The sequence below is a fragment of the Cryptomeria japonica genome, chromosome 8 (assembly GCF_030272615.1).
Source record: "Cryptomeria japonica chromosome 8, Sugi_1.0, whole genome shotgun sequence".
Classification (NCBI taxonomy): Eukaryota; Viridiplantae; Streptophyta; class Pinopsida; order Cupressales; family Cupressaceae; genus Cryptomeria; species Cryptomeria japonica.
In genome coordinates this window covers 43,007,876-43,079,964 of record NC_081412.1, presented here as the reverse complement: position 1 = coordinate 43,079,964, position 72,089 = coordinate 43,007,876, and the positions used below count along the sequence as shown (strand labels likewise).

At 35.2% G+C, this 72,089-nt stretch overlaps 2 protein-coding genes across 2 annotated transcripts; one reads left to right on the top strand and one right to left on the bottom strand.

The window, feature by feature from the left end:
- The first annotated feature begins 35,911 nt into the window (after window positions 1-35,911).
- On the top strand, window positions 35,912-37,348 carry LOC131080064 (protein TIFY 10b). Its single transcript, XM_058018187.2, has 5 exons — window positions 35,912-36,122; window positions 36,217-36,443; window positions 36,565-36,739; window positions 36,889-36,946; window positions 37,051-37,348. Exons 1-5 carry the CDS (start codon window positions 36,008-36,010, stop codon window positions 37,088-37,090), a joined length of 615 nt encoding a protein of 204 aa, XP_057874170.2. The 5' UTR covers window positions 35,912-36,007; the 3' UTR covers window positions 37,091-37,348.
- Window positions 37,349-46,484: 9,136 nt separating this feature from the next.
- LOC131857279 (uncharacterized) lies at window positions 46,485-47,841 on the bottom strand. Its single transcript, XM_059209542.1, has 8 exons — window positions 47,791-47,841; window positions 47,593-47,661; window positions 47,412-47,480; window positions 47,212-47,289; window positions 47,043-47,126; window positions 46,869-46,940; window positions 46,695-46,766; window positions 46,485-46,592 (listed from the first exon to the last, which is right to left on the bottom strand). Exons 1-8 carry the CDS (start codon window positions 47,839-47,841, stop codon window positions 46,521-46,523), a joined length of 567 nt encoding a protein of 188 aa, XP_059065525.1. The 3' UTR covers window positions 46,485-46,520.
- Between the last annotated feature and the right edge of the window lie 24,248 nt (window positions 47,842-72,089).

The window sequence follows — 72,089 nt, the reverse complement described above, 5'->3', positions numbered from 1 at the left end:
GAGACAATAATGACAAGATCTAGATGTACTTTTCTCTTGTCAGAATTACCTTATTTTCAACAAGGACATCTATCATGAAGTCCTCCATTTTTCTCCAAAAGGTAGTACTTTTCTCAACCTCCTCAATCTCCTGTGATAATGAAGTTTTGAGTCCTTGCATCTGACTCTGGATTACTTCATAATCCGCCAATAGTCCCACTATTGAACTTAGAAGATGAGAGCCTTCTGATCTTAGCCATGAAATCCACTCATCCATCACTCGGCCTTTAGCTCCTACCTATTCAATTTTCTTCAAAGCTTCGGTGTCCATTGAGGATCCTATGGGCTCAATTTCTTGAGAAGATTGTGTGACCTTTAGAAGAACATTGATCAATTGTTCATACTTTTGCTTCAATTCATTTTTCTCGTCCCTCTCCTGGTCCAATCTCCTCAATAAAGAATTAAAGTTTATCTGAGAATCCAATTTAACACTCTCATGTATTTCCATCCCAAGCTCTATGATCTGCATGGTATAATCCTCATATTGTATGTTGCCTTTGTCTTTATCTGATGATGGCCATAACCTCAGCATACTTTCTCTTAGAAGTCGGGTCTACTAACACCCCAGATACCAGCCTTGGCTTCTTTGTTCCCTTAGGCTTTGGAGGAACCAACCGCTCAAAGTCAAACTCATCTAGAGAAATTACCTATTTTTTTCTCTTAGGGGCTACTACTTCCATCCAAGGAGGTAATTCTGGATTGGCCAATGGAGTAGTAGCTCCTTTCTAATTTTCAGTTAAAATCTCAGGACCAGGCTGACTGGAGATTGGAGTTGTTATGAGTGTTATCAATGGCACCAATGTTGAAGTATCTAGTGGAACACTTGTCGATGTTGTGATAGTTGTTGCTACTAACACCTCTTCAGTTACTAATGGGAGGGTTGAAGGCACTGTGGATGCAACTTCAACACTTACCAAGGGTGGAATTTTAGTTATATCTATAGTAACAGGTAAGTCTACTGAAACCTATTCTGCTTATGCCTCTTTCAAGGCTTCATTAAAATCCATCATCGTAGATTCAATGGTAGATGAAGGGATATCATCTAGATTAGAGAAGTTGGTTATTGTGAAAAACTATTGAGCAGCCTCTCATTACGCCATGCCCATACTTAGATCCCCATCTAGAAAATCCTCATCCTCTTGATCAAAGTCAGAGCCAATAAAGTGGGCGATTACCTCTGAGGTGATAGAGGCATCAACTCCAGCTGGGTGTGATGTTTCTTCGGCCTGTACTTCCTCTTGTTGGGGAATTTCACCTTCTTCAATCCCCTTCTCTTTTTCAACTTCACTGGCAGGTGGTTGTTCCAGTTCTTTTGCCACTGCTTCCTATACTATCGATGATGACTCACCCTTCTTGGAACCTTTAACCGTGAATTTAATCTTGGGCCCTTTCCCCTTAGATTGGATCATTAGAGCTGAAGATAGTGCTTATGGATCTGCCCTGCTCTTTTTTCTTGTCTCAGTTGTAGTTGTCTTGTCGGCTAGGCCATCACTATTGTCGTCATCTCCTAAACTGGCAGGAAACTATTTCATCCTGAGATTATTCTTTATCAACCATGCATTGGTGTTTTCCAAGATAGGAGCAATCCTCTGGGTGATAGATTTGCTTTCCTTCTTTGACCATTTCACAGGAGGAAGTGGGGAATCAATAATATTCTTCTCATAATAGATAGGGTCCATTATGTCATCTATGTCTTCCATGGTCATTGGGGTTTTTGCTAAATCTAAGTTTTCAATTTGTTCCAAGGTAAGTCGACTGAAATCCATCCAAAATGAGATACCCTGTTATAAGTAGCCTCTGATATTCTCGGCTTCTGTAGGCCCTTATCAAACATGCACTTCCATACAATGAAGAAGAGGTCATTAACTCTTCTGTAATGACTACCTTGATTCTTGATGGTAAGCTAATCATAGTACTCCCAAACGGGCACCAACCTCCTATCACCCCTAGTAGATAAGCTTGGATATTGCCTCATTGAAGCAGCCGCATAAACCAAGTATGAGGTCATATAATATTTCAGTGTTACTTTGACCTCCTTTTAGTGAGCACAGAGGGCATCGGTGATTTGTTCACCCCAATCAATTCTTGTAGCTACTTTCCTGATAATTTTCATGTAGTAACACATGCAACTTTGAAAGTAATGAGAGTCTTTTAACCCCTTCACCCTTGATAACATGGTAACCATGTCATTGTACTCCTCATTGAAATCACTCCTATGAAAGCACTTGGGCCATCGTGAGGTTAGGGAACCTCTTGCAGCAGAGAGGAAAACAATATTGATCACCTTCTTGCATTTATCCTCATTTTTCTCATAGTACTCTTGAGCACTTTCTTGAGAAATATCAGCCACCTCTTCCACTTGGGAACCTTTGAAGACACTATTGAAAAATGCATTTTCCAAGGTCATGATGACATTCTGATTAGCATCTTTCACCTATCTTGTATTTGGATCAAAGTGATCCGCTACTGCAAGCACAAATTCAAGATCATGAGATGCAACTGGAAAAAGATGCATATTTATGCAACTCGGATTTGATCAGATTAGTTAGGCAAGCAAGAGCCTTCTCAACTCGGTCAATGAATTCTTGCATATTAACATGCCCAATCTTATTATCTCTAATTTCCTTGATATTTGAATCCACTGAACTCTTTGGGTACATATTCAAGTACTTATCGTACTTGTACTTCATCTTTCTTGATGATGTTTTTTTCGGAGAAGATTCCAACTGACTTGAGGAAGGCTCGGATCTGTTGTGAGAGAGATTTAACATTTGTGATGACTTCATCCAACACTAAGGATTATCTCTTTTGATAGTTATTATCATCATCAAAATAAATTTTCTTCAATTGGATCAAAAAATGGGACTCAAAACAAGCTTAGGAGTAAAATTGCCAAAAATAGCAGGTCAGGGAAAAAAGTCTGACATGCTCTTTAGAAAACAAAATTTGCACATTGGACTTTAAAGTCCGATGTGCAAGGGTAAATTATATTGATTAGCACATTGAACTTTAAAGTCCAATGTGCAACTTGGAGAAAGTTATCAACACATCGGACTTTAAAGTCCGATGTGCAAGGGTAAAACCTTTGGGCAAAACCAACACATCGGAATTTAAAGTCCGATGTGCTTATAAGGGGAAAAACCTTTGATTGACATGTCAGGTTTTAAAACCTAACATGTCAATCAAACCTTCACATCTTCGCATATCGGACTTTAAAGTCCGATATGTGAAGGTAAATTATCTCGCATATCGAAATTTAAAGTCCAATACGCGAAGATTCCTCCATCCAACTGCATGCTAGAATTTAAAGTCCGATGTGCAGCTTGGAGAAGGATGAATTTGGAGGGAAATCAGATTTTAAAGTCTGATTGTCCTCTCGAAGCAAGGTAAAACCCAGAGAAAACAAAACAAGGAAGAACAAATGGGAAGATAAAATGAAACAGGAAAAGAAAGCCAAAAAGAAAGAACAAAAACCCTACCTTTTTCGCTACGAGCTATTTGGAAAAAAATTCGATGACTGGAGAAATTGAATCCACAAGATGGCGAACGAAATGAAGGAGGAGACACACAGAGGAAGAAATCACTAGCAACAATGAAGAAATACAATGCAAAAGATGATTAAATAAACCCCAAATTTAACAATTAATGCCGCATTTAATGACCAACTTGCAGTGCATGTTGGACTATAAAGTCCGACATGTAGGGTAAAAACTTGTACATGTCGGACTTTAAAGTCTGACATGCACTCTCTGACCAAACAATCTGCAGTTCGGACTTTAAAGTCTGAACTGCAGAGGAAGACCACCTGCAGGTCAGACTTTAAAGTTCGAACTGCAGGGTCTTTCTTTGCAAATTCTTGTGAACATCGAACTCTTAGAAAAACTAAGAAAACACTTAAAACGAAAAGCAAGAAGCTAAACGAGCTAACCAACGAAGTTGATGAAGCTCTCCCAAAGGTTGTAAGGTACGAAACAGACCAGTTTCGTAGGGTTGCCTCACGATTCTGGCCATGCTGAAATCGAGGACAACAATATGCTAACTAGATATGAAATAAACATACAATGATACCTCCACAAGTGCAACTTAGGAAGGATAAATAAAATGATGACTACTTGTAAATATTAGGTACTATGTGCAAATTTGTCACAAATAGAGTAACAGAAAAAACCTAGTTATAAATAAAACTCATCTCCAAAAGAGAGATGATACTATTGGTGTAAATAATTATTCATCTTGGATATTATTACACTTACTTAAGTTTACTTAGGAAATGCATTTCAAAGTAGTTTGGGTATGAGACACCTGGGTGTTTGTGTCACATTGGGATAGTATGTGTAGGAGAATTTCCACCTTTTATGGTGTTGATCTTGTTGTTACACTCCACATTTAGTGGGTGATCCACCTCATGTGGACTATTATATTGTTTCTCCTACCTACCCACACCTATTTCCTACCTACCCTTGTTTCTTATTGAGCCACATGTCATGTTTGTGTGCTCACATATCCCTAGCCTTGCCTATATAAGCAGGCTCATCTACATTGTATATAATTTTGAACAATTGATCATTTATCTATTGATGAGAATACAGTTTATTCTTATCCTATATTTTGTCTCTCTATTGTACTTTTCATTGAGCTCTTGATCTTGGAAAAATATCACATGGTATCAGAGCCATTAGGGCTTCATTGATTGGTTTTTGGAGACATCGTGGAAGGCTTCTATTTTCGGATCTGAGGGACTGCATTTTTTGGAGGCATCTTAGAGCATTTTCGACCTCACCATTGCATCCAGGAGGCCATTTCCATAAAAATTGAGTATAAATTCGACCTAGTTTGGTGAAAATCGATTTTTGGGTGTGGACGAAATTTTCTGCCCAATTTGGGCAGTATAGTACGGAATTTTCGGATTTTTTTTCAAAAAAAATATTTTTTTTTTTCTGAAAATTATTTTCCAGTTTGAAATTTTATTTTTTTTAAAAAAAAGAAAAAGAAGTTTTGGAAATTATTTTTGGGATCCATACCTTCTGCCCAGTCAGTAGCACATAGTCAGCACCACGTCAGCAGTCCAGTTGGCTGCCAATTCACCATGCCACGTTAGCAACCCAGTTGGCTGCCACATCACCTAGCAAATCACTTGCACAGTCAGTGCCACATCAGTGCCCAGTCAGCCGTGAAGTTTGGGCGGTGGTCATACGTCCGTCAAATTTAATCTCGTAGTTCGCTGACGTCATTAGTTTTTCAAAAATTTTGTAGGCCCCTCATTGAGCTTTTTGATTTTGCAGTTCAACTTCAAATGGCCATATCTTGCTCATTTTTGCTCCTTTTTTTGTGCAATTTTTTTTTAAATGGGCTAGAATTTCGTGTACTTTCATGTGGTGGAATTATTTTCTGATTTTGATGGACATATTTTTTAGAACTCTCAGTTTTTGGTGACTGTACCTATCCAATCCCCGTTTCTGCAACTTCTAGGTCTCCGTTCGGGCTCATATGAACTCCTTTTTAGGTGCCATTTTTTTTTGAAGTGCATTATTTTTTGTCTACTCTCAAAATATGCTATCCTTTTGTAGCAATTGTGGGTAGAAATTGTACTTTCATCATATGATCTTATTTGGCCAATTTGGCATTTGTATTGCATAGATCTATCTTTCCGATCTTTTTCTTTGAAGTTCTCAGCCTATTGGGGCAGTTGTAAAACAAAATCAGAATTCCACCTTGCCATTGTTTGTAAGTGGCCTATTGTACACGCACTACATATAAAGTGTCAAAATCATCATTTTTTTTTTTGGGGGGGGGGGTACTTTGATTGAGTGAATTTGGGGGGTGTCTCTTGTGCTTTTGTGCTCTTGTGTTCCTTCTTTTTTGCTGCTATGGGTTCTTCTAAGTTTCCTCTCTTAACTCCTCATAATTATGCTACTTGTAAAATTGATGCATGGAGTAAACTTATGGAAAAAGGACTCACTCATTACATTGATGGAACTATTGTTGCTCCCGCTGATCCTAAGGTTGATCCAGTTGGTCACTTGGATTGGCTCACTAAAAATATCATGGCAATTGGTACCTTAAGAAAGTATGTATCAAAGGATCTCATTTTTCATATTGAGAAGTGTACTCTAATCAAGGATGTTTGGCAAAAGTTTCAAGACTTGTAAGGTCAAGTTGATGAGATTAGGGGATATCAGATTGATAGTGATCTCACCATGTTAGATCCCAAGAACTTTGATACTATACAAGATTATGTCACTAAGGCAAATGAGTTGAGGGCACAACTCAAAGATTGTGGCATTGATAAGAAGGATACTCAATTGATATTCAACTTGATAGGCAAGCTTCCACAAGAATATGCAGCATTTGTTTCTAGTTTCCAAACCCATAGGATGACAATGGGTTCAAGCTACACAATGCCTACATTTGATGCTTTCAATGAAATGTTGATGATGGAACAAACTAAGTTGATAAGCATGGGCATTCTTAAGGCTTCTAAGTCTCAAGCATTAGTGGCAAATCAAGGGCACAAAGGAAATCAAGGAAAGGATAGCTTAAACAAAAAGAAATGGCAATCAAAGCCTAAGGACAAAGCATCATCCTCTCCACAAGAAGGAGATACATCCTCTTCCAAGAGGGATAATTCACCAAAGAGGGAGAAACCTACTTGTGCCTATTGTAAAAAGTTTGGTCATGAGGAGCGTCGTTGCCATTTTAAGAAGATTGATGAGCTCACACATATCATCAAAAAGCATAACATTGATTTGTCTAATGTCTACAAGAAGGATGATTCATCAACTTCCACTCCCTCACATTCAAAAGGAAAAGGGAAAGCATTCATGGCTTCTACAAGTGGGAAGACTCACTCTTTTGGGACAAGAAAAGGAAAATCTCTATGTGCTACTATCAATCATGTTTCAGAGAGATGGCTTCTAGATTCAGGGGCTTCTCATCATATGGCATCTTCACAGTCTATGATCTCTGCATTTTAGCCTTGTACCATGCCGCAGATTTTGCTGGGCAATCATACATACATGGATGTGATTGGGAAAGGATCTATTGACATTGGGGATAACTCCTTCAATGATGTGTTGTGTGTACCCCACTTGACAAACAATCTCCTTTCTATCTATCAAATCACACATGGCACAACTAAGAGAGTTGTGGAGTTCACACCTGAGTCAATTTTCATTAGAGACTTGGAGACTAGAGCTATCATTGCAACTGGGGTGGTTGATCATGCATCTAGGTTATACTCCTTTTCAGATTTTGATGGTGATGATGATGATTTCACATTTGACGTTTCTACACATGATGATCACACTTCTTGTGATGGTTCAGTTTTTGAGGAGAACTTTGGACACTTAAACATGGGGATTCTCACATGTGACCCCGTTCTTGAGCCTTGTATTTCATCTCCTCATATTGATATCACATCACCTATTTCACGTGATGATGCAAATAGTGCGACAGTTTTGCCTTCATGTGATTCAGTGCAACAGGATATTCATTGTCTTCTAGCTTCAGATTCATGGGATGATTACTTGATAGACATTGTAGGTTTGTTTGTGGAATCCTACATTGCAGATTTGGGAGACATCATTGATGACATTCATCTTCTCTTTGATGAAGGTGATCCTTGTTTGATTGTTGCGAGGGAACACTCTGACCCTCTTGTTCATTCTCTACATGATCATTCTTTCGAGGTTGACATGATTGTGGATACTTATGTACAACATTTGGAGGAGGTCTCTTTATTTTTTGAGGAGACATGTGAGTCTTTGGGACATGTTCTACATCCATCTCCACTAGATCTTGGAGTGCCTTTTTCAACAGTGTGGCACAGTTTACCACCTTTGGAGGGGGTATCTTTCAGCATCAACATGGGGACACTTGAGCAATTTTCAGAGATTCCTTTCATCATGAGTTTCTTCATACATCTTCCCTTCATGATTGGGGAGACTTCATGGATACACCTTTGGTTTTGTTTCTTCCTAAGGGGAGGAATGTTGTTCGACGTTCGTGGAGCAGTTTCTTCATACATCGAGCTTCTATCATTGGTACAGATTCCACATTGAGGGGGGGCTTCCTAGCTTCTCTTCTTCTCTCATATGGGGGGGGGGGGACTTTTTACTCACATGGAGTTTTGTTCCTCACATTCTTCTATGAGAGTTCTCTTGTATGTTTTTCATCTCTCTTTTGGGGGAGGGTTTTTTCCCATTGGGATTTTCTCTCTTTCCCCACTTTGTGAGAGATTTCATTGCATTAGTTTGCATGCATTTGCATTTGTACATGGGTACCTAACATGGCCTAGTAGTCGGGACCCATCTTGCATTGCTTAGTTGCGTTGTAGACTTAAGTGCATTCCCCTAAGTTACACTTAAGGGGGGGTGTTGGTGTAAATAATTATTCATCTTGGATATTATTACACTTACTTAAGTTTACTTAGGAAATGCATTTCATAGTAGTTTGGGTATGAGACACTTGGGTGTTTGTGCCACATTGGGATAGTGTGTGTAGGAGAATTTCCACATTTTATGGTGTTGATCTTGTTGTTACACTCCACATTCAGTGGGTGGTCCACCTCATGTGGAATATTATATTGTTTCTCCTACCTACCCACACCTATTTCCTACCTACCCTTGTTTCTTATTGAGCCACATGTCATGTTTGTGTGCTCACATATCCCTAGCCTTGCCTATATAAGCAGGCTAATCTACATTGTATGTAATTTTGAACAATTGATCATTTATCTATTGATGAGAATACAGTTTATTCTTATCCTATATTTTGTCTCTCTATTGTACTTTTCATTGAGCTCTTGACCTTGGCAAAATCTCGCGGATACAATAAAAATATATAAATTAAACCCTAAGCCCTCAACCTTTTATTAATCATAACCCCTAAACCCTAAACACTAGGACCTACATGATAAACCTCGTACATTAAACCCTAAAACATGACATTAATAATTTAACACTAAATCCTAAAATATTAAATTTAATCCATAAAAACTCAACACTAAACCCTACATGTCATCAACCATATAACCTAAACCCTAAAAAATAAGCCCTAAACCCTAATACATGTACATTAAACCCTATAACTTGATATAAATAATTTAACACTAAAATATAAAAGTTTAAATTTAATTCCTAAACCATCAACACTCAATCCTCCATCATAAACCCTACAATGTCAATGTTTCAACCCTCCATCATTAATCATGAATCATAAACCCTCAATGCTCAACTCTCCATCATAAGTTGTAAACCCTCAACCCCGTGACCCAAACCCTATACCCACAACCCTATGCCCTAAATTATAAACCCTATAGCCACAACCTTAGGCCCTAAATTGTAAACCCTATGTACCCTCAATTACCTATGCTCAAAATGCTAAACCCTATGCCCTAAACTCTAAATACAAGCATGAGGAATACAAAGTTTCTTCCTAATAATACAAGCACATTATAACACACTTGCATTATGTACTTCTTTAAATAAATTTCTAAATATTTATATTTTCATTGGGAATCAACTCAAAGGCTTGTACTAACTTTTTTAATGATCAAGGATATGTTTTTTACAACTTTTAGAAAAAATTTCACAATATCAAGTGTTTTGTCCATCAAGTTTACACATCTTTGAATACAAAGATAAAAATACCATAATAACATAAATCTCTCTCTTATATTTATAACCATGTAATTTTTTTCATTTTTTGAGTATGTTAAGGTTTTTATCTTTAGATTCTTTTGCTAGTGTTACCTTTTTTTTCAAAAATAAATGTGTGGTATTTTTATTTTTAATTGTTTGTCCAAATTTCAAAGAAATTATGTTTTTAGAAACTAAACTCCATTCTATACATAGTAAACAAATTATTTAACTTTGATTAGTTTTCATAAATTTAGGTGTCAGCACGTTAAGTTTTTGGTTTATTAGGATGTGTCCAATTAGAAAATAATTTAAAAATCATATAATCATTAAGAAATTAGCAAAAAAATCAAGCATAAACTATAGGGTGTTCTCTAATTTCATTAATTTTTTTTGAAACACTGATAAAAATTAACATCTTTAGGGGGCCACACCTTATGCTATGTTATATTTTTTTATAAAAAGAGGACCATTTTGTGTGGCTTTCCTTTTTGAACCCCTTAACCTCCACCATTTTAAAAAATAAGTAGTATTTTATAAAGTAGATTCAAAGCCCTACAACCCTTTCTTTTTTTGTTTCTTCAAATTTTGAGCGTATCTATCTTAAATTTCTCATCCATAATTAGTCATTCTTAATTTCAAAAAACAAAAGTGCCCACTTAAGACCTCCTTTTGTCCCTCATTTTCATAGACTAATGTAGAAGAACTATACCACAACTAAAATAGATGATTTAGAAATGGTGTATGCACTGACACCTAAATTGACCATTTAAATTTGGTCAATTTATTTGCAATTCATCTATTTTTCATCTATGTTTTTTAAATATTATTTTTTTATTTAATTAATCACCTATTTCTACTATTTTCTTGAGACCTATAATTAACAAATGTAATTATCTATCCTATCCTTCTTTATCACCTTCTTCCACTAAATTAAATAATCATTTCTATTTATTTAATTTCCCCCTTTCATCCCATTTTCTTTCAAAAAATTATTTAATCCACCATGTTTTCTTTCTTCATTTCTCTAATCTTCCAACTCTCTCACTTTCCTTAATCCCATGTTGTAATCCTCCCAAAATTACTCCTCTTATCATGTGCACATCCCATAATCAATTGTTAGGGAAGGGGTCAACCCTTTCCATTTATTACCAATCTACCCTTGTCCTCCCTTCATCATTCCTAACCCTTTTGAAAGGCCCCCCCACATGAGCTCTCCTATGAGTACATCCAAGAACTTTTAATTCTTCTATTTCCCTTACCCCAATACCTTTGGAGTGTGTGGGAAAATGTTTGCCTTTATGGCAAGATTTCTCCTTACACTCCAAGATATTAATCTCCATCACATCTCACTTCAAGGTACCACTTGTCACCATCCCTTAAGGTGAGGTGTCTCATTTTTTCTCATCATTGATCTACATCTTACAATATCAACCCTCCATTCATATTCACCTCTCAACATATATATATCAAACTTCTAAGTTGTATTTTCATTATAATACCCTATTTTCAACTAAGTGCCATCACGTTGGGGAAAATATACACAATGAGGGATTTGAAATAATGTTTAAATTGGTCTATTTCTATGTTCATTTGAATAATTCGTGCCTTAGAGTCTAATTTTGTGTTTGTTTGTTCTTTTTTTCATTATCATTCACATGAGAACAATTTTATAGGCACACTACTCTAGCACACTAGGTGGGACCTGCATCATGTGAGTTATTTAATCAAAATATCTTGTTTTAATTTTCATAAATTATACATACAAAAAGGTAAATGCAATCTACTATTTGTTAATGCACAAGTCTTTAATTGAATGTGTATATTGTGGTATTGAATGTAACTCTAACAAGAATGTTGCAAATTAGGTGAATCTGATCTATAGACATATGAGAGTGAAGACATTTTAGTGAATCCATTCCTAAAAAAATGAACTAAACTACTTGAAAGGACCTACTATAGACAAGTGAATATACCCTACAACAAAGTGAAAGCAACACCTCCTAAGTGAATATACTAAAGATTATTTTGCAAGGATACCAAGGTGAATGCATCCATAGAAAATTGAATAAGACACGTGCTCAAGAGAATGTGTGAATTTAGGGATAAGGTGAATATATTCCTACTTAGGAAAATCTATAAGGTATAAGACTACTTTATTCCTAGTCAATTTAGTTAAATTTCTTGATATTTCAATATTGACTAGCTAAGTTAGCTTTTCTGGTGCAAGAGCACCTACCTATGAAGAAATAAACCAAGAACAAGATGATCTTATATTAACCTAGAATGAATGTAATAAGACCCTATGGGTCCTTTTTTTAATTCAATGTCCTAGGAGTGTGACAAGTTTGTCCATGTTTGGGTCAAATTGTCATCTAGGGTCTTGTAGAGCAAATTGAGTCAATAAGGGTCATAATGGTCTAAATTCAAGGACCAAGTGACCACAAGTCTATTTGAGTCATTTTTGATGTGTTAGAATAAAATGTAATCATTTTGGAGGACTATGATACTCAGGAGTCTAAGTTGGTTGAATAATGCAAAATTTGTCATATTGTCAATTTGTTGTCATGACAATTTTGCACTTTAGTAAGTTGTGATTCTCCAACGGTCTATTCAGTTTGAAAAATGGTTGGAGGAGGTTGTCTTTAAGGACCCCAAAAACCAAAATATGTAAGTGGGTTGATTTGGTTGATTTGGAAAGGAAATTGAAGCATCAAGAACTATTGGAAACTCAGAAAACCATCTAATTCCTTTTGATTGCATACTGAAGGTGGATTGGAAAGAATGATCATCAGATAGATCTTGAAAATAGATCATTTTACCTTTGTTTTTCATTTGGTGTGAAGTCTTGAAGTGATCGCTGCCCCATTCTACAAGCAAATCTCTACTGGGTAGCCTAAAACCCTCAAACTCCTAGGGTTTGACTGCAATAATGGGTTTTGGCCTATCAGTCCTTAACTGAACACTCTATCGTTATAGGAGATGATAGGCCACTGTATCATATGTCAATTCCAAGAGACATTAAGAGGACACAACAAGGAAGAGGTTGGAGAACTAACCCTAGGTCTAGCATCTCTATGTGACAGACCGGTTTGATGAGTGCAGTGTGTGAGAATTGAGTGGTAGAGCACTATAAAGGGGTTTGAATGTGGTAGAAGATCACTTTGGAGGTTTACATAAAATTTCATGGTCAATGATGGTCCCCAATTAGGAGAACCAAACCATTTTGTGGAAGGCATTCAGTCAAATAGGTCTAATAGCCCTATTAGGTCTATTAGTGCAGTATTGGTTGGGATATCTGCAAGTTGGTCTGGCACTAGAAACTGAGATATGGTTGAGAAATCCCAAAAGGGCATCTGAAAATATAATTTGTTTGCCTAGATCCTCAAGGTGTCAAAAGTTATCACCCGATTCCTTCAAATCGAGGCCTAATTGCAACTGGTTATGTTTGTGGGAAAGTGAGTCAAAATTGATGTTTCAGTGGGTCTAAACCATGAAATCCTATTTCATTTGTGTTAAGGTGTTGTGATAACACACCTCCAAGGGTTGTTGTATTGAATTGGTCAAGTGGGCCTTTCAAACCAATAAAGCCTAGTAGTAGCCCACTCATGTATGCAAGGGTGTGTGGTCACACAAGACTTGGGAGTGTTAGTTGTTTGTAAGTGGACATATTGGAGACTTGGTGTTGGGTAAAGACCCTTTGGTAGTAGGGTTTTGATTAAGTTTGTGAGCCTTAGAGGTTGGTTGGTTCAAGGTTATCCTTCCAGTCTGTTGCCTCCTCATCATATTGGTATCAGAGAGGGATTTTGAAGGTCACTTGGGTGGTGTGGTATTAGTGTATGTCAGAGGAAGAGATTGAAATAGGGGCTGAAAAAATGCCTCCTAAGAGTATGTCACAAGATGCAGTGAAGAAGTTGATTGAAGAGATGCTTGAGTCCAAGCTTGAAGAATTAAAAAAGACTTAGAACAAGGAGGATGGAAGTAACATTGATGAAGAAGGGGATAAAGAATATGGGGAATCCTCTAAGTGGATAGAGGAGATACCTGAAGATCAAAGAGCATTTGTAGATGCCTTGAGGTTAGTCAATAGGGACACCACTAATGGGTTTCCTATATATAGTGGAAGTATGGAAGTAGAAGAGGTGATAGACTGGATTGAGGCATTGACCAATCATTTTGAGTACAAAGAAATCCCTGAAGATAAGAGAGTTAATTTGGCAAAAACAAGGTTGAAGGGGTCTGCTCTTACAGTGTGGAACTATGTACAAGGGGAGAGATTTAAGGGGGGAAAGAGTGTGATAACCTCCTAGGAAAGGATGAAAGCTAAAGTCAAGGCACAATTCATGCCCATTAACTATGAAGTGTAGATGTATAAAAAGTTGCAGAACCACAGACAGAGAGACCTTGATGTGAATGCATATATGGAGGAGTTTCATAAAATCAGTCTCAGATCAAAGAGACAAGAATAAAAGTCAGAGAAAGTGGCCAGGTACTTGAATGGCCTAAGAATGGACATCCAAGATGAGATCAACATCTTGGCACCGAAGACAGTGGACAAGTGTTTTCAATTGGCCCTAAGGGTAGAAGAGAAACTAAAGAGAAGAAGTGAGTAGGGTAACATAGGTAAGGGAGGGAGAAGTTTCAGAGGCAGAGGCAGTTTTGGAGAAAGAAGTTCTAGCCAAAGGTCTAGTGGTGAGTCTAGCCAAGGAGATAAAGTTGGGGACTCAAGTAGAAGAGGAGGCTACCGTGGGAGAAGACCTAATGGAAGAGGTGGGATAAATGGATCAGGGAGAGGATACAAATTCTCCAGTATGAAGTGCTATAACTACAATCAGATGGGGAACCCAACCTACAAGTATCCAGAGAAGGCCTCAACTTCTCATGGTGGTGAGAGGAGAATCACTTTGACTCAAGAATATGCAAGGAGTGTGGCATCTCTTGAAGTGAATTTGACATCAGAGATGGGAGAGAACCTGATGATCAAAAGGAGACTTCTAAAGGAACCAGTGAAGACTGAGCCACCCCAAAGAAAGGATTTGTTTAGAGACAACTACAAGATTCAAGGTAAGGTTTGTAAAGTTGTCATAGATTCAAGGTCTACTGATAACATTGTATCTTTGGAATCGGTAAACAAGTTGAACCTGGAAAGGATACCTCATAGTTGTCCATATCAGGTCAGTTGGTTGAACAAGGGACAACACATACTCATCAATGAACAAGCATGGGTAGAGTTTAGTATTGGGGGGTATAAGGACAAAATTTTGTGTGACATCCTTCCAATGGATGCTTGCCATCTTTTGCTTGGAAGACCATGGCAGTTTGACAGAAAGGCTCATCATTATGGAGAAAAGAATGCTTACTCTTTCCAAAAGGATGGTGTAACTTTTAGAATACAATTAGTGATAGAAGGGGACCCACAACATATAGGATCTAGTGTGATGATGGTGGGGGAAAAAGAATTCCTTGATACACTAAAGGAGGAAGGTGGAGTAGGTTTTGCTTTGATTGTGAAGCCCAAGGAAGAAAGGAAGAAGGGTGTGAGTGAGGTAGGACCTAAGGAGGTCATGGAGCTACTAGAGAGGTAAAAAGGAGTGGTTGCAGAAGATATACCTGATTCCCTGCCACCTATTAGATATATTAGTCATCAGATTGACCTCATACTAGGAGCGGTACTCCCTAACAAGGCAACATATAAAATGAACCCACGGCAAAATGAAGAGATAGCTAGGCAAATTCAAGAGCTCCTCGATAAAGGGTTGGTGAGAAAGAGACTTATCCCATGTGTAGTACCTATTGTTTTATCCCCAAAGAAGGATGGGAAATGGAGGCTTTGTACTGATTCTAGGGCTATCAATAGGATAACCATCATGTATAGGTTTCCTATTCCTAGGATAGAGGATCTAATGGATTGTATGGGGTGAGCTACCTATTTCTCCAAGATTGACCTCAAGAGTGGGTACCATCAGATAAGGATAAGAGAGGGGGATGAGTGGAAGACTGCATTTAAAACCAATAAAGGGTTGTATGAGTGGCTTATGATGCCTTTTGGTCTTTCAAATGCCCCTAGCACCTTTATGAGACTAATGAATGAAGTGTTGTAGAAGTTTATAGGGAAGTTTGTGGTAGTCTACCTTGATGACATATTGGTATTTAGTAAGAACAAGGAGGAGCAATTGAAACACTTGGAGGTAGTCTTGAAGTGGTTGCATGAGCAGAAGTTGATGATAAATTTAGAAAAGTGTGCCTTCATGAAGTAGGAGTTGGTGTACTTAGGATTTTTCATCTCTAAGGGTGACTTGAAGATGGATTCTTCCAAAGTAAAGGCTATTTTGAACTAGCCTACACCTAAGATAGCAGGAGAGGTAAGAAGTTTTCATGGTTTGGCAATATTTTATAGGAAATTCATTAGGAATTATAGTGATATTTGTGCACCTATATTGGAAAGCATCAAGGGTGGTGGTAAGGTGAAGTTTGTGTGGACCAAAGAAGTAGATAAGAGTTTTGAGTGTTTAAAACAAAAAGTTGCCAAGTACCCAGTCCTAGTATTACCCGATTTCAGTAAGGTCTTCATCGTTAAATGTGATGCAAGTGGGTTGGCTATAGGAGCATTATTGAGCCAAGAGGGGAGACTAGTGGCCTTTTTCAGTGAAAAACTAAATGAAACAAAGAGGAAGTATTCCTCATGTGATTTAGAGTTGTATGTCATGGTACAAGCTCTGAAAAAGTGGAGGCATTACTTGCTTCCTAAGGAGTTTATTGTGTATACTAACAATCATGCTCTTAGTCTTTTGAATGGACAGGAGAAGTTCAGTCATAGGCATATGAAATGGGTTGAAAGTCTTCAAGCATACACCTTCATCATCAAGCACAAGAAAGGGGTAGCCAATAAGGTTGCAGATGCTCTAAGTAGGAGGGTGTTAACAGTGCAAGAAGTGCAATTGCAGAGTATGGGTGTTGAAGAACTCAAAGGATTGTATGAAGAGGACCAAGATTTCAAGGAGGTATATAAGGTATGCAGTGAGTTTGAAAAAGATTTTCATGGAGATTTTTCTGACTACACCTTGCAGGATGGTCTTTTGTTCAAGGGGTGTCAATTATGTATCTCGAGGTGTTCAATGAGGGATAATGTAGTAAAGGAGAATCATAGTGGTAGTTTAGGAGGTCACTTTGGGCTAAATAAGACATTGGACCTAGTTAGGAGATTTTACTTTTGGCCAAGGATGCAAACTGATATTAGAAAGTTTGTGGAAAGTTGTACTATGTGTCAGAGAGCAAAGGGGGTCTCAAAAAATGCAGGGATGTACCAACCTTTGCCTATACCAATTAGACCATGGGAAATTTTGAGCATGGACTTTGTGATGGGATTACCCAAGACCAAGATAGGTCATGACAATGTGTTTCTTGTGGTAGACAAGTTCAACAAGATGCCTCACTTTATTCCTTGTAAAACCACCAATGATGCTAGCTATATTGTAGGATTGTTTTACAGAGAGATTGTTAGAATTCATGGGTTGCCTTTAAGTATTGTATCTAATAGGGACAACAAGTTTGTAGGGAATTTTTGGATAACCTTATGGAAAAGGTTGGGTACAAATTTGTCTTTTAGCTCAGCCTATCACCCTTAGACTGGCGACCAAACTGAGGTTGTGAATAGGTCCTTGGGAAATCTTCTTAGATGCTTGACAAAGGAGCATGGAAGTAGTTTGGATATGGTGATACCTCAAGCAGAGTATGCCTATAATGATTCAACAAACAAAAGTACAGGTTTGATTCCTTTTGAGATTGTGTATGGTAGTCATCCAAGAGGAGTTTTTGAATTGAGAGATGTTCAGGGGTTGGACAAGAGGATTGGACATGCTAATGATTTTGCAGAGGCTATGAAAGAGGTACACCAACAAGTCAAAGATACCATACACAAGAATAGTCAAAATATTAAAGAAAGAGTGGATTAGAGAAGCAGAGATGTGTAGTACCAAGTGGGTGACATGGTCATGGTTCATCTTAACAAGGACAAGTATCCCAAGGGAAGCCATAGCAAGTTAATGATGAGAAGGATTGGACCTTGTAAAAGTTTGGATAAATATGGTCCTAATGCTTATAAAATTGAACTCATTGATGATATTTCCATTTCACCTATATTTAATGTTTCTGATCTAACATTGTATATGAGTCCTACCACAGGAGAAAGTGTAGGTGAATCTCTTCAGGAAAGTGAAGAATGGATAAAGCACTTACCACCTAAGGAGCTGCCTAAGATGGAGTACATTTTGGATAGTAGGGAAGCCAAGAAGATGAGGCACAAGACTTAATTTGAGCACTTGGTTAAATGGAAAATCCTTCCTGACTCAGAAGTTGCATGGATGCTAGAGGAAGATATCAAAAAGTAGGGTGGTGATTTACAGAAGTTGGTCTCTAAGAGGACTTGAGACAAATTTCACTAGGGGAGTATGGTGAAGGAGCACCTACCTATGAAGAAATGAACCAAGAACAAGATGATCTTCTATTAGCCTAGAAGGAATGTAATAAGACCCTATGGGTCCTTTTTGTAATTCAATGTCCTAGGAGTGTGACAAGTTTGTCCATGTTTGGGTCAAATTGTCATCTAGGGTCTTGAGAGCAAACTGAGTCAATAATGGTCACAATGGTTTAAATTGAGGGATCAAGTGACCACAAGTCTATTTGAGTCATTTTTTATGTTTTAGAATCAAATGTAATCATTTTGGGGGACTATGATAGTTAGGCATCTAAGTTGGTTGAATAATGCAAAATTTGTCATATTGTCAATTTGTTGTCATGAAAATTTTGCACTTTTTGTAAGTTGTGATTCTCCAACGGTTCATTTAGTTTGAAAAATTGTTGGAGGAGGTTGTTTTCATTTGGGGTGACACCTTTAAGGACCACAAACACTGAAAGATGTAAGTGGGTTGATTTGGTTTATTTGGAAAGGAAATTGAAGCATCAAGAACTGTTGGAAACTCAGAAAACCATCTAACTTCTGTTGATTGCATACTGAAGGTGGATTGGCAAGAATGATCATCACATAGATCCTGAAACTAGATTTTTTTACCTTTCTTTTTCCTTTGGTGTGAAGTCTTGAAGTGATCGCTGCCCCATTCTACAAGCAAATCTCTACCGGGTAGCCTAAAACCCTCAAACCCTTAGGGTTTGACTGTAATAATGGGTTTTGGCCCATCAATCCTTAACTAAACACTCTGTTATTATAGGAGATGATATGCCACTATATCATATGTCAATTCCAAGAGCCATTAAGAGGACACAATAGGGCGAAGAGGCTGGAGAACTAACCCTAGGTCTGGCATCTCTATGTGACAGAGCGGTTTGATGAGTGCAGTGCATGAGAATTGAGTGGTAGAGCATAAGAAATGGGTTTTAATGTGGTAGAAGAGAACTTTGGAGATTGACACAACATTTCATGGTCAATGATGGTCACCAATTAGGAGAACCAAACCAGTTTGTGGAAGGCTTTAAGTCAAATAGATCTAATAGCCCTATTAGGTCTATTACTACAATATTGGTTGGGATATCTGCAAGTTATTCTGGTACCGAAAATTGAGATATGGTTGAGAAATCCCAAAAGGGTATCTTAAAATATAATTTTTTTGCCTAGATCCTCAAGGTGTCAAAATTTATCACCCGATTCCTTCAAATGGAGGCCTAATTGCAACTGGTTCTATTTGCGGGCAAGTGAGTCAAAATTGATGTTCTGGTGGGTCTAAACCATGAAATCCTGTTTCATTTGTGTTAAGGTGTTGTGATAACACCCCTCCAAGGGTTGTTGTATTGAATTGGTCAAGTGGGTCTTTCAAACCCCTAAAGCCTAGTAGTAGCCCTCATGTATGCAAGGGTGTGTGTAGTCACACAAGACTTGGGAGTGTTATTTGTTAGTAAGTGGATATATCGGAGCCTTTGAGTCTCCCAAGGAATTCTTTAGTGTCATCGAATCATTGCTTGACTTGGTGTTGTGTAAAGACCCTTTGGTAGTAGGGTTTTGGTTGAGTTTGTGAGCCTTAGAGGTTGGTTGGTTCAAGGTTATCCTTCTAGTATTTTGCCTCCTCATCATTTTATTATGATCATGCTAACAATCATTTAAGGTGGATGGGTTTCTACAAACACGTGATTGTTTCATTAACTTTATTTCTTTTTTCTACTTTGATAATTCTAATGTTTCAAGAAAACTTTAATATATGTCTAAATTTGTCTGACTTTTTACAATAAGACAATATGTAGTGTTTTTAACTACATGAATGGAATGGATGAGATCTATTTGTTCATTCTATTACTATAGTTTTGATTATTATTCCATTTCATTTTTATATTTGTATTCTACACGATGTTGAATAGTGCATTTCATGTTTCAAACCTTGAGCAAGTGTTGAGGTTTTCTTTTTGGTTCATGACTATTTTATGCTTTTCAATCTCAATCAAAAGTAGGTTTAGTTGAAATCAAGGAGTCCAATAAATTATATTTTAATTTGAAATCCATCTACTATGCTAGGTTTTACCATTTTCAAGACTTCTCATTTCTAATATCTCTACATAATTGCAAAGATTGAGCTCATCTAAAACAATAATAGATCTAGTTGTAATATCATAGCATCAATAGATAAAATAGTTATGGATATTACTTACAAAGATATAATGTGGGTGATATTCATGTGAGTCTATTGATACTTAACATACATAGAAATTTTTGGGAGATATTAAAACAATTGTATATTGTCTTCTTCTTTCATTCCCTTGATCATACTTTTCTAATGAGGATATATCATAAAATGACCACCATGTGCCACTACACATTATAAAATAAATACATGATTGTATTGTTATAAATATTCTTGCCAATGCAACAAACAAATATAATATCTCCACTCATTATTTCCTTTTTCATCACCATATTCTTATCCTCAATAGGGAGTCTCCCTCAAAATGGCAAATATATTATTGATCAATTCTTCAAATTGGGTCATCTTAACACTTATAATTGGTCCTAATGAAGTATAAGAATTATGATGTTCCATTCATACTTCAATTGATTTGGTATTGTACTTAGTTGACCATGGCTAGAACATTTATAAGTGGTACCATTAGTTGTACATATATCAATAAATAAATTTTGATCATAAAGGAATTTTAATTAAGATTTTATAAGACTCAATTGATCCCACTATGAAATTGAACCATTTAACATTGGATAAATACTCCAAAGAAGATTCTATATGAGGTTCAAACATATATTATCTTACATATAATCTTGGCACTTAATTACATAATAGGAGTATAAGAATTCAAAACAAGCAAAAGGAAAAATTCCAATATAATGAAAATTCAATTGTGAATAAAAATTAGAAATTATTCAGTGATATAAAACAAAATTTTCATGACCAAAAAACCAATTGGATGAAAAAGAGAAGTGTCATGGTGCACTAGATTCTGTCACAACCCATTTTCATTAAGAAGAAACATTAATGAAATAGGGAAAACTATTCCTATTTAATTTTCTAGTGGAGTAATGCATTTAATGATTAAGTGAAAAAATGTTTTTATTTTAAATAACAATTTAATATGTTTATTAATATTTTTTTTGTGCCTCCAAGAAGTGGGGGAAAAAGGAGTTATGGAAATCTTTATTGAAACTTGTTCTGAGTGAAGGTTGAAAATAGTGCAAGTAGTCAGTTGAGAGGCTAACAGTAAGAAGGAGGAGGTATATATTACACACATCTATTCTAATGGGTGGCAAAATTTCAAATCACCCCCAATTTTTTATAGCAACACACTTTACAATCCCCTAATACTAACTAAGGTTTCGGGGTCACATCATCAAATATGATGCCACATTAGCATGCTTTTTGTCAAGGTGTCTAAAAAGGCCAAAAAAAAGTAAGACTGATAGTTGTGTACTAAGTCATGTTTTATTAATGCGTTGATGTGCTATCACATGATTTGTTGCTTTTTAGATCAGCAATGACAACTTTATAGTCACAATTATTAATACAATATTGTCAAAAATATTAGACATTAAATCAACAAATGCTATCACAATTATTAAAACACTCTCAACTACTAAATCTTCTTATTATCCTCATAAATAAAATCCTGCTTTAAATCTAACTCTGCTAAAGGAAGATAGGAAGGAAGATAGGAAGATAGAACATGCATGAGTCGTGGGTAGATCTCCAAATCACTTCTTTATCATCATTGCTTGAGTTTTCTTGAGTAGCTTTGTCTAAGATTTCATTTATCATGCTAATATCCTTTTTGTTCATCACGTGGATTCCTACCTATCACTCGTGGGAATTAAGTTTCATACCTACCAAGTCTTTCCTTAAAATTGTGCTGTCAGGCGAATCTAGCTAAAGATTTCTATCAAAACCTTAAGCATGTTTCGCCTTTGTTTTATGTTTAGTTGAACCAATACAGATTCAATATTAGGCAAATCGGTTTTATTTATGCATTTGCATGCATGTTTCCCATTGTGGAATGCCACACTGTTGTCTAATATGTGGTTTCCATTCATCTTAAAGTTTCCATATGTGAAGTTGACAGTTAAGCCCTATTAAACTAAAGGATGCCATGCCATTGGTTAAGGGAAGATCTAGAAGGTTGAAATGACATGTCTCTAAACTAATTTTATAGGACTGAGAATTCTTGTGATGGAGCATATTAGAAATTCTAACAAATTATTGTTTTATGTTGGTCAATTTTAAATGATACAATGTGGTATTTAATTTTAAGTATGACTTTATTTTGTAGATAGAAAGTTTCTATTATGAAAGAATTAATATACCTTGGGAGTAAATAATGCTTTGATGTTATGAATGTAGATTTATTTCTTGTTTGTATAATGGGTAATATGGGTATCAATGTTACTTTTATTTAAATTATGTCTTATCAAAATAGTTGCATTTGAATCTTACATTTTATATTTTTATTATATTATTTTCATTATGTTTATAAGATTGAAGGTCTTGGATTCCTCACATTTTCTTTGAGAAAATTATGTAAAGAAGAATTTAAAAGGTTGCATTATTCAATTTTCTTAGTGGACCTCTTCTTGTTCTGATTAGATTAAACTGGGAGAGGCTTGAACCATTACATAACTGCTACATGGACAAAAAATAAAGAAAAGCCATGGGACTCGCAAGGAGTGAGAACCCAAAACCCCAGTGCCAATTGCCAAAAAGGAACAAAGACTAGTGGGCACCCAAAACCAGATGCAACAAAACCCAAGGATAAACGAGACTAAAAATTAACATAACAAAAACCACATAGACCAACATAAAAAAAACACATAGACCCACCCCCACCAAAGGCATGAACTGATGGCCTACCTGGTGGGGAGCTTCACAATCTTCCAATCCTAACTCATAGCCTTCACCTTATTGGATAAGGAGAGTCATTTGTTAGATCCTTTGCTAGATGAAATAACAAGTGAATCTGGAGTCACTTTCACCCTGGACACCGACACCTCCAACCCTATAGCACAGGACGATTATAATTGAAAAATGATAAAGATCTCTAATGGTGCATTTCTTATTTAATCATCTGAGTTAAAAATTTAAAAATTATGGATACCATGGGTATGGAAATGAATGGTTAGATTATTTTATATTATGATCAAAGGCATATATTCCTTATCAATTTATAACATGTTAATGATTATCTTAGTTTAAGTTATCAAACATATTGATAAGATGTTGGCTAATCATTTCCATCACATGTTAACATTTATTAATGACTTGTGGTTTAGTTATTATGTATACCTTTTTGTAATAATTGTAATTGAATTAGTAATCTTCACTTAGCAAAGGTTTCAAGTATATTTGTATAGATTGATGTTTTTGCATGCTTATGTATGCTTTTGTAAGCTAATATATGACTGGTATTTTAGTTGAATATGCACGAGTGTCAAATATGGAACAATAAAGAAGGGTAAGTTTTTTGTATTATTAACCTATATGCTTATAGTTTGCCTAAAACGATGCTTTTTCAAAGTTTACTAACCGTTATTAAATATTTACTATTGATTATTTTTCTTTCTCTACCATATCATGATATCAATACATTAGCATTTCATTATGCATGTAGATTGTTAAATATATCATGGTGCTCTAGTTCCATCACACTTGCTAGATTCAATTGCTAAGACCTTCATATAGGGTCAAGAGTTCTTTTGAGGAAAGGACACCGGAGAAGTGTAAGCTTTTTCGTTAGGTGGTCAAACACTCTAGTGATGTTCTCGCGCCTTGTGAGCTTGTGCAAACAGAAATATTTTTTTAAATTTATTCATGCCATTAGATATAAATTTTGGTCTCTATTAGAACATCTTTAAGAAAATCGGTTCAATTTATATTTTTTATGTGTTATATTTAATATTTTATTATTGTGGAGGTCCTTACAAATTCTAATTTATGCTTAACAACTATACGGAAATAAGCAATAAGTTTGAATTTAGAAAGAAATTCTTCATGCAAAACCCATTAAAATGCATTTGTGTCTAGAATAAAATATTATAAAAAAGAAATGCATTTAATTGAAAAGGAAAGTAAAGAAGAACAAGAAACGAAGATAAATGAAAATAAAGTATATTATGGTTTTTGTTGGTATCTATAATATTTTGATGATAATGACCTTCCCATTCTTTTTTTTAATGATTCATGAGCACCTATGACATATATACTTCTACACTTGTACCTCTACATCATTGGTTCTCATACATCTAGATTCATTTCATCCCTACAAATTTTTTTTATCTCAACTATTTTTTTCTCACGTTCTTAGGTGTCATAATGGAGCTCATATGTTGGGCCTATTGTTTTATGACTTACACAATTATTTTCTCTATTAAGGATTGCATTATCATTTTGATTTTACCATATTGGGAACAACCTTATACCTTGATGTTTATCACCAATCCATGTGCTTTCATGCCTATCCAACTATATATCTTATTTTGTTTTTTACATATAATGTATTCATTGTTAGAGTATTCGGGTATTTACTTGATTAATTAAATAATATTTGTTTAATTATTTAAGTTCCCTTTATCTCTTTTACACTTAAGGTAACTTTAGGTGCATAATAATTAATTCTTTTATTAATTATTATGTGCAAACCTAGGTTTTCCCTTTTAGGGTTTCTTGACCTATTAAAGGTTGAGTTCTTTCTTTTCATTGTAAGAAGAAGGATTGTTACATTACACATTTTGTGAATATTGAGCTCTCTCTTTTTGAGTATATTTTTTGTGTATTTCTTTCTTCTGTGATTTGCTTCCTTGCTTCTCCTTGTAATAGGTTTTTTAGCTTACAGAGATCATTTGGGCTCCTGTGGTGTTGTATTTTCTCAACTCCAACATGGTATCAGAGATTCAGATCTACAGCTACCTGTTCTTGTTTTGAGAATTTTTGTATTGGAAGCAGATCTGGGGTTTTAGAAAGTTTTTTATATACTTAGGGATTGGCCTTTTTGGGGGGGCCTAGATCGTGCTCAAAAGGCCCAGAAACCCCTATAGTTATATGAAATTTGACCTTTTTTGGTTCCTGAGCCTCAAGAAGTAGTTTTTCTCCAGATCCAGGTCATACGGCCTTGGCACGTAGTTCGAGAAAAACATTTCAAAAAATAAAATATTTTTGTCTTTTAATGGCATGCAGGGCAGATTTTGATTTTTTGAAAAAAAAAAAAAAAATTAAAAAATTAAAAAAAAGGCATCAATAAAAGGGGTTTTTCAAAAGTTTTTTGGGGGTTTGTTTTGCAGGGTACCGGTGCTGACAGTCCGGCCCCCTGTCGGCCCCTCATCGTACTCTTGTCGCCGTCGGCGCCCTTCTGGCTCTCGTCGGCCCGACCCCTTGTCGGTCTCCCTGTAGCTCCCGCCACCGCCACCGCCGCCCAGACCAAACCCCGCCGAAAACCATAGCGCCTGCTGGTCGTCACCGGAAACCGTCGCTGGCACCTCAGCCCCGCCACCTGCGCCCACTGGCGACCCCTCGGCCCCGCCACTACTCGGCCCTGCGGCCTCCTCCGCTCACCGGGCTGCATTTGCACTGCCCGATAGCCGCTCCACCACTAGATCGCTGCCAAGGTGTCACTAGCTCGCACCAGTGCGCCGCTCACTGGCCACCTTCGCCCGAACAACCACCAGACCACCCCTTCCTCTTGTTTTGAAGGGGGGTTTGGTTTTTTGGTCATATCTTGGGCATATGGAGTCATTTTTTTGAAAACGAATAAGCATTGGAAAGCTAGTTCTGAGTCGGACCTCATCATGTTGGTATTTTTTTTCCAATTTTTCTGTTTGATTGTGTTTTTTTTCAGTCAAAGTGGGGTCTCTTTTTTGCACTCCAAGGGATGTAGAATGAGCATCCGAATTCCCGTTTTCAAAAAAAAAATATTTTTAGAAAGTGTGTGTTGTGTGCTTTCCAGCCATGTGAGTTTTTTTTTCCAGATTCTAGTCCATGCATATTTTATTCAGTTTTTTGCTTTTTAGCACTCTAGTGGATATCTTGGTTGTTTCAAGTCCTGGGATCTCTTCTCTGAGTCGAATGTCTCGGTTTTTGTTGTTCTTTCTACTTCCAGTCTTCTTATCATTGTAGCTTCTTTTTTGTAAACACACTGAGATAAAGTGCCATCATGCATTGTTTTACTTGGGATCTTGCACATCTTGTGCCTTATTGTACATGCACTATTGATAAAGTGCCATGAGGGGGTTGATGTTTGTCTTGTTTACCATCCACCTTTGTCAAGTGAGTGTTCCTTCCATGACATTCACCTCATGTTGTGTGTCAAGTGAGTGTTCCTTCCACAACACCATGTACTGGCTCTATGCCTTTTATGTTCCTAGTTCTTCGTCATGCAGTTTTTCTTGGTCGTTCTTTTCAGTGTTCCTGTCCCTCTTCAACATTATGGGGAAGTTTGTCTTGTTGGTTCTAATGCTTCCGTGGTTTGATTGATCATCTCTTCAGGCTTTGGTGTTTTCATGCCATCTGTTTCTTTGATTTTAGTTGTTTGCCTTTGTTTTCCTTCTGATTCGAGTAGTATCATTTGAGGGAACTCATACAGATTATAGTGTTCTCTACCTGGTCATGTTCTATTTTAGTGGAGGTTGTTCAGCTCAGCAGTTATTCTTCGACAAAGTTTGCATGTTCTTCATTCTTTAGTGGTGTTCTTTTCCATCTCTTTTTGGAGTAGAGTTTTGTTCCCACGTGGTTTTCTCTATTTCTCCAGTTCATAGAGATTTCATTGTATTTGGGTACCTGATCAGGCCTTGTTGCTGGGACCCATCTTTGCTGCTTTCAGTAGTTGTTCTAGGTTTTAGCTTCTCCCCAAGTCTAGCTTAAGGGGGGGTGTTAGAGTATTTGGGTATTTACTTGATTAATTAAACAATATTTGTTTAATTATTTAAGTTCCCTTTATCTCTTTTACACTTAAGGTAACTTTAGGTGCATAATAATTAATTCTTTTATTAATTATTATGTGCAAACCTAGGTTTTCCCTTTTAGGGTTTCTTGAACTATTAAAGGTTGAGTTCTTTCTTTTCATTGTAAGAAAGAGGATTATTACATTACATTTTGTGAATATTGAGCTCTCTCTTTTTGAGCATATTTTTTGTGTATTTCTTTCTTCTGTGATTTGCTTCCTTGCTTCTCCTTGTAACAAGTTTTTTAGCTTGTAGAGATCATTTGGACTCCTGTGAACACCCCCTCAATACAACATTCATGACACTTATTACTTTACATGACTTATATTCTCATATTCTTGAATATTACTTTTGTGTGTGTGAAAAGTGAAGTCTCGTAATCTGCAAGACACAAACACTTCAATAAGTCATTACATGCATGATTAGACGAATATAATCAATGAACATAAAAGCCATAACAAATCAACCTATTGCCTCCTAAAATATGTGACTATAGACTTGCTCTCAGATTTGTCTAAGTGATACCGGTGACTAGACTACACCAAGATTGAGGATTTTAATCTATATGAATGCAAGATTAAGCTATATGAATGCAGGATTAAGCAAATTTAAGCTAAATAAATGCAAGCAAAGTTGTAAGCTATATGATTCTAATCAAGTTAACATGATGAAACTAATATGCAAAAAGCTTAAGAGGCAATAACATCAATGCACAATAATTTCAATAATTCTAGAGCAAAAACAACATAATAACAATAAATCTCCAAGGTCCTTTAATTGAGAGATGAGAGCCTGAATTTTTAGAAAATCCAGAGAGAGACCAACGGTCAAGATTAATTGTTGATGAGCGATCGAGATTCTTCAAGAGGAAGCACAATCCAAGTGATTTGATGTGGTTGGTTGCTTTCTTCAAATTTGAAGGAAATAAGATTGAGCTAAAATTAAAATAAAATCAGAAAACCTATTTATTCCATATTTTTATTCAATTTTGAGATTTAATTGTTTTAATTGCTTTTCTTGAGATTTTTCAATTTATTAGATTTTCAAGATATTTCTTTTCTCAAATTTTAATTCCTTTTTCCAAATTAATTCACTTTTCAAATTAATTCCTTTTTAATGATTTAATGACAAATTGATTTATTAATTAAATATGCTAGGATATTTAATTAAATAAATAGGATAATTGATCAAAATGATTTACATGGAATGATTAATTAATTAAATAAATATTTAATTCAAGATGATTTATTTTCCATGTGATTTTGATGATTTAAGAAATAATTAATTAGGTGTTCAAGATTGAATTAATTGCCTTTGGTTAGGACCTTGGTGATGTGGTCAAGATTAGGGGGCCATGGTTTAGATGACCATTTTTAGGGTATTACAACTTTTTTTCCTTATATTATTTTTCTCTCTCCAATTCCTTGCATATAATGGACACAACCAATTGAAGGTGGCATATACCTTGGTATTTATTTTATGATTAATAATTTAGTTTTATACATGTTTGTGAGTTCTCGTATACTTTGAAATGAGAAAAATGTAATTATAAAATCTGAATATATATGTTGATTTTCATTATTTTTAGCCCACTTTGAGAGATTTTCTTGATACACTTGTATATCATGTGACACACTATTTGTTCCAATTCTTACTCATTTTTATATTTATTGTTAGAGTAATCTTTTATTAGCTAATAATTATTTATTTAATTATTAGTCTATTATACTTTGTATTTAAGCTAAACTTAGGAATCTTATAATTCTTTAGGGTTTTTCTCCTTTAGCGTTTCGAGTATCCTCTTATAAGGATTTTCTCTTTGTATTTTCATAACAACTGTAATTATTGAATTGCATTCTTGTTGCACAATCAATATGACTCCTCTTTTCTGGATCTCTGAATTCTGGCCTCCATAGCTTTTTTGTTTCTCTCCTTCTGTGACAGGTTTGCATGCAGGTGATCTTTGGGAGTTGTACAGTTGATTTTTCCTAAACTAAAATATGGTATCAGAGCTCCAGATCTACATGCCCTATTCTCTTCATCAGATTTTTTGGGCCTTGTTCTTCAGATCTGTGTATTCGGGGATTTGTGCAATTGTTTTTTTTTCATTTCTGGGGGTAACTGATTTTTTGGTACATTTTGGTGCCAAATGGACCTCATAGTTGGATTCAGAAGGCTGATTCCATGAATTTTGATATATAAATTGCCTATTTTCGGTGACAGGGACATTTGGGGCATGATTTTTTATTAGCACATTTTTCAAAAAATGGGGGCCCGTTTATGCTTCGGGCTCTCGAGCCGAAAGGTAACGGGGGATTGAAGCAAAAATAAATGGGCCCCCATTTTGTTCTAAAATGGGGGTCTGTTTTTAAACAAAACGGGGGCCCAGCTTTTTAGAAACGGGGGCCCGTAAAAACAGGACCTTGTTTCTAAATCGTATTTTTCCTTTTTTTTCTACAAGCCGACCTTGTTTGAAAATGGGGGCCCATTCTGTGGAAGTTGATTCCACAACCCATCACTTGGCTCGGGATTAGGCCCGGGATAGGCCTAGGATGGCCACACCTAAGACATGGACCTACAAATTCAAATCTCCATGAATGAAAGCACAAATATGATCTTTTGAAATAATTTACGTGCCTGTAATTAGAGAATTTTTATACGAAATTAAAACCCATTTCAGATTATACTGTCTAGATTCTAAATATGTAAATTTATTTAAAAATTAATTATTTTAACTATTTTTCATTTAATTTATACTAAATCGAGTCCATAAATTTGAAATATTAACTAATTTTGTTAATTTAATAACTTTTTTTATTTTAATGAATTTTGAAAAAAAAATTATGTCATCAATCTACACAAAATTCTTTTCTATTTTAAAAAAAAAAAAAAAAATGTTAATTTTACGTCAAAATTTTAAAAACATAATTACGGTCATTAAAAAATTAATTTAAAAAAAAATACAGAAAAATATGCTCATCAATTTTCAATGAGTTACAAACCATTTCCCAAAACGGTTTGAGAAAATAATTTTAAATGTGTCAAAAAGTGTGGGTTGTACACATGCATTGTATGGTCCTGAAACATGCATTTTTAAAATATAGTTTTTAAAACTCCATTCCAAAAGTTATTTTTTATTATGTGGGTGTTAAAATAAATTACATATTTGGAAAGTGCACTCAGAGGGCTATCTTTTACATTACTGAATTTTTCCAAGATTCAATCTCCAAGTGTTTCAAAATTTAAGCTCAAATGAGACAAAATCTGAAAATCAGGGAAAACACTTCCACTTTTTGGCCAAAAAGTGGACTAAGCTTGTTGCACTGACCCAGTTACTCTTAGAGAGTGTTTGCAGCTATTTCATGCTTCAGTGGTGTTCTTCATTCTCTTATTTTTGTTCCTATCTTCTGGAACACTCTTGTTTGGAAGCTTCTTAGTCCTTCACTTGAGCTTTCATCTCTTCTTGGAGAGGAGTTTTGTTCCCACAGGGTTTTCTCCTTTTTCTTCAGATTATAGAGATTTTATTATATTGGGTACCTTATTAGGCCTAGTTGTCAGGACCCATTGTTGCTTTCCAACATTTTTTACATGCGTTTTTAGTCCTTAGTTATTTTTTAGCTACTCCCTAAGTTCATCTTCAGGGGGGTTTTAGAGTAATCTTTTGTTAGCTAATAATTATTTATTTAATTATTAGTCTATTATACTCTATGCATAAGTTAAACTGAGGAATCTTATAATTCTTTAGGGTTTTTCTCCTTTAGGGTTTCGAGTATCCTCTTATAAGGATTCTCTCTTTGTATTTTCATAACAACTGTAATTATTGAATTGCATTCTTGTTGCACAATCATTATGACTCCTATTTTTTTAATCTCTAAATTCTGGCCTCCATAGCTTTTTTGCTTCTCTCCTTCTGTGACAGGTTTGTATGCAGGTGATCTTTGGGAGCAGTACAGTTGGTATAGTTGATTTTTCCTAAACTAAAATATGGTATCAGAGCTCCAGATCTACATGCATTGTTCTCTTCATGAGAGTTTTTGAGCCTTGTTCTTCAGATCTGTGTATTCGGGGTTTGTGCAATTGTTTTTTTTTTCATTTCTAGGGGTAGCTGATTTTTGGTACATTTTGGTGCCAAAAGGACCTCATAGTTTGATTCAGAAGGCTGATTCTATGAATTTTGATATATAAATTGCCTATTTTCGGTGACAGGGACATTTGGGGCATGATTTTTTATTGGCACATTTTTCGAGGCACAAAAATCCGTATGACTGTACCTGCAAATACGTTAGAAAATTTTCGTCAAAAAAATAACAATTTTTTTTTACCCTCTTTAAGCCCTAAAAGAAGGGTTTTTTTTCTTTTGGTCGTAACTTGGTCATACTAAGGCATTTTTCGACAAACCTTATATCGCCGGAAAGCTCTTTGTGAGCTCTATCCATATCGAGAGGTTTGAAATTTTGATTTTGCTTATTTGATGGATTTTTGTTCTATCAAAGCCAAAGGTTCATTTTTGCACTTCGGGAGACATAACTTGAGCATCCGAACTTCATTAAATTTCAAAAACTTTATATTGTTGGAAAGCTTGTTCTGTGTCCTTTCCATTCATATGAATTTTCTTTCTAGATTCTACTCCAGGTATATTTTATTCAATTTTTTTCTTTTTAGCACTCTAGTGAATATCTTGGAGGTTTTAGGTCTTGGGATCTATTTCTTTGAGTAGGATGTCTCATCTTTGGCTGTTCTTTCTATTTCTAGTCTTTTGCCTCTTCTTATCATTGTAGCATTTTATTTATGCAAACACACTGAGATAAAGTTCCACCATGCATTGTATACTTGGGATCTTGCAGTGCCTTATTGTACATGCACTACTTATAAAGTGCCATCGGGGCATTGATGTTTGCTTTTGTTTGCCATCTATCTTTGTCAAGTGAGTGTTCCTTCCACGACATTAGCCTCATGACGTGTGTCAAGTGAGTGTTCCTTCCACGACACTATGTACTTTCTTTGCACCTTCAATGTTCCTGGTTCTTCCTCACGCAGTTCTTATTGGTCATCCTTTTCAATGTACCTGTCCCTCTCCCTTTTCACCATTATGGGGAGGTTTGTCCTATTAGTTCTAATGCTTCCTTGGTTTGATTGATCAGCTCTTCAGGCTTTGGTGTTTCATGCCATCTGTATCTTCGAGTTTAGTTGTTTACCTTTGTTTGCCATCTAATTCAAGTAGTGTCATTTGAGGGCACTCATGCAGATTATAGTCTTCTCTACCTGGTCATGTTCTATTTCAATGGAGGTTCTTCAGATCAGCAGTTACTCTTAGACAGTGTTTGCAGCTATTTCATGCTTCAGTGGTGTTCTTCATTCTCTTCTTTTTGTTCCTATCTTCTGGAACACTCTTGTTTGGAGGCTTCTTAGTCCTTCACTTGAGCTTTCATCTCTTCTTGGATAGGAGTTTTGTTCCCACGAGGTTTTCTCCTTTTTCTCCACTTTACAGAGATTTTATTGTACTCGGGTACCTTATCAGGCCTAGTTGCCGGGACCCATTGTTGCTTTCCAGCATTTTTTACATGCTTTTTTAGTCCTTAGTTATTTTTTAGCTACTCCCTAAGTTCATCTTAAGTGGGGGGGGGTGTTAGAGTAATATTTTATTAGTTAATAATTATTTATTTAATTATTAGTCTATTATACTCTATGCTTAAGCTAAACTAAGGAATCTTATAATTCTTTAGGTTTTCGAGTATCCTCTTATAAGGATTCTCTCTTTGTATTTTCATAACAACTGTAATTATTGAATTTCATTCTTGTTGCACAATCAATATGACTCCTCTTTTCTGGATCTCTGAATTTTGGCCTCCATAGCTTTTTTGCTTCTTTCCTTCTGTGACAGGTTTGCATGCAGGTGATCTTTGGGAGCTGTAGAGTTGATTTTTTCTCAACTCCAAAATTTAGTAACCATCTTTATTTTATCTTTTTTTACATGCACACATTCATTAAAATTCATCCTTACTGAATTATTAAATTCTCATTTATTCTCACAAATGCCTAGATTTCCCTACATTTAGCCCTAATCGCTAAAATTTGCATCCCTTTTCTTAAGTAATTTTTAGTGTGTTAATCAATCCCACATGGTATAGTTTTAACCTATGAATTGAACTATTTAAATTCAAATGACTAAATCTTGCATTTTTTTATAGTCATATTGGGACTTGATTTCCTAGGCATTTGTGTGACCATTATTATATCCTTATATTTAAAGATATGGATTTTCATCTAATCATTAAATAATTATTTGTATTTACAAAGAGAACATAGGAATTATTTAATTTGGCACACTAAAAAAAATACAATATTACATCAAGATCACTTACATTTTAAATTAATGTCTTTAATCTTCAAGACTATAATGTTAGTATAAATAAGGTCATTTGAGTGCATCTAGTTAGTATATCACCCTTTCTAGGCTTACCCATTTGTACTTTTATATTTTCTATCTCACTTCATCACAACAGGGTTGAGACATTTGTTCTCATCTCTTAAGACACATATCTAATGCCCACTTACACATGATCTCACACTATTCATGTATTGCACATTTAGAGGGGTAATTAGACCTTTAGTCCTACCTTCTTACCTCCTCTTCCTTGTCTTTATATGCAATGTTGATCATTACACATTTACACTCCCATTTTTATTGATAGACATGTTTTTTATGCTCATTATTCACTGTGAAAGATATCATTGAATTTTCTTTTAGATCTTGGTTGCTCCAACACATAATTCATTCTTTCAAGGGGATTGACCTAGTCGAACTTGGCTTTTACAATTTGGAAATATGTCTAAAGTACATATAAATACTACTAATCCTTGACAATCAATGTAAAGCAAAGAATCATGTGAATAAGAGAGAAAAGTGTATGATACATTATGCTAAATTTGTGTGTTATTTATTAAATATGCATAGTGTAAAAATGATCTCCCCAAGTACAAAATATACTCATACATATTTCCATATAGACATAAAATCTAAGAACAATGAAAATCATATGACTATCCATAATGTAGAAAATTATGTGTACTATTAAAAATCCATGATATATTTTATAGTCACTTTGGTCTCCATCCCTTTAGTGTACTTTTTAGGTTTATTTTAGCCTTTTCCCTAACCTTTTTCCCCCATGGTGTCAAGGCTTAACCTCTCATGGTCATTCTCTTTTTTTAAATTGATGTTTCAACTATTTTAACTCTATCTTTCTAGTGTTCCATCATTTCTAGAGAAAAAAATTGTCCAAATACTAGTCCAATACATAAATTTCCATGTGGCATGCTAATGTCCCATGATAGTTTCTTGTTTAGTGAATTATTTTTTAGTTTTTGACCACTTATCACCTACCCAAGTTGGTGGTAACTACATAAGATGAATTTGAATGGCTCACTATCTTCTCCATCTTTCCTCTATCCTCTCATTTGGAATCTATCTTTTCATTTTTCATAATCTCTCTCTATCAATGAAATACTTTGTATTGTCTTGACTCTTAATTCCTAGATACACTTAGGATAGGAACACACCATTTTCCAATCTCAATTTATCCTTTGTTGTTAATGAAAGTCAAAAAATCAAAATAGGGGTTTGACCATTTATGGCAAGTTGCCAAACAACCAAAAATGTTTTCTTTGTTTCATGCAACTACTATAGGTTTTTATCAAGGAAAATATATTCAACCATATGGGAGTTCGTTAATATCTACCCTCTCCTCTTCTTGTCATCTTTATAATTTTCATTTAATTAGATAAGTTCAATCTATTGTTTTCATTTCTATTATCATTGGTGATCTTCTTGGTATTCTTTATTTTATTTCTATGTAGACTAAGCATATTCTTTGAGAAAAAGTTGGACTTTGTTTATGTTTTGTATGTAGACCACATTGCGTGACGCGTCGCATAGTCAACCATGCTTTGTATTGGCATCCAAATTTAAGACCTTCAAATTTCTTTGATATGTTCTTATTTGTTGCACATTTATAATTTTGCTTTCAACTGTATATAATATATATTCTAAGACAATAGTAACAAGCTAATCTCTTCATCATAAGAACTAATTAATCTTAATGTAATGTATAATAAGATCATTTAATAAAAAAAATTAGTCTTTCTTTTATTAAATTAAATTTCATACACTATACTTACAATTTTCTTAAATTATAACAAAATTTTCCACCAAATATTAACATTTATACCATCTATATCAAAATACTTCTATTTAAATTCTCTAGAATTATTTTATATTAAAATTTAGAATCACCTTATATTTTTAGTTCCTACTCTCTCCTCAAATCAACAACTAAATATTCACCTTATATATTTAGTTCGTACTCTCTCCACAAATCAACAACTAAATATTATCTTCCTCCACAATTAACTTCCTAAATTAATATTTAATCAATAACATATTTTTAATTAACCGTTTTAAAGATTTAGGGAATAGTCGTTTACTTATAATGTGGGTCCTGGTATTGAATCCGCCCACTGTAACCCAGTCTAAGCGGTTTAATATCGATAAAATACACGTGACCTTTTAACTGTTCTACCCACACCTTTCACACGGAACTCCCTTATTTCCAACATGTGCGATTTGCTTTGCCGTGAATCTCTCTGCCGCGCTTGACAAGGCTACATTACATTCCATTCTCCACGTGCCTTTTAGCTTTCAAATCACCTGTCGGGTCACACTTTTTTTTCGTTTTTTTAATTCAATTGAAAGAAGACCCGTTATAAAACTCGTGCTAATTACTGGCCCTTTAAATACCATTAGGACGCCCCTGTATTCTGCCTCACCAAATCACCAGATCGATCGATGTTCATCAATCTTTGAGGAATTATTTACAGCGAATTTATTTTGTTTTGGATAAAGATGTCTCAACCTCGGTTGCTTACAATAGACTTTTTAGGGATTGGAAGCCAGATTGATGGAGCAGAGAATACTAGCCCGGCCATGGATTGCCAACACCAACGTATGAAGAGGCAATGTAAGTTATTTTGTTAAAATTTGTAAACAGTTCTTAAATTTAGGAACGCATAGCAAGGATTTATATTGATGCCATTAGGGTTTCAATTTTACAGCAAATCAGTCATGCCTGGGGAAAATAAAACCCTACATCCTGCAACAAGTTCTCTGCCAGTCTCAAATGGAGGTTAATTCTGCGGTTTCTGAAGGTATTAAGACCATGGAGTTGTTTCCTCGACACGGTTCAGGGTTTCAATTGGAAAATTCCAAGCCTCCTTTCAAAGAGCTAATGATTTTCTACAACGGCGAGATGAAAGTCTTCCCCGATGTTTCTCCTGAAAGAGTAAGCATTTTTTTTCATGTTTGATCCAATATTTTTCTCCAGAGGCGAAACAGAGGGTTTAAAAACCAAAAAAACATGTCAAATTCTCAATCTTCTAACGAATAGTTTGTTTCTTCAACAGGCAGAAGCTATAATGATGCTGGCCGCGGGAAATGGAAATATTCTGCATTCCGATGAGGTTTCGTCCTTTTCCACCACTGCTTCAAATATCCTACCTTTACCGACAGGATTAAGAAAAAATGTTACAATTTCTGAAGAATTTTCGGCTGAAGCAAATCAAACCCTATTTCATGCCAGTAAGTTCTCAAATCAGATTTGTATTATTTACACACTGAAAGGAAATCAGATTTGTAATATTTACACATTGGAAGAAAATCAGAATTGTAATATTTACACTGGAAGAATTTCTTTGTTTACAATATTAACGGAAAATTTTGTTCTGCAGAACTTCCGATGGCGAAGAAATTATCTCTTCAACGTTTTCTCGAGAAACGGAAGGACAGGTAAATTGAAAGTCTTGATTAATGTTTTGTGGACAAAAAACATAGGTAGAGGAACAGTTTGACATTAAATTTGATGAATTTGAATTTGTGTTGCCTATGTACAGACTTAACAGATTACTTCCATACATGACTTCGTCAAAATAAAGATGCGCAATTGTTAATTTCCAAATCGGAAAACGGGCGGAAAGTGGTTCTTCAATGCGTAGTGGATGACAACGTGGCGAACTGTGACTTTTTGATCCTGACGAAGACTCCATGATTCTCACTTGTTTTGTATACCGAACTCCCTGAAATAGTATAATGTAACTGTGTGGGGCCAGGAATCCCTGGAATCACTATCAAAAAATATGCTTAGATCTATTCATATGGCAATATGATAAATATGGTCTTGGCATAGTTGAATGGTTCGTATTTTTGAATGATACCTACTGACGTGATTCCGAATATCGTATATTTCTTGATACAGAATTTTTTGCTTTTCGAGCTTATAATATTATATTATAATAATTTTAAAAAAACCTAAGGAAAATAAAATCCTTCTTGGTTGTGTTACATGTTGAAGATGACTTTTCAACTCGTAATAATCGTGTAGTTTTAAAGCCAATAGGTTATATTTTGTATCAGCTTTTGCTCGGAAAGCTGTCTCCCGCTGTAAAAACGACTTCCACGGGGTTGAAACATTCCTCACCTAAAGCATGACAACAAAATTTAAATCGCAACTAATATTTTGGTCAGTAGCTTTAAAACCTAAACTCCACTTTTTAAAATAGTTCTGCTTTGGCAGTGTTTCGTACTATTTTGCCTGCAAACTCTGCCTATTTTTCTCTCATTGGCATCGTTGAAAGTACAATCTTGAGGTTGGCCGTTTGCCATGGTTTAGGGGGATCCATACATGGTGAGACCATTCTATTTCATTTAAAATAAAAAAATTCTGTTATCTTTTAAATGAAGGTATTGGTTATGTGGTTTTATCTGACTGTTTTATTTCAGATCATTTTATTTGTTCCTCATTTAATTATCTGAAGGCGTCTCTTCACACGGTTTCCCATCATCGAATTATTCAACTGTAATTAATTTTTCCGCCTCATGGAAATAATTGGAGTTGGTGAAGATGAAGTCCGCGTAGTTTTGTACACTGTATTTGTACCCGAAAGGTATCCACATATGCCTTAATTTTAAAATATTCCCCCCTCAATACAACAAAATTGAGGCACCACGAAACATGTGAAAAAAATAAACGGTGGATGTTAAGTTACACGCTATCGATAGACTATTGGTTACCAAGGCATGTCAGACATGGAAAATGCTAGGGACAAAATACAAGTATTTTTCTATGGGGTAAAAAGGCCACGTCACACGAGGAAAACAATTTTTTTAATGTTGGACAAGCATATTCTAACTTAGGGTAATGTTACCTTCTATGTTAATTAGTGGCATTTATATTATTATAGGAAAAAATATTTAAGGTTAATTTATATATAATATTATTATTAAATTTTTAAAAATTAATTTAATTTTCTATTTAATTATTTATTAATTTATTTTTATATAATTTATTGTTTTTAATGTTTATAATAATTGAATTTTGATATGAATTTATTTCACATTTTTTAATATTATCGATTTATATTCTTTTTTAGATATATTTTGAATATTAAGAAGTCTAATATATTTTAAAATTAGTGTTTCTTTAACAATTAAAAATAATAGGAAATAATATTAAAATCATTAAAAATTTACAAATTCATATCTATTATATATTTAATTATGTATATTTATAATAGTAAAATTAATGTTTCTTTTTAATAGTCAAATAATAATGTCTAGTCGTTATAAATTTATAATTGTTATATATTTAGTTATGCATATTTTGTTTTTTATATTTACTTTTATAATTATTCTTTTATAATATATTCTCTATTCAAATGGAAATTTTTAAAAATTATATTATAAGATATTTTAACTTTTAAAAACTATATTTTGTTGTCAACCATTTTTAATCATTTTTTTATACACTTAAAATTGGTCTTGAGATAATTAATTAAATACGAAGTTATTTAATTAATAAGCCTTTTATTTCTCTACTTATAAATAAATTGAAAACTTTATTTATATAATTCACACTTCTTTAATTCTTCTTATCGTAATTCATTTCTTCCATTTTTCCCTAATTAAGTAAACAAATTTAATAATTTGTTTTATTTATTTATTTCCTCCCATTAAATTTGAATTTTTAATTCAAATTGTCACATGACTCCTAACCCTTAACCACCTAACCTAACCTCTTTCTAACCTAAACCACCAACTTAACCTTGGGTTTAACTAACCCTATCCCCCCCAACTTCCTCATCCTAACCTCCTATGGGGTGGTTATCCTCTCTTGAGGACACATGGCATCTTTGCCACATGTCCTTCATCTCCTTGTCGCTTGCCTTCTTGTTGGCATTTATTTACTGAAGATTCTTTGCCACTTGTCCCTCTAGGGATGATAAGTGTCCTATCTCTCAACCTCCTGTCTAACTTCTTCATTTTTTACCATTGGTCTCTCCAGATCAAATCTCCATTGTTGAATCCTGCCACTTCAGCCTTTGCATTAGAAAGTCTATAAATATCTCCCTCTAAATTGTGAAATCCCTAAGTGTGATAAATATAATGGTAGAACCAATCTGCAAGACCATGTGAGGGAATTTTGCATAATGAGCATGGAGTTTGCCCATGAGGACACTTATCTAATGAGGTTATTCCCAAAGAGCTTAGGTGGACAAGCCATGGAATGGCTCTCTAAGATTCCACTTGGTATTAGAACGTTTGAAGAATTGTTGGATAAATTATTTTCTTAATACTCATATAACATTCAACATGAGATAACCATGTCGGACTTGTGCAACACAAACAAAAAAATGAAGAACCATTCATGACATTTTTACAAAGGTGGAGACGATTTTTTGCTAGATATTCTCGTCCTATACCTGATAATGAAAAGATGGACATTTTCATTGACAATCTAAATGATGAAATGAGTTGTAGACTCAAATTGCAATGTCCACCAAGTTTCGACAAGATGATTGAAAATGGAATCAAGATCAAAGAAGCCTTAGTCAAGAAAGAAGTGTTAAAACTTATAAAGAAGGGGCTAATTCTTCCAACAACAATAATAACAACACTGACAAACCCAAGTTTTGGGATAGGAACAAAAACATTGTCAATGATGGAATAGTGGATGGTAACAATTTAAAACCAAAGCAACCTATATTCAATCTATCAAGTCATACAACGATGGTTAATCAAAGTAATAATAAACTGGTGTAGTCACGACAGGAGAGTCCTCAAAAAGAATAATTTGGACCATGCAACAAGAGTTACACAACAGAAACAACACAATCATGATGGAGGCAATGCATAACAGACTTTATTATCTCATGAAAAATAGTTACAAACTACCGTCAATATGTAGTCTCACAGACCTTAGTACAAAACATGTGTGTTATGCAATATTTGGCTCCATCAAGAATGCGAGCCAACTCTGGATCTCCTAATCCTTAGATCTTTCTTCTATCTCCTAAAACTTGATTCTAAATGCTTAATTACATTGATTTATATGATCAAGGGTGATTTGTGTCATCCCAAGATGAAACAATAACTGATGAACAAGATGAAACATGTAAAACAACAAGGTTGGCCTCCGCCAAAGAGATCCCTCCGAAAAATCCATAGAATGAAGTGCTGACCCAAGGGAAGGTCGACCACATGCTAAGGAATGTTGGAAAAAATGAACTAAATCTCCGCAAGCTATGAAAGAGATCTGCAAGATTCACCAATAGCAAATAGTTCCAAGCAGTTATGGTGTTCTAAGCTAGAAAACTATCTTGGATTCCAAAAGCGATAACTTACCGAGAAAAGATCCAAACGTCCTGCTGAAGAGAGAGAAAGATGGAAAGAGGTGTAAAGCGGAAAATCGCGATCGAACCCTAGTTGTTCTCCCCTCTTCCAACTCCGAGGAGAGAGAAGGGAGGTTCACTAGGATTCGATGGTTTTCACTTAGGGGAGAGACTTTACATTCAAAAGAGGGGTTGAAACCCACAAGATCCAATCCCACGCAATGCAAGATTGGATGCTAAATGTGTTTCAAGGGTTAAGACAGCAAGGCTACCCTCTTTCGTAAAGAATGTTGATAGGGTCAGTGCAAGAAGATGAGTCCACTTTTTGGCCAAAAAGTGGAAGTGTTTTCCCTGTTTTTCAGATTTTGTCTCACTTGAGCTTAAATTTTGAAACACTTAGAGATTGAATCTTGAAAAAAGTCAGTAATATAAAAGATAGCTCTATGAGTGTACTTTTCAAATATGTAATTTATTTTAATACCCACATAATAAAAAATAACTTTTTGAATGAAGTTCTAAAAACTATGTTTTAAAAATGCCTGTTTCAGGACCATACCATGCATGTGTACGACCCACACTTTTTGACACAATTAAAATTATTTTCTCAAACCGTTTTGGGAAATGGTTTGTAACACACTGAAGATTGATGAGCATATTTTTCTGTATTTTTTTTTCAAATATTTTTTTTTTAATTAATTTTTTAATGACCGTAATTATCTTTTTAAAAATTTGATGTGTACGACCCACATAATTTGACGTAAACTTAGTATTTTTTGAAATTTTTTTTTTTTAAATTGAAAAGAATTTTGTGTAGATTGATGACATATAATTTTTTTTTCAAAATTCATTAAAATAAATAAGTTATTAAATTAAGAAAATTAGTTAATATTTCAAATTTATGACCCTGATTTAGTATAAATTAAATGAAAAATATTTAAAATAATCAATTTTTAAATTAATTTACATATTTAGAATCTAGACAGTATAATCTGAAATGGGTTTCAATTTCGTATAAAAATTCTTTGATTAAAGGCACGTAAACTATTTCATTTCATCATATTTGTGCTTTCATTCATGGAGCTTTGAATTTGCAGGTTCATGTCTCAGGTGTGGCCATCCCAGGCCTATCCCGGGCCTAATCCCGAGGCAAGTGGCGGGTTGTGAATTCAAATTTTACATAACGGGGGCCCGTTATTAAAATAACCGTTGCTGTAAAAAAAAAGAAGATTGCATCGATTTACTACAATATCATTGAAATCCGTACTGACAAAGATTTTTTACATCATTTGGCAGTACTTTTTAATATTTTTTACGCGATTTTTTGAAGACAAGTTTGTAAAAATGGGTTCTAAGCAACGTCAAAAGAAAAAAAAGAAGACAATGACAGTGGACGAAATTCAAGCACAAAGAGAGAAGGAGGCAAAACGCCAAAGAGATCGAAGATCACAACAACGACAATTGAATAACACTTTTGAAGCATCTAGTTCAGTGCCCGTTGTAGATGAGACCATTGAAGACATCATGATGGATGCAAAAAATATAGAACCACACACGGGTATGACTGTTGATGCAAATGTTGATGTGGATGCGAATCCTGGTATGTTTTTAAATCCTGATGACTATGATGCCAATCAAATTGCTGATTTAAATGAAGCTGGATATAAATTTCATACACCAATACGAAAAGAAATAAAAATTGAAAATATTACACCACCATCTCTAAAAGAAAATGAATGTAATTTGTTTACTATTGATAGCAATGTGCTAGATAATCTTAATGGGTTAGTTTCTTGGAGACAAATCAGAACACATGCAAACAGATTATATAAACAATTTTTCTATAATAAAAAGTTAGGATTCCAATGTCAATTAATGCTACAATTAATAAAAATGTTAAAAATGCGTAAAGTCATGAAAAAAATAGGTATTTATGCAAAACCAAAAAGAAAAGATGAATCATATAAGCAAGTTGTATCTACTGTTGCCAGTGCCATCGATTCTATAGGAAAAACAAGTCGATCTAAAGATAAGAATGCAGCACGTAGAGTTATAACGACTGCTATAGTTGACAAAATGATTGTTAATAAAAGAATGTTAAGTGATATAAGTGGCTATTTGAACTTACATCGTAGAACCTTGTCAAGAGCGGCCAAAAGAAGAGACACAATTGAAATTGATCCACTAAACCATTGTTGGAGTTTTAGTGGTAGACTTCAAAGGTCAGACATGAAATTAAATGATGAAACTAAACAATTAATTACAAAATTTTGGCATGATAACACTAGAGTTTCATCAAATGTTAGAGATGTTTTAAAGTTAAGGGTGGGATCAAAAATTCGTGATCCTCATCCAAAACATCTTCTTGACATGACTCAAACTGAATTCTTTAAAAAATTTAGTGATGAATCTGTGTTAATGAATTTACAAATTAGTCAAAGATCATTTGAAAAATGCAAACCCTGGTATGTTAAAATCAATAAACAAAGAATATCTTGTTGTTGTAAAACTCATGTCTAGTTTCGTTACTATTATGATGTTTTTCGATATATTCGTTGTATGTTGCATGGTAATGATCTTGTGCAGGATTGTGGTGTTTATGTTCCACCTGAAACTATAAAAGATTTTATTGGAAGTTTATTTTGTAAACCACCTAATGAACAATTATTTCTTTCCAGTTCATGCATTTATGGTCTTTGCAATTTATGTGGGAACTATTCTTCGATAGGTGAATGTTTGCATGAACATGTTTCATCTGAGTTTGGACAAAAAATGGTTGATGTTAGGAGATTTAAAAATATAGAATACCCTCTAAAGGATGGAAAGATGGGGAAACGTTTAGAATTGATTACAGAACAGAATAGTGTGAATGCATTTATTAGTGAGTTTAAAACTCATATTGTTCCAAAATATGTGAAACATTCCCAACATGCCCGATGGCTTGATGGACAGTTTCGCATATGCAAGAACACATTTCCAATTGGAACAATAGTATCAGTTGTGGATTTTGCAGAAAATTATACTCTAAAACCACAAGAGGAAACTCAATCACAATACTACAACTCAGTGCAAGTGGCCATATTTGTGCACATTATATATAGACATGACCATGACAGTACAGAAGATAACAGAAAATTTTTGAGGGAGTATCATTTCTATGTTAGTGATAATCGATTACACTCTTCAGAGTTTGTCCAACATTGTTTCGAGGTATTTTATGATAATCTTAAGGAAAGAGAAATTGACATGAAACAACATATGATATGGTCAGATAACTGCACTGGACAATTCAAAAATGCAAGAATGTTTTATTGGCTATGCAAAGTTCACAAGATAACCAATGTCCAACATTTATGGAGTTTTTTTGAAGCGGGACATGGTAAGGGGGAACACGATGGAGCCGGTGCCTGTATAAAAAGAGCTCTTGCTAGAGAACAATTGAAATTCGAGGATGCAGTGAAATTCAGAGATGCTCGTGCAGTTGTAGATTGGTGCAATTCAAAGTTGTCAAAAGGATCAACTGAAAACTCTGCAATTCGACGTTTCTTCTGGTTGATAGAGGAAGATAGTATTCCTATTCGGCATGATTGTAATACCATCATTGGATCAACTAAATGGCATTCGTTTAAGAGTTCTAATTCAAACACATGGACTATATTCACAAGGCAACTTGCTTGCTTTTGTCAGTTTTGTGTTTTCGGAGATTGGGAATTTTGTGAGAATAAAGAATGGGTTGAAGAATGGCAACAAAGATCATTGACACCCATAGATGCAAATGATCCGCATGAAAGAACTGATGAAGATATGGATCAAATGTTTGCATCAAATGACTATGATCGCATTTCAGATCTTATACAACAAGGTAAAATTATTTTTGAAATTTGTTTTGATTTATTAAATAGTACATAAATTTATGAAATCTTACAGTGTATATTTTTGTTTTTATTTCTCATTAAATATTAAAATAAAATTGTTTTGTGCACAGGACATGTCTATGCTGTTGTTGCACCAGAGGACAATGAAGAGGGGACAGAGTATTGGTTGGCTCGATGTGTAGAGCCAAAACATAAGCTAACTACTCCTCGAGTAGATGATGATGGTTATGACTATCCAACAGGATCTGTGGTTGTTGTTGGCACTTGGCTACGCAAATATCTAACAAGAAAGAATGGATTGCCCGCATTTGAAGATTATGAATTAGAGAAAAAGATTATACATTACTCACATTTGGTAGTGGCAACTAATATAAAATTGGATAGATATTGTGGCAGGCCTGCTAATAAACAATTATGGACTCTCTCTATGGAAGAGCACGAGACAATTATAGATGCTTTGCAAAAGAGAGAGGATGCAGATGGTATAATAGAATGAATATCAAGTAAGTTATAATTTGAACCCTTAATCCACCTCCCTTTTAAAAGTCGCGATGCATATTATATATAGTATTTTAAATCATGAATCATAATTACAAAATCTAATCTACTAAAATTTTGTTTCAGGTCTACCACAAGTAGAAGGCATCAATGAAAACAAAGTTATTTGTGCATACTTTATGTTTCATTTTGAATAATTACAAGTAAGTTAAATTTTTGTACCCTTAAGGCAAATCCATTTGTATTTTAAATTCAATGTATTCTGATTATAAAAACTAATCATATGTATTTACTTTTTCTAGGTCTCTCAGAGTAGACTTGGCCTCAATGACTACTATATTGTTTGTGCATACTTTATGTTGTATTTTAAATTCAATGCATCCTGATTATAAAAACTAATCATATGTATTTTTTTTTCTAGGTCTCTCAGAGTAGACTTGCCCTCAATGACTACTATTGTTTGTGCATACTTTATGTTGTATTTTGAGAGATATAAATCCTTATTATTATAATTTAAATAGACTATTTATTTTATTTTAGATATGTCTTCTTGATTACATTTTGTGTACAATATACATAAATGAGAGACTACTGGTCAAATTTATGAATGAGATAATTATGTTTTAATCAAGTTCTATTCATTATATTTGTTAAATGATACTTTTTGATTTAGAATATGTTATAATTATAAGATATGTTTCGATACTTAGTTCAAGATGTATGCACATGTAGTTTATCTAATCACAAGAACTATTTAAATAAAATTCCAAAAATAAAATTACAAGTCCACATAATGCCTATAAAGTTGTTTAAGCACAACTTCCATAAATAAAATTTCAAGTCCACATAATATATAAAGTATGCGCAAAATTTCAAGTCCACATAATTTCAAGTCAATATATATGATCTAATGTGCACATAATTTCAAGTCCACATAATATCTAATGCGCACAATACACATAAAGTATGCACATAATATATATGATCTAATCCTATTATGAAACTATCCATATATATAAAGTATGGGTGTGCACGTGTAAACAAATATGTAAAGCCCGTAAAATAGTACATATCAGAGCCAAATAAATAGTAAAATTTCAAGTCCACATAATCCATATAATATCTAATCCATATATATGTCTAGATGGTAACATGATGTTCACTCCACATAATATCTAATGTGCACAAAATATATAAAGTATGCACAAAATATATATGATCTAATCCTATTATGCAACTATCCATATATATAAAGTATGTGCACGTGTAAACAAATGTGTAAAGTCCATAAAAAAGTACATATCAAAGCCAAATAAATAGTAAAATCTAAGTGCTATCATCAATAACATCTCGTGGTCTCTTGTCCCCAGGACGTGGTCCAGATCCACCTGTCTCATGCTGTACAATAAAAAAATAATATTAAAATATTACTTGAAATTAACTATTAAAAGAATCATTTATCAAATATAGTAGAATTCGTAAATTAAGTTACAAACTTACCATATGCTCATCAGATCCTGTAGCAGTATCTCTCTTGTCCCCAGGACGTGGTCCAGATCCACCTGTCTCATGCTGTACAATAAAAAAATAATATTAAAATATTACTTGAAATTAACTATTAAAAGAATCATTTATCAAATATAGTAGAATTCGTAAATTAAGTTACAAACTTACCATATGCTCATCAGATCCTATAGCAGTATCTCTCTTGTCCTCGGGACGTGGTCCAGATCCACCTGTCTCATGCTGTACAATAAAAAAATAATATTAAAATATTACTTGAAATTAACTATTAAAAGAATCATTTATCAAATATAGTAGAATTCATAAATTAAGTTACAAACTTACCATATGCTCATCAGATCCTGTAGCAGTATCTCCTCTAGCAGTATCTTGTGCAGTATCAACACCAAATGCAGTGCTAGCTAACTCCTGTACAAGGTCAAATTCAAAGTGTCCAATTAAATCTTAAATTAAGAGTAAAAATAAGATCAAATTAAGTATTACATATTAATACCTCAAAGGATGTCGATGTGCGTTCAAATTGGCTCTGATCAAAATTATGAGGATAACCTATCCTAATGGTAGTGTCCACCTGCATACATGCATTTAATGAAATCATATTTAGTGAACATATATATGTGTACTAAATAATTTCAAGTAAAGTTACAATATTGTAAGAGTTCATATTTAAGTTAAGAATTATAAGATACATACCATAGATGGTGTCACAATAGTCAGACCCTCTTCTTGATGTGATGTAGAGGGTCCCTCATGACCTGAATCCTGGAGAAAGAAGCATTCAATGTATCAACATGAAAATTTATATAATATACGACGATAGCATATTAACTTAAAAAGATCTAGTACAATGTCTAGATAGAAATTTATACTATACCCCATAAGGTGTGCCGAGTTGTCTTCCAGTAGATGCAATATTAACTCTAATATTAGGCGTAGTCCTTATCTACATAAACAAAATTTATTTAATGAAGTATTAGATTGTATAAAAAAAGAGATGCACTTAGTTTATACCTATATTTAATAAAGTACATAAAAACATTGACATGTACATGTATATTATATATATCTATACCTGGTCAAGATGAACATCCGAGCAAAGAAAATCCATATAAGATGTCATCATACTATCATTTGCTGCATCATGCTCATCTGGAACTGAAGTAGATCCTGCAGCAGTAGTAGGACCTACACACGTCTTATGACAACTCGAACACATATGTGGCATCCATCGAGGAGCAGATGCCATGTGAGCAACTTGCTCACTCAGGTTCCCTGTGAGGGAAGTCAAAGCATCTAATGTCGAAATGAATGATGTATTTTGGACATCTGCAGGAATCGATGGAGCAACAAGTGGAACTATGGGTGGATCCGGTAGGGGATTATTACTCCGTGCCCCTAATCTATGCTGTGGCATTCCACGACCAACACTCTGGAATGACTTAATATCAAAATAATTTGGTTTTTGGTTCATTACAAACTCACAGTATAATTTCTTCAAAAAATAAAAAGGGACCTCATAATTACGATGTGGTGGATAATCAAAAACCATCCACCATCTATCCCAAAAGTATCTAGCCATTTCTGGATGCACACACCACCTAATTGAAATTCTTTTCTGGTTAGGTTGCATTGGTTCTCTTGTTTTTGGGTTGGTAAAATATGGACATAAATGAGCTTTGGTTATTTTCAAATCTGTGATTTGTCTATAAGTTAAACCATCGGCATAAAAATCACGCAACTCTTGTCGTCGTCTATGAAATTGATCTAATTGAGAATCAACAGATCTAACTGACTCGACAACAGTTTGCATTGATTTTGCAAACTCTACAAGATGGGGTGGCGTGACTTGCTCATTTTGGATAGCAGCAATGTTTTGTTCAATCACTTGTAGGTTTTCATTAATTCGTTCTCTTAAACGAATTTCATCCAATCTAGGGGGTTGTGGTGGTGGTGGTGGTGGTGGTGGTGGAGGAGGAGGAGGAGGAGGAGGGGGTTGTGGTGGGGGATTTTCACCTAATAGTTCATCTATGTCAAAAACATCCATGATGGCAAAGAACTCCTGCATATATAAAGATATACATGAATTATATACAACTCTATGTCAAAGAAGAATCTATTTTACTAAATTAAAAAAAAAACATTTATAAATAGTAACATTTCTATGTTGTTGAATGAGATACACATGAAATATATAATATAATATTGAACTTAAAAAAATATACATGTACATACTATTGAATCTTGAAATATAAAATTTGCGCATAAAACTTAATAAAAACTTTCAATGAAACATCATAAATCTATTAGAATTCAATTACGTAGTTTTGAGATAATTGTCATCAATTCATATTACATTGATTAGTCTTCAAACAATCTTAAAAAAAAACTAATCTCCCATGACTATAAATGACATACTTAAAACATATTATATTCTAAGTGGTTGTCATGTAAAGACAAAACATCAAAACTTTTGAAGAGTTAAGCATATTTCACCATTAAATTTCTCCCATAATCAAATCTACACAAGATTATAATTTACAAAAGGTCTTCAAAAAATATTATTTCCTATAAATCATTTATTATAAAACTCCGCAATCATTTGTTTTCATATATAATCTTTCTATAAAATTTAAGATATCAATCCATACACAAATTCTCTTACAAAGTTCAATAAGAAATGAAGGATAGAGGATTAAATACTAAGATTGTTTTGAGAGATCAATGGAGTAGATTGATTGAAAGGATTGTGTGCATTAGAAGCTTCCAAGTGGCAACTTAAATGTTTGGTGCACATGAGGAGTTCATGATCCAAGAAAGTTTTGAGGAAAAGGTCTTCTTAGGGGTGTATACACCAAGATGTTGTAAAAAAAGGTAGCCAAATGACCAAAAAAAGATAAACACGAGTGCGTTATTGGGAAATTCATTTAACGCATTTGAGGTCTTTTTTGTAGTGTTTTTTTCTTACACTATACTAGGCTTGTTTACACTATCGTAGGTTCATTAGGACTATCCTAGGTTCATTAGGATTGTCCCAAGTTCATTATTGCTTTCTTAGGCTCATTAGGACTTTCTTAGGTTCATTAAGACTGCCCTACATTCATTAGGATCATTTGAGGCTCATTGGGACTTTCAAAGAAATGTTGCTCTCTCATTAGGCAAGGAGGATATAGACCCTTTAGGTTCTCTCATGTTTTATAGACATTTGATAGGTTTTAAATTCGAAATATTCATTAATGGAGTTAGTCTAGTGTTTCTTGGTTAGTGAGGAGGATCAGTAGATGTACATCATTAAAGTTTACATAAGGGTTGCATTCAAGTCTTGAAATATTCCATCTCTTGTTCAAATATATGTAAGAAGGGGAGAACATTGGATATATTACATCATTAGATAGTGGATATAACCATTGAGTTTTAAAATTAATTAGCCTCAATAAAAAAATCTCAATTTCTATATATTTCATAAATGCATAATTAGATAAATTATTACTTATAAATAAATCAATATGCATTTCTTTCAAAGAAACAAGAAACATACAAATAATAATAAGTTGTGATCTATATATCTAAATATGAAAATAATTCCATTAAAACTTTTACCTAGGTTAAGCATAAAAGTGATAATAAAACATAATCACCATGTTTTATTTCAACCTTAAAAGTAAAAGAACTCTACATATCCTAAAATTAGGACTTAATCACATCAAATAATTCTAATATAACTCAAAATACTCCTTCAACATATAAGATGATCTATGCTAGATGGCCATGTCTTACTTTCATTCCATTTATGGATTTCTTACATAGTAATACAAAAAATAACTTTCATCGAAATTAAGCATCTTTAACCATGAGATTATATATATCCTCAATTGTATATTCAAAATACTTCTTGGGAATTATATTTTTCAAATCTTTCAGATGTATATATAATTAGCACCCCATTTAGAAAACTCATTATCAATCAACATTATAAATCAAGAATATTTTTTATTTTGTATTAATGAATTATATATTTGGCATATTAGCTTCCTTTATGAACCTATGTAAACCAAACTCCAATTTTAGTAACTTATCTAGTTTTGCTCTAAAATTGTGTCCATAATTGATCCTTTTATACCATCACATGACATAATAGGACCTTTATGCCATGACATGGCATAAACCTAAGCCTAAACTTTCATATCTAAAATTTGAAAAACTTAATGTTAATTACTTTTAAGGTTATACTAATTTAGTGGTAACTTTTGTATTGCCTAATGAGGATTAAGAACAATTTAGGTACATATGTTCGGTTTTATGTCAATTTCATTTTCGAACATTTTTGTTTTTGTTTCCATTTCATTTTTGGTTTTTTGTTTGTGTCGATTTCATTTTCGAACGTTTTTGTTTTTGTTTCCATTTCATTTTCGGTTTTTTGTTTGTGTTGATTTCATTTTCGAACGTTTTTGTTTTTGTTCCCATTTCATTTTTGGTTTTTTGTTTGTGTCGATTTCATTTTGTTAATTATCTAGGTTTGGTTTTGGTTTCTAAATTTGTTGATTACGGTTTAGGGTTAACTGTTCAAAAATATTTTACATCAAAATCAAGAATTTACAAATATAAAAAATAATTTATTTATATGCTACTATTAAAAAAAACTAAAATAATAAAAAAAAAACTAAATAATACACCAAAAAAAGAGAAAAATATACAAGAAAATTATGAACTGTGAAAATAGGTGATAGAATGTGCACCTGGGATAGTGGTGGAGGTTTGAAGTGGAAACCACAACACGGGGGCCCGTTTTCGATATCTTCTTGTGCAACAGTAAAATGAAAAATTATCCCAAAAAAAGGGTAAAAATAGCTTTTCAAAATGGGCCCCCGTTTTTTAAAAACGGGCCCCCGTTTTGTTTAAAAACGGGGGCCCGTTTTGTTTAAAAACGAGGGCCCGTTTATTAAAAAACGGGGGCCCGTTTTATCTGGCTTCGGCACCCCGTGACCTTTCGGCTCGGGAGCCCGAACCATTAACGGGCCCCCGTTTTTTAAAAACGGGGGCCCGTTTTGCGGAGCACATTTTCCAACGCGCAGACTTCCGCGAATTTGTGACTCATTAGCTTGCACATACCCGATAGGAGAATTAAGCTAAGCATGCATAGAAAGTGATAAAGATTCGCTTATAAACTGAGATAGGAATACAGTATGAAGCTGCGGACCTGGAATTAGCAATAAAATGTCGATACGGCGCTGTCCTGCAAATTTGAGCAAAAGTTGTCGGGAAGATGGTGCCCGGCGCCACGGTCCTCCGAAAAATCCGCGAAACGAAGGGGGATCTGTTCGTCTCTGCACAAGGATTCCAGATCTTCAATTTCAGCCGCGTACCTGCAACCTACACACAGAAAAGCGAAGACGATTGGGGGGTTAGAGATTAGGGGTTTGCCTTTAGGTCAAACCCCGGTTTTGGAATTAACCAAGAAATGAGCAAGTGCTGTAAATGTAAATGTATGTAAAACAAGTACTAATACCTTGTTCTAAGGATGTTTGTATCCTTATGTGCGAAGGTTTAGATGTTGTATGTTGTATGTTGTAGCATGTAGTATGTGATCTCCTCTTCAATGGTTGAATCCTTGTCTTGAATGCAACACTTAGCCTTGAATGGAGACTTGAAATGATCAATTGCTTGAAGGAATGCTTGAATGCTTGAATGCTTGAATGCTTGAGTATAATTTCCACGCTTTTTCCATCATATCGAATGAAAGAGGAAAATGTAGTTTATATACTTGTCATTTAGGGCTGATAGACTGATTTTCCCGACCTTAGGCCGACCAGGAAAGTTAATTTCCAATTTGCAAACAAAAAGACCCGAGACCCCTTAGGAGACCGGGCCCAAAATAGGACCCAGGGACCAGGGCGCTGGGCGCCCTGGTCCTGAAGGATCAGGGCGCTGGGCACTCTGGTCCCACCTCCCGAGACAGCAGGGTGCAAGGAGGTTCAGGCCAAGGTGCTTGAAAAATGCAGTTTTCAGTGTCGTGAGCAAGTTTCGGGGTCTCCATTCAGGTTGCGTGTTGCGTCGCCATCATGAAGACCGAAATGCAGTCGAAATTGCAAGTGTCACAATTTAAGGACGCTACATTTAGCCCCCACTTTAGCGGGAGTATGTATGCTCATACTTCCGGTAAAGTACAAGGAAACAATATTGAAAGACTTTCACCACATCAAGGAGGCAAGACACACCAAGCCCCCAGTGGACTAAGGATCTTATGACTTCGATTGACAAAGTAAAAGGGAAGATCACGAGGGAGAACCATGACTGTCAGTAGTAAGGTTCCCTCACTATGAGTCATGCAAGAAAGATATAAAAAAATTTCAAGGCAAGGTTAAATTTACCAAGAAATTTTCAAGTATCTTGAAAAGATATGAACGGGATGTATGCCCCCCTACGTTAAAGCGATCGCACACGCCTCACCGGGGGTGATTGCTTTAAGGTAGTGATACATATAAGAAATGAGAAAGGAAAGGAGCACGTTATTGCAAGGATTTAGCCCCCAAGTGTGAGATAAACCCAAGGATAATAGACACAAAACACAAAGCACGAGGTGACTTCGCTTTCCTCGGGGTCAGTATGCTGTATGATAATTCATGTATATATATCATATGTATGTATGCATAATTGTTCTTCATTCCCCAATCAAGGAAGGTCACCTAGAAGAAGGGAACACATGTGTCTTTTGAGTCAACATGAGAGAGATCGAGAGATCTCAATGCTTTGCATCGTCCTCAAGTAGACAACACCAAGGACAACAAATAGAAGAATGAGAATAACATATAGAAGAAGTAACGAAAGAGAGGGGGAGAGAATCTGCTATGCTAATGTAACTAGTCTAGCACGTCATCTACCCCCCGATCTTGTTGATCAATGTTTCGGGAAGGCAGGGAACACGCTAGAGGAGGAACATCCAACACAGCAGATGGAGCTATCACAAGATCCAAACAAGGGCTATGTTCATGTTCCGAGCCACATTGTTTTTGTCTAGGAGCTAGGATAAGTGCTTTAGAAAATTCATTAGATAAATGGTTATTAACATCAACAAGTTCATATTCACTATCAGAAGCAAGAGGAGTAACATTTTCATCATGAATAACATTTTCATCTATATCATCATCAAGATTTATAAAAATAGGATCTTTAACTCACACAGGATCAAGACCATCATGCATCTTATGTTTAGGAGATTTAGGCTCAATGTCTGGCTGAGGAGAAAATGGAATCATGCTTGTTGAAGGTGTTTTTGGAGATTGCAAAGTTTGAGAAGCGGCTGCCTGAGCCCTAAGACGACGCTTTCGTCGGCGTTCACGTGCAGAACGATTTCATCTAGTCTTAGTAGGAAGTGGAGAAGACTGAGGAGGAGGAATGTTCTCATCCTTAGCACTTGGGTGTTTAGGTTGTGGTCTCTTAGGCTGGATAATAGGAGAAGAAGAAGGTCTCTTCTCTCTATAAAAAGGAGGAGGAACTGCTCCATATAAAGGAGGAATTTTTGGTTTAGGGAGAAGACCAAGTCCATCATGACGAGGAGGTATAGGTCTACTCTTAGGAAGTTTATTAGGTATAGACATAGTCACATCCATAGGGATGGGTTGAGAATCTTCTTGAGGAAAGACATTAGTTTTATCTTTCAAAGGAAGAACTTCCTTCTCAAGAATGATAGGAATATCAAGTTTAGGTGCTCTAGGTTCACTTAGAGATAGGATCATATCTGTTTTCCACTTTTGATAAGATTTGAAAAGATGATCACTTCGCGGAGGAAGAGATTGGAATTGTTTAGGCCAAAAGTAATCAATAGGAACACTAGAGGTTCTTTCAGCTGGTTTAAAGAGACTATGATTGATAGTAACAACTTCACCATTATGGGGAAATTTCAAAAACTTATGAATAGGAGAAGCAATAGCTTTCATGGAAGATAGCCAAGGATAGCCAAGCTTCACACGAAATTGTTCGGCAGATGGAATAATAGAAAAGTTCACATCAAGAGATTTGTTATGGACCTCAATAGGTAAAGTAATAGAACCAATTGCAGGAGAAGAAAGTGCATCAAATAGTTTCACAATCACATCTGTTTTGTCATATATCACTTGATTCAATTGCAGAGTAAAAAGAAATTCTTCAGTAATAACATTAACCATGCACGAAGGATCAATAAGCACTCCACGGCAAGGTATATTCTTAACTTTTGCAACTATGTATAAAGGACCATCAGGTGCCCTAATGGTTTCACTGGAATCAAATGTGATGGAAGGTTCTTTAGGGATTTTTTGCTGCTCTACAAAGTTAATCACATTCAGAGTCATAGACACAAGACCATCAGATGGGAGAGAGGAATCATTAGCCTCAATTGCATTAGAGGTATGAGAAGGTAATGGATCAGTGAAAATCTGAAGATTTTGGTTAGGAGGAGCTACAGATGTGTTGCCTTTATCATTCACTCCAGAAACAAAGATAGTATTGTTATCAATCAAATCTTGAATTTTACCTTTTAAAGAAAAACATTTTTCAGTATCATGCCCAGGCTGACGATGAAATTGACAAAAAGATTTGTTATCAAAATAAGGTGAAGTAATCTTTGCAGGATCAATTTGTCTTATAGGAGGAAGAGTAAGCACATTTTGTTCCAATAACTTATTCATAATACTATGCAATGATTCATTCAAAGTAGTATACTTTCTTTCTTTCTTGAAAAATTTAGAAATAGGAGGCACACCTGATGCTGCATTCACATTGTTGTTGATGATGTTTTCATTGAATTTGATGGAATCTCTGTTCGGTTTAAACTTCCCAAATGGTTGTTGACTGCTATCACCCTTATCACTCGGAGCCATAGGATGTGATTGTTCCATTTGACTCACAGTCAGTTGATAACTGTGAAGAGTTGCACACAACTGTTGGAAAGAAGTAAACTCAGAAAACAGAAGTTTGTCTCGAATATCTTTTTGTAAATTAGAAATAAAGATTCTTTGAATATCATTGTCAGGCACTGGAAAAGAAATTTGAGCATACAAATGCTTATATCTACCAATGAAATCAGTCACTTTTTCTTTAACACCTTGTTTACAATGCATTAAATCAATCAAAGTAACTTTAGGACTTATATTGTTTTGAAATTGTTGAATGAAAGCATTTGCAAGTTGTTCGAAAGAAGTAATAGAATAAGAAGGCAACGAGCAATACCATTGTAGGGCTTTGTCTCTTAATGTTCTAGTGAATAGTTTTGCAAGCAACCTTTGGTCATAAGCAAAATCGGTACATATTGTTTGAAAAGTCTTAACATGTGTTAGAGGATCTCCTTTACCATTATAAAGTTCCAAATGCGGGATTTCAACATGTTTAGGAGGGATAGCTCGAACAATGTCAAGAGAAAGTGGGCTCACAACGTCAAATGTGGGCACACTAAACTTAGATTGATTCATAGAGGCAATCTGTTGCTGTAAAGAAGAGACAGTTTGTGCAAGATTGTTAATGGTCGCTTCAGTCGAAGAATTCATATTAGATGTGTTAGATTGAGATGGAGGTGTTATGTTATTGAAAGAAGGTAAAGAGTAAGGTGGTGGGACTCTATGATAATTAGTCATAGGAGATGATTGGACAGGAGGAATACTACAAGGAGGGATGGAATGGTTAAATGAATTGCCCCCTTGCGTCATGTTCATTTGTGGAGATATAATAGGGACACTCATTGAAGGAATGAATGAAGAAGTCGGATTGAATGAAGGAAGAGGGTTAATTGAAGAAGAAGGGTTGCCCCCATGACTAGTAATCGCGGGAGGAATGTCTTGTATAGAAGTAGCCATGATGTTTGATGTAAAGGTAGGTATACTAGCAATAGGAGTTGTCAAAGGAATAGAATGATTGACTTGAGTAGGAGGTTGTGTATAACCCAAATTTTCAGCACAACTCTTCATAGGCATCACATTGGAATCCACAATGTGTGCAATACCACGCAAAATATCAATTCCATTCTTATCACTTTGAAGCATACGTTTTAGACCCTCAATTAAAGGAAGAGCTTGACTATCAGGGTATTCTTGAGACATCCATTGTCGAAAATCATCAAATTGGTTATCCAATTTCGAAAGTTGTTCTTCAGAAACCTCATGGAGAGCTTCTTCATCATTAGGAGGATTAGAGGAATTACCCATGTCCTCGTTAAAAAGGCTATTCAAATTAGGTTCCATCTCCTCAGTAGTTAAACCTTGGAAAGACTTAATTCTACGGCTTCGTCTAACGGGAATAGTGTAAGTAGGGCTTATTGTTGTAAAACTCATGCACTAGAGAGAGAGAAAAGATTTTGAATTTAGAGGTAGCAATTTTCAGTAAAATCAGCCAATCTTCTGGATTTAAGCTGTTAAATGCAATCACAACAGTCTCCCGAAATTTCAGAAAAAATGCCCGGGACCGTGGCGCCCGGTGTGCAACACGGTCCTTGCAACTTTTTTCGAAATTTGCAGGGATGAAAGGTATGATGATTTTAGAGCTAATCTGAAAAAATTGAGTGATTTTATGATCTGTAGATAGGCCAAATTAAAGTTGTAATCTCAAAATTGAACCCTACCAAGATTGTCGAAAAATGCAAAATTTGAATTTTGAAAAAAAGAGGGAAACTGAAATTTTGAATTTTATGATTTTAGAGGGAATGTCAAGAGCAATGCAAATTCTGAATTTTGAAAATTGACTCAATTTCACGCAAAATTCAATTTTGAAAGCGGAAATCAAAGTTGTTGTAATTAAGCACTTAATTTCAAAAGTCACAAAATGCAAGAATTTGAATAAAGCACTGAAATTTTTAATGAATGATAACACACTTTTCAGATTTAGGACAGTAAGAACACAATTTTGACACAAAATTTCAATTTCAATGATTTTTAAATGTTTAGAAGCCTTAATCCAAGCAATCACAAGACCAACTTTAACTGTTATTTTGAAGGTGTTAAAATTGATAAAATCAGCCAAAATTCTGGATTTTAGCAGGAAAATACAGTAAGATCTCGCTCCCGAAATTTCGGAAAAAATGTCGGGGACGATGGCGCTCGGCGCCACGGTCCTCGCAACTTTTTTCCAAATTTTCAGGGATGAAAGATATTGTGATTTTATTGCGGAATCCAAAGTTACAGCTGATTTGGAGATGTTTTGATCAGTGAAATTGTCGGACAAAGGTTGAATCAAGAGGGTTTCAAAAATTAGGATTTTGACATTTAACCACTTAATTTTCAGAATTAAAGCACAAATATGAATTGAAAATTTGTAATAGAAGGGCAGATCTGAAACAGGCATTAATATTTAGACATTTCGCAGGTTCAATTACTAAAAAGAAAATTAAGGGTTTTTATGCAATCACCTCTAAAATTTTGCAAAAGATCAAACATGGAAATGTAATCAATTTTTTCAGATCTAAGCATGAAAAATCAGAAAGGATGTTCACGTCAGGTTCACCAAAATGTAAAGCGGAAAATTGCGATCGAACCCTAGTTGTTCTCCCCTCTTCCAACTCCGAGGAGAGAGAAGGGAGGTTCGCTAGGATTCGATGGTTTTCACTTAGGGGAGAGACTTTACATTCAAAAGAGGGGTTGAAACCCACAAGATCCAATCCCACGCAATGCAAGATTGGATGCTAAATGTGTTTCAAGGGTTAAGACAGCAAGGCTACCCTCTTTCGTAAAGAATGTTGATAGGAGAATTAAGCTAAGCATGCATAGAAAGTGATAAAGATTCGCTTATAAACTGAGATAGGAATACAGTATGAAGCTGCGGACCTGGAATTAGCAGTAAAATGTCGATATGGCGCTGTCCTGCAAATTTGAGCAAAAGTTGTCGGGACGATGGCGCCCGACGCCACGGTCCTCCGAAAAATCCGCGAAACGAAGGGGGATCTGTTCGTCTCTGCACAAGGATTCCAGATCTTCAATTTCAGCCGCGTACCTGCAACCTACACACAGAAAAGCAAAGACGATTGGGGGTTTAGAGATTAGGGGTTTGCCTTTAGGTCAAACCCCGGTTTTGGAATTAACCAAGAAATGAGCAAGTGCTGTAAATGTAAATGTATGTAAAACAAGTACTAATACCTTGTTCTAAGGATGTTTGTATCCTTATGTGCGAAGGTTTAGATGTTGTATGTTGTATGTTGTAGCATGTAGTATGTGATCTCCTCTTCAATGGTTGAATCCTTGTCTTGAATGCAACACTTAGCCTTGAATGGAGACTTGAAATGATCAATTGCTTGAAGGAATGCTTGAATGCTTGAATGCTTGAATGCTTGAGTATAATTTCCATGCTTTTTCCATCATATTGAATGAAAGAGGAAAATGTAGTTTATATACTTGTCATTTAGGGTTGATAGACTGATTTTCCCGACCTTAGGCCGACCAGGAAAGTTAATTTCCAATTTGCAAACAAAAAGACCCGAGACCCCTTAGGAGACCGGGCCCAAAATAGGACCCAGGGACCAGGGCGCTGGGCGCCCTGGTCCTGAAGGACCAGGGCACTGGGCGCTCTGGTCCCACCTCCCGGGACAGCAGGGTGCAAGGAGGTTCAGGCCAAGGTGCTTGAAAAATGCAGTTTTCAGTGTCGTGAGCAAGTTTCGGGGTCTCCATTCAGGTTGCGTGTTGCATCGCCATCGTGAAGACCGAAATGCAGTCGAAATTGCAAGTGTCGCAATTTTAGGACGCTACAAGAGGATATAATGATCCAATGCAATGAAATAAGCAATAAAATATTAAGAACATCAAAAGACCATTATACCTTATATCTTCTCCTTCTCTTTCTAATTGAGCTTGATGAGGTTGAACTTGCACCCTTGTCTTCAACCTGATTGGATGTGCTCCTTTATTTGATGTATTTGGCTCTCCAAGATTATGCACAAGGTATTGGATGATGAGATGGAATGGATGGAAAATTGGCTAAGTGATAGGTGAATGCAAATTTTGCTAGAGTTTGGATACTTGGATGATTTTCTAGGCTCAAATTGATAGCATGAACTTGGATAACTTGGAGATGTGAAATGAGGGATTGAAGTCTCCAACTTATAGAAGAAGAGGGGAGGAAATGAAGGGCCAGGATTGATCCAAGATGGAGGGTCAAGATTGCATGTGAGCCCACACATGGCCCAAGGGGAGTTGACAAGACAAGTGTGGAGTCCAAGAGATATGCCATAAAGGCATTTCTTGTCTCCACACTCCTCAAGGTTCATTAGGAAGGCTTCCCAATGCACCTAGGAAAGAGAAAATGAATAAATAATTCCTTGAGTGATGAGGAGAGGGAATTAAAAATTTCTTAAAAGAATGCTCATAAGGATTGAAGGAATATAAAGGGATTAAAAATTCCTTGGGTGAAGGGATACCTAGAGGAATGTGAGATTTTGAAAATCTCACATTCACCTAGGAAAAGGGCATTTAATGAAGGTGGGTGAGTGAGGGGACAAGGAGTTGACTTTGTGGCTAATCACGAGGATTAGCCACTAGAGACTTTGTGGCTAATCACGAGGAAAACCCTCGCATAAATACCAATACTAGAGATTTTTAAACTTTCACCCATGCATAAAGAGATTTTAGAAAGAGCTCTAATAGATACCACAATCCCCAAAGATTTGGGTGTTGATCAATTCCAAACCATGGTGGGACACCTAATAAAGCCTCATTGCCTATCCTCCACTAAAGATAATGACAAGTCATTACAACATATGCATAACACTCCCCTGTATATCGAAGTTCTCATTCATAGAATGCACGTTAAACGTGTCCTAATAGATGGAGGAGCTAGCCTAAAGATTTTCTCATTAAGTCTTGTTCATGCCTTAGGATAATCCGAAGATGTAGTTGATCCTCACAAAAGAATCACCATAAAGGCATATGATGAAGAAAAGCGTTCCTCCAAAGGAATTGTAGTATAGCCAATCAGGGTAGGACCCGTACAAAAAGATACCGTATGTCAAGTTTTGGATCTGAATCTATCCTACAACATACTTTTGGGAAGGCCATGGATCCATGACATTCAAGTTATCCCGTCAACTTATCACCAATGCTTGAAATTTCCCTACAATGGACAGAAAATCATAATTTTGGCAGACTCTAATCCTTTCCAATATTGTAGCAATTTGAAACCAGTTCAAGATGCCATTGTCTCACATAATAGAGAGGCATCTTCTTCTAGTACACCTCCTAAGGAGGAACCGTTCTCCTCAATTTTGGCATGTTTTGAGCAAAAGGTGCAACCAAAAGGCAAAGGAATAGGTGAATAGTCACTGTCAGATTTACCACTTTCTCCAAAATCATATGGAAAACCATCAACATTAAAATAACAACCTGTCTCAAAACCACTAAAAATATTTGATGGATCATTTGCTAAAGTAGGGACTCTATCTGAGGAAACTGATGTTAAAGATGTTTTACAGTGGTTGTACAAAGATGAAGGAGAATTCCAACAAGAGGTTAACAACGTTAACATAACAATAGAGAAATATGGAAAAGGATATGATATCATGCAAAAAATGTGATATGAAGGTAAGGGACCTATAGGCAAAAGGAAAGAAGGTATCCTGGATCCCATATAACCTCCTTCTCAACATGCCAAAGACAAGTTGGGGATAGGTTTTGGGTAGAGTCAACTGGAGTTACAAGAAGAAGAAGAAGTGGCTTGTAGACAACAAGAGGAAGAAGTAGCCCGTAGACAAGAGGAAGGAGCAACACATAGAGAAGAAGAAGAAGAAACAGCCCGCAGATAAGAGGAAGGAGCAACACATAGACAAGAAGAAGAAGAAGCATCCTGCAAACAACACGAAGAAGAAAATGATTGAAAACTAGAAGAACTGGCCATTAAAAGAGAAGAAGCTACTCATAACCTTTATGAACAAATTTACAAATTACAAGCTTAAAGTGAAACAAACTCTAATGAGTGGGAATGAGACTCCTATCAATCTAAAACATCCTCTAAAGAATCATGTTATGCAAAATATGTCGACGTCGATATAGTTCATTTGTATGAAGGACTTGAGGGCTTCACTGGTTAGGCAATATTATATCACATGCATTCATATTGGGGGGTTTAATATCTCAAAATGAGGGTACAATATATTGCCTATCAATGAAAATAGGAAGTTTTAAAATTAGGCTATGAAAAAATAAAATATTTGGCGAAAATAGGGGGCTTTTAATTCAACCTGTGTATTGGGAGTGGGTGAAATAAAAAGGATTTTAGGGAAATATTTTTTGAAAATAGGGGGATTCTTTAGTATGTCATGAACACACATTCTATAACCCAGGTTCACTAAGTGATGCCCCCATGATGAAGGACAAACATCAAAGTGCAAACCACTTGAATTAGAATCACAATCTATCGATTCTGACTATATTGGGGATGATTAAGAACTACTCGTGAGAGGCCATTTTGAGGAGACTAACATCATAGATCTGTAAATCATCATTGAAGAATTTTCCATCTCAATTATGACCCTTGATGTTGTTGGCACACAACAATCCAATGATCCTTTACCCTTGGTGCATCCCAAACTTATTGATTGGGAAAACATTAGACCCATTGAGATAGATACCTTTCATAACGATCATGCCATTTCCCTATATCTTAATGCAGTAGAACCTAAAACATCTCCCATTAGTGAATCTAGTAACACATCTTCTAGTCGAGGGGGTGCTAAATCTCTTAGTCACAAAAGTAAAGATAAAAAATCAAATATCAAATATAATGTTGAAAATCATTTAATGGAAACATTAGATCAAGAAAAAGTAAAAAAAAAGGACGTATCTAATGGTGAAAATCTCGTTGAGGCCCCAAAGGATGGGAGATTTGACACTCTACCCGAATAGTATTAGGAAAGATCTTTTATACTGATTGAGCCAACAAAAGTAGTTAACATTGGTACATAAAACAATCCAAAGTTTCTGCATCCAGCAACATCATTATTAGAGCAAGACAAACAAATCTACATTGAGATTTTCAAGATGAGACAAATAAACTTTGCGTGGTCGTATGCACAAACATGCCAAGGTTAGATCCATATCTCATAATACATCATTTAAATGTCTCTCCAGAAGCTAAACCAGTAAAACAAAAACTGAGAAAAATGCATCCTCACATAGCTCTACTAGTCAAGGTAGAACTGAAGAAACTATTAGATGTAGGGTTTATAAGACCGGTAGAATATCAATAATGGGTATCAAACATCGTTCATGTTTCTAAACCAAACAAGAATATAAAGGTATGCACAGACTCCAGAGATCTCAATAAGGCATGTCCAAAGGATGATTTTCCCTTACCAAACATCAACATCATTGTAGACTTGACATCTAGTCATGCCATGTTTTCTCTAATGGATTCTTTTTCAGGGTATAATCAAATCAAAATAGCACCCAAAGATCAAGAGAAGACAACCTTTAAATGTTCTTGGGGCACATTCTATTGGAATGTCATGCCTTTTGGACTAAAAAATGTAGGTGCTACGTACCAAAGAGAAATGACAACTTGATATGATGCACACCTTTATGGAGGATTATGTTGATGATCTATTGGCTAAATCATACACTAGAGAAGCACATATGGAAATCCTAGGTAAGATCTTTGATTGATTGGAAAAATACAATCTATGACTAAACCCAAACAAATGCACTTTTGGAGTCACATCTGGCAAGCTCCCGGGATATATTGTTTCTGCTCAAGGCATAAAAGTGGACCTAGATAAAGTAAAGGCAATCATGAAAATGGATTCTCCTAAAAATATCAGTCAACTACATTCTCTTCAAGGAATACTTTAATCCATCAGACAATTCATTGCTCAATTAGTAGATAGGTGCCACCCATTCACTCATCTATTGCACAAAAATGTTCCTTTTAAATGGGATGACAAATGTGAACAAGCCTTTGACAAGATAAAGGAATATTCGATGAAACCACATGTGTTAATGTTTTCAATCAAAGGAAAGCCATTTTTGCTTTACATATCCACCATAGATGTATCACTAGGAGCTCTACTAGCATAATAAGATCATGAAGGGAAAGAGAGAGCTATCTGTAGATGTATAGATCTGACCATCTAGTTAAATAAATATTTAATATTGTTGGTCCCAACCAGTGCTGAGAGGGGAGGGGTGAATCGACACTTTACCAGTTTTTCTCAATTAAAACTTTTAACTTAAGTTATCAATAACTTAACATTCATCAATATAAATAATTATTGCAGAAGAATAAGCATGCATGAAAAGATACATAGTGACACCAAGATTTATCTCGTGGAAACCCAAATGGGAGAAAACCACGATGTGAGTAGGAACTCACAAAACTTGTGATCTTTTGGAGTACGCCTGGTGAGGAGTCATCCTTGTTAGGAGATTACAAGGACACTGTTAGGTGCCACCGAGTTAAGGGATTTTGTCTAAGGCCTGTTAGTGCCTTTACCCTGTTAAAGGTAGCCTTGTCAAAGGTCTTAAGATCATCAAATAAGATGACACCCTGTTAAGGGATTTATACAATGGGACCTATTAAAGTCCACCCTAATAAGGGATTTTAGTTGCAATGGTTAGAAAGCAACAAAAGGATGATCTGCTGGAGTAGCTACCAATAGCTTGATTAGGTCACACTAAAAAATAAACTCTATCTGCACCAATTGTATCTTCTCTATACACCACTGGTTTCCTTCTTATAGATTCAACTTTACACTATGTTGGTTCTCTATCCTTCATCTTTGTACTTATGTCGGTCCTCTAGCCTTCAGCTCTATACTATGCTTTTCTCCCTCTATATTCACACTTTCTCACCACATTGTCCACATGAGAAACAACCTCATCAAAATAAATTAAGCGGATTTAATACCCTTTGGATCTGTCACCAACTTTTCCCTCCAAAACATTCTATTCAAAATTTTATTACTGCGTAATAAATTACTCTCCAGAAATCATTCCAAAAATCTTTGCTAGAACAGTCGTTCATGCCGATAAGTCCATCGGTTGACTGGAGAAGACTGTTGAATTAACTGGATGTTTAACTGAACATTACTAGTTCGTCGGTTACAGACTCTACTGGTGTACTGATCAAAATCTACTTATCGATTTCCTGTCATATACCCATGTGTCGGTCTACTCTCTGCTTGCCAGTCTACTTACTACTTGTTGGTCTACTTACTGCTTGCCGGTCTACTCACTGCTTGTTGGTCTACTCATGTTTACCTTGTTTACTTATTGTTTAGCTAGTTAACCTCAGTGTACTAGTCTACTTACTATCGATAGACTGTAAGGACTTGGAAATGATGTTGCCAACAATGACAACCATATTAGTCACCGGTCATAAAAGATGCACCAAAATACCAACAAACTCCCCCTTTGGTATTGGTGGCAAATACTACAAAACACTACAAAACTATGCCGATTCTGGCCCCTGTTTCTGACCCCTATAACTCGTAACTCACACTATACAAGACTCCAAAATTCCCCCTTTTTCCATCAATGGCAAAGACTGTCCAAAAGAATTTGTCAAAATAAACTAAAAATTTCTTTGAAGTTTTCTTGAGCTAGTTTCAAAGAAGATTCCCATGAAGATTGAACCTGTTTGATGGTGAAGTGGCCATGTAAGACTGCAATGAAGACCTCCATATCATCAACTGTATTGCAGTCAGGTTCATTTATTAGGCGGTCTTATTATTTAATATTTAGTTGCATGAAATAAATAATTGATGCTAGATAGCACTAGAGCTCTAACATGTTAAGATATAGCCCTCTTGAATCTAACTGATGGTAAATCGGTTATTATATATATATGATCGATGCCTGAAAGTCATTCTGGAGAGTGCTATTAACACACAGTCCTGATATGCAGATGGACATAAACTTTGTATACACTGCGATGATAATCACAATGGGCACGATAACTCATATGATTCTCAAGCGCATTATATTAACGGAGTATGCAGTTCAGAAATTAAACATAAACAAACTAATTGTTATGAATGTTTGCCTCCATAGGGGCATGTCCATACGTGGCAATTGCCATGTATGGACATGTCCCTACGTAGGAAACCTTTCCTCTTGTATTTAAACCGGATTCAATGATGGAGACGATCAATAACTCACGACAATCACTCTTCCAGAATCGCTATCATTATTCTTCAATCCATATTTCACAACATGGTATTAGAGCCAAGTTATTAAGAGAATAAATTAGACAACCATATTACTCATAAGAATTTATCGGAAGTAAATAACAAATTGACGCAGGGGCTATATACGCAAAGGATATATCTGACTAAGAAAATATTCAAAATGTCAAGTAATATGAGAGTGGAAGATAGACTCGAAGGAGCCTCCAACTTCGTTTCCTAGAAGATACGAATCATTACCATTCTTGAAGAACTAGAATTAGAGTCTTACATAGAAGAAAATCTAGACATGCCAAATGATGATCTAGAGAAATCTACCTGGAAAAGGCGTAATAATAAAGCAAAGAAAATAATTATTGACTCAGTCAAAGATCATATTCTTCCATCTATAGCTAGGCTACCTAAAGCATATGAAGTACTTAAAACCATTAAAAATACATATGAAGTTAACAATGCGAGTAGAATGTTAACCTTGAAACAACAACTTTTAAACATAAAGATGAATAAAGATGATACAATATCTACATACTTTTCAAGGATATCTAAAGTAAAAGACCAATTACAAACTATTGGAAATGAGGTAGATGATCAAGAAATCTCTCTCATAGCCCTAAGAGGATTACCAATTTCATGGGAATCCTACATTCAATGTTTTAGCAGAACAACCCCCTTACCCAAATTTGAACAACTTAAGAATGAGTGCATTCAAGAGGAATCTCGACTCATCTCAAGAGGATTAGGGCCAAATAAAGAAGGAGAAATCCAAGCACTTAATACAAATACCTTCAACAAAAAGAAAAAGTTCTCCAAACGGAAGAGAGGAAATAAAACTATCAGAAAAGAGATATGTCTAAAATTTAGTGTTACAAATGTGACAAATATGGGCACACTCACAAGAATTGTCTAGAAAGGAAGAAAACACAAGCTACTCTAGCCAAAGTCAAAGGAGAAAACTCACTTTTCTTCTTAGCCCTATCAAGCGAAATAAATACAAATAAAAACACTTGGATCATAGACAGTGGAGCATCAAGGCATATAACTGGATTCAGAAATCAGTTTGAAACACTTAACGGGCACTCAAGTGAAGAGGTTACTATTGGAGATAACTCCACATATCCTGTGAAAGGAATTGGGACCTGTACTATCAAACGAAGAAATGGAGTATCTCTACAATTAAAGGATGTTCTGTTTGTACCTAGAATAAAAAAAAATCTAGTCTCAATCTCAAGCCTAGCTGATTAAGTATATCGGGTTACCTTCAATGAAGATAAAAATCTACTCTGGCCTAAAAATACAAATATAAAAAATGCCATAACAATAGGTTCAAGAGATGGTAGCCTATACAAACTATGCAGTGATCAAAAGGAAGCACTAAATCTTGAAGTTTCAAATAATAATGAATTATGGCACAAAAGATTAGGACACCTAAGATATAGTGCTCTATCCAATATAAAGAAGATTACTTCAGGACTGCCCAAACTAAAATTTGAACACACAGGCATTTGCAAAGGATGTGCCTTAGGAAAGAATGTGAAAGTTTCTTTTCCCTCAAGTGAGCACAAATCAAAATCTATTTTAGAACTAATTCACTCAGATCTATGCAGTCCCATGTCAACACCATCCCTAGCTGGATCCTTATACTACATAATCTTTGTTGACGACTACTCTCGAAAAACATGGATATATTTTCTAAAGTGCAAAGATTCAAATGAAGTACTATCTAAGTTCAAAGAATTCAAGGCACTAGTAGAAAATCAGTCAGGGAAGAAAATTAAGGTGTTAAGATCTGACAATGGGGGAGAATATACAGCTGACAACTTCAAAGACTTTTGTAATTCTATTGGGATTAAGAGGGAGTATATTATACCATATAATCCACAACAGAATGGAGTAGCAGAAAGAAAGAACAAAACCATAATTGAAGCAGCAAAAGCCATGATGCATGAACAAAATTTACACACTTCATTCTGGGCAGAAGCTTCAAATACAATAGTCTACATTCTAAATGGATGTCCGCACTCAGTTCTAGAAAACATAACTCCTGAAGAAGCTTTTAAAGGGAACAAACCAGACTTAAGTCATTTAAGGATATTTGGCTGTCCCATATATATACATGTTCCTAAAGAAAAGAGGACAAAACTAGAACCATCCAGAAAAAGAGGTATCTTCATTGGCTATAGTGAAAATACTAAAGGATATCGCATTTACATTCCAAGGAAAAAATCTGTTGAGATAAGTAGAGATGTAAAGTTTGAAGAAAACACTACACTCAGAGAACCTGAGGATGATAACATTACTAAAGAAGAAGAAGATCACATAACTGAGATTGAGAGGGATAATATCATAGAAAATTTTGAACCTTCATACACTGAGAGGGAGGACATCATAAGAGCTTCTGAACCTCTTGTTAATGAAAATATTGAAACACTCAATAACAAGAAAAGACCTCTGTGGGCAAGGAAAATGTAGAACCAAATGAAATTTCCAAAGAAAATAAGAGAACAAGAACTTTAAAATTTTATGCTACACTTCTAACCGAACTCACAAGTTCTGAACCAGCAAATGTCAGAGAAGCTTTATCAAAACAGACTTGGAAAGATGCTATGGTTGAAGAATATCAATCTATACTAAAGAATGATGTTTGGGATATAGTGCCTAGACCAAAAGACAAATCAGTTGTCTCATCCAAGTGGTTATTCAAGATCAAATATGCATCTGATGGCAGCATTGAAAAACATAAAGCTTGCTTTGTGGCTAGGGGATTCTCTCAGAAAGCAGGAATTGATTATGAAGAGACATTTGCCCCAGTTGCCTGGTATATGTTAGTAAGAACAATCATTGCAATTGTAGCATCCAAAGGATGGAAAATTCACCAAATGGACGTAAAGACTACCTTCCTAAATGGTTCAATTGAAGAAGAAGTATATATAGAACAACCAGAAGGATTCACCATACATGATAAAAATTGATATGTTTGTAAACTAAAGAAAGCTCTCTATGGGCTAAAACAAGCACCTAGGGCTTGGTATGCAAGGATAGACAACTATCTCTCCAAACTAGGGTACTCCAAGAACCTACCAGTTCCCAACATCTACTTCAAGGTTTCAAATGGCAATATGATTATATTGGTCCTTTATGTGGATGATCTATTGATAATAGGAAAGGATAATCTCATTGTGAAATGTAAGCAAGATCTGGCAGTAGAATTCGATATGAAGGATCTAGGGCTTCTACATTATTTTCTGGGATTAGAAGTATGGCAGAAAAAAAACTACATCTTCCTAAATCAAGGAAAGTACACCACAGATATTCTAACTAGATTTGGGATGATGGAGTGTAAGCCATTAGCTACACCAATGGAAACTAATTTGCACAAGCTAAAAATTGAGGTAGAAGATTTAGAACCTTCAGATCCCACACTCTACAGACAAATCGTCGGTTCACTCATGTATTTGGTAAATACTCGTCCTGATATCTATTATGCTACAAATGTATTAAGTCACTTCATGTGTGAACCTAAGAAGATACATCTAATGGCTGCTAAACACATTCTAAGATATTTACGAGGCACAATCAAACTTGGCTTAAAGTATGAAAATTTTGAGATTAAACTTGAAGGATATTCTGATTCTGATTGGGCCGAAAGTACCATTGACCGTAAAAGTAAGTACTACAGGGTGTTGCTTCAGTCTTGGTTTTGCTATGATATCTTGGTTTAGCAGAAAACAGTCAGTAGTTGCACAAAGCTCTACCGAAGCAAAATATATGGCAGCCTCCATGGGAGCTCGTGAAGCGATATGGCTTAGAAAGTTATTATTTGGATTATTTGGAAAAACTCTGAATTCAACAATAATTCACTGTGATAATCAGAGCTGTATCAAGCTCTCAGTAAATCCAATTTTTCACAATCGATCCAAACATATTGAGATCCCTTATCACTACATAAGAGATATGGTAGATCGAAACGTCATAAAACTAGTGTACATCAGTACTGAAGAACAAAATGCTGATATCTTCACCAAGCCACTTGAAAGATTGAAGATAGAATACTTCAGAAGTAAACTTGGTATGACTAGATTATAATTGAGATTATTAGGATGAAATTCCTACCATGTGTAGTTTGTTCATGAAAAAATAAATAAAATGTATATTGCAATATTCTAACTGTGTTCAAGAAGATGACGATCTTCTTATGTTTAAGGTTACTATTTCAAGGTGATGATCTTGACAATAGTTGACCAAGTGTCAAGATTGACTACATTAAGTTGTTGTCCCAGACTGTGCCGGATAACTTGATCCTAAAGTATGTGATCATCTCATGATTGACTTCTTAAGTGATTGTCCCGGACTAAGCCGGATATCATGATAGCGAGTCTATTGTCATGACAAGACTATATTAAATGTTGTCCCAAATTTTGTCGGAAGTCATGACAGAATATGCTCCCAAGAAAATTACTTAGATCCACTCCTACTAAGAGGGAGTGTTAAGATATAGCCCTCGTGAATCTAACTGATGGTAAATCAGTTATTATATATATATATGATCGATGCCTGAAAGTCATTCTGGAGAGTGCTATTAACACACAGTCCCGATATGCAGATGGACATAAACTTTGTATACACTGCGATGATAATCATAGTGGGCATGATAGTTATCATGCCCGTGTGATTCTTGATCGCATTATATTAACGGAGTATGCAGTTCGGAAATTAAACACAAACAAACTAATTGTTATGAACGGTTGCCTCCATGTGGGCATGTCCATACATGGCAACTGCCACATATGGACATGTCCCTATGTAGGCAACCTTTCCTCTTGTATTTAAACTGGATTCAATGATGGAGATGATCAATAACTCATGGCAATCATTCTTCCAAAATCCCTGTCATTATTCTTCAATCCATATTTCACAACATAACAAACAAAGAATTCATTTGTCTTCTTCTTCTTCTTTCAACCTTCTGATTTCATGATTTAGCATTTTGACTTTTCCAGTAAAGGTTGATGCTAAACTGGTAAGAGGATCAAAAGAACTTATCAGATCTTGAATTTCTTTTTGAATCTGATTTATTTTGTCTTCTAAATTTTTGATTAAAGCAGAAAGACATGAAGATTTCACTAGTAATTGACCAACTTGCTGCAATATATTTCTAACTTTTCTGTTCTGGTGGAAAGGGCAACTTTTCCAACTGATATTTTTTCCATTAAGTTATCTCCTCTCTTTGTTTCATGTTGCCTTACTGCAACCTTCTCTAGATCACTTGCCTCTGAACTGATTGATGTAACAAGAGTATTCAAATGATCAATGATGGATGCAATATCATCAACTTCAATTTCTGGGATTAGGTCAAAGAGAATTGTCTTGGTAGAATTGAGAATTCTCGCCTTCTTTTTCTTTCCTCTCAGTTTAGCCTTTTTAGCTTGGATTCTCAGTTTTTTTGAGACTTTCATCAATTGCTTGGGAGTCATTTTATTTATTTCAATGGCCAAGTCTCCCTCTTCTTCCTCCTCTGTTTCATCTTCCTTTTCTACAGTCCCAACTTTTGAGCTAGTTGTTGTGATGATTCTTACCTTCTTCTTCTCACTTTCATTTTCTAAATCTAACTTCTTCTTTGCCGGAGGAGTATTCATCACTACTTTATTATCCTCTTCTTTCTTCTCTTCCTCTATTCCTTCCTCTACTTTCTTCTCTTCCTCTTTTCCTTCCTTTGTTTCCTTCTCTTCCTCTTTTCCTTCCTCTGTTTCCTTCTCTTCCTCTTTTCCTTCCTCTGTTTTCTTCTCTTCCTCTTTTCCTTCTTCTATTTTCTTTTCTTCCTTTTTTCCTTCTTGAGAGAGAATAGGATTTTGTGTCAATAAGGTTCTATGTGGTGTATCCTCATAAGGAATGTCTTCAACTATCACTTCATCTTGACCGGGAAGCTTAGTTTGATCAACTTCCTTCACCTGTGAAGTATGAGCCGGTTGTTCAATATCCTTTATCAGATTGTGAATTTCTGACACAACATTTCCTATGATGTCCCCAACTATGAAAGTATCAAAGTCTTTAGTGGAGTCTTTTTCCTTAGCTTTCCCTTTGTCAAGGGCAGCTGCACCTTGGTCTTGTTTTGTTTCCTTTTCTATTTCATCTTAAGCTTCCTTTCGTTGATCCATGATTTTCTTCCACAAGCCAACACCTTCAGCATGCACTGCTCCAACTTCACCTACTGCCACTCTCCCAGTTCTATTTCTTATTTTAAAATGTTGAGTGCA

Excerpts from the sequence above, each read along its gene's own strand:
- LOC131080064 (XM_058018187.2), top strand. The coding sequence starts at position 36,008 with ATGTCTCAACCTCGGTTGCTTACAATAGACTTTTTAGGGATTGGAAGC. Across the intron at positions 36,740-36,888 it reads TCAAACCCTATTTCATGCCA|AACTTCCGATGGCGAAGAAA; the intron begins GTAAGTTCTCAA and ends TTTGTTCTGCAG. Across the intron at positions 36,947-37,050 it reads CTCGAGAAACGGAAGGACAG|ACTTAACAGATTACTTCCAT; the intron begins GTAAATTGAAAG and ends GCCTATGTACAG.
- LOC131857279 (XM_059209542.1), bottom strand. The coding sequence starts at position 47,841 with ATGATGACATCTTATATGGATTTTCTTTGCTCGGATGTTCATCTTGAC. Across the intron at positions 47,662-47,790 it reads CGGATGTTCATCTTGACCAG|ATAAGGACTACGCCTAATAT; the intron begins GTATAGATATAT and ends TTGTTTATGTAG. Across the intron at positions 47,290-47,411 it reads CTATTGTGACACCATCTATG|GTGGACACTACCATTAGGAT; the intron begins GTATGTATCTTA and ends GCATGTATGCAG.